At 46.9% G+C, this 72,089-nt stretch overlaps 1 protein-coding gene across 1 annotated transcript; it reads right to left on the bottom strand.

Annotated features, from left to right (window-relative positions):
- Positions 1-40,128: 40,128 nt before the first annotated feature.
- Positions 40,129-60,785, bottom strand: ALLC (allantoicase). Its single transcript, XM_063078971.1, has 11 exons — positions 60,696-60,785; positions 59,099-59,149; positions 57,077-57,164; positions 55,287-55,412; positions 54,017-54,096; positions 52,965-53,097; positions 51,022-51,177; positions 50,554-50,627; positions 43,260-43,372; positions 41,020-41,140; positions 40,129-40,335 (listed from the first exon to the last, which is right to left on the bottom strand). The coding sequence occupies exons 1-11, from the start codon at positions 60,783-60,785 to the stop codon at positions 40,129-40,131; spliced, it is 1,239 nt and encodes a 412-aa protein (XP_062935041.1).
- Between the last annotated feature and the right edge of the window lie 11,304 nt (positions 60,786-72,089).

Genomic DNA, 72,089 nt, shown 5'->3' with positions numbered 1-72,089 from the left:
ATTTTAAATAGGAAATATTTTAAATTTTTTTAAATAGGAAGCAACACATGGATCTGGGAGTGGATCCTAGTAGATGTGTTGGTGAGAGCTGCCGTTTACTCAGCACAGACTATGCACACGGTACGTAACTGTCTCTAATCCTCCCAACACATTGATAAAGTGAGTACCACTGTCCTGTGATACAGATGAAGAAACCGAGGCTCAGACAGGTTAAGCAGCTTCCCCAAGTCACACAGGGAATGAGGGGACATCCAGGCCCACCAACCCCAAGCGTCTGTGCCTTTCCACCCACCGTGCTCCCTCCCACTTGCACCCCTTCTCTATAAAAACCAGGTGGAGAGTGTCAGAAACGTGCTCTTCTCTCACAAATGTGTTGATGATGGTAGGCTGGAAGAAAGCCAGAATCGTTTTTGTTTCTGTTGCCACCACCTGTTGTCATCAGGTGGTCATAATCCATTGCCATGGGGTCATAGATAAGCCAGGAGCATGTCGTGACATCCTGGGCTGGCTGCCTGCACCCTCCACTCACCCTGGGAAAAGCTCCCCCTGACACTTGCTCCCAGGAACCAGTTCAAGTTCCAAGTTGAATTGAACTGGAAGTTCTCCACACTCAAAGTCAGAAGCCGTGGTCTCTACAGCTGATTCTAGAACTAAATAGCCCTATGTCTAGACAACTCATTCCCACACTGGACTGTGATTTCCTTGAGGACAAGCCCAGCTCTGAATCTCTTGGTGTCCCCAGGGCCCGGCACCTGGAGGCACTTGATAAATGCTGGATGGGTGGTAGGATGGATGGATCAGATGGAGCCACAAGTGATCAAACAAATAGATGTCCTTACTCTCTCAGTCTCAACTTCCCCATTTCCAAACCTGGAATATCAATACCTGTTCTCACCTGCTTCACAGTGTTACAGTGAAGGCAAACGGAGGTGATGCGTATTTGGATTTGAAAGGGTAATACAGAGGCATTACACTTTACAACCAAGGAGTCATAACTGTTATTACTGTGCTTTGTTAAAGTAAGATTTTGAGATGACGTGAAGACTGGAGTGATTTAAATAACAGTTCGCTCAAATCCTCAACTCCCTCACTGAGACTGCAGAACTCTTGGCACGTAACGACTCCATCCATTTGGAACATAAACAACATGAGTTTATGGTTCTGCGATTAAAATAATCAGAAACACCCGAAAGATTTAACCCACAGCAAGCTCCAAAATCACAGGCTCCCGTGGATCCAGACACTTGCTGTCATTGCAGAGAGAAAGGATACTGAGCCCGTCACTCCCCAGCTGTCAAGAGGAGGGAAGACACCTGAGTCCCTTGTCATCAGAAAACCATTGACTACCTACCAAGGAAGGAAACATCCAATGCCCTCAACTACCACGAAGCCTGCCGGAGGTCACCCTGCAAGCTGAGGGGCACCGCCACGTTTCTTGTCTACACGGGGCCACGCGTTCCGCCCTCACCCACCTCATTTCCTGCCCGCTCCCTCCGAATCCCCAAGCTTGACCAGTGGTGGGTTCTGAGGATTTTCCTCTTCCTCGGGCTCTCCACGTTTCTCCAGGACCACTTCGAGCTCAGCCCAACTTCCCTCTCAGTTCTAGCATCACGGAAGCCTGATGGCAGGGATCTTCTCCTCAGTCCAGGTATTCAAATTCACTGTTCCCCTGAGGGACCCCTTCTACAGGTGCCCAGCTCCTCCCTCTGTCCACATCCCCACCTGCCAGCTCTGTCCTACTTCCGCAGCTCCTCTGCCGCCCTCACCCTGTCGTTCACTTAGCGAAGGCTGCAGTCCACAGTTCCTCCTTCTCTGTGGGCAACACACTCCAGATACTGACGCACGTGGGACACGGGGCCCCTTACGATAGAAAGAGATCCTCCCATGCCCCTCCCCAGATTCCCCAACAACATTTAAAACAGGAGGAACATGAAGGACTCTGACCAATAATCCAAGATTTATCAGACGAAAAAACCCCATTTTCCAGTCCATGCAACACTCCCATTCCAGCAGTTAAAAGGCCAAATGGAAGAGGATATCTACTTGTCCGAGACCTGAGATCCATCAGTAAGACTGTCAAATCCGGATTCGTCAGTGCCCAGCCCTAACACCATCCTGTCTGTGATTCCTTCTATCACCTTGTTTGTGCAGGAAGGAGGTCACGCCTTGGAGCTTTATCCCAAAAACACAACAAACACCAGAGACCTGTGGAGTGTCATGGCTCAGCCCTGGGCCCTGGGCAGTCCCCTCGCCAACGAGCCACAGCTGCAGTCACCTGACTTGTGCAGCCACATCTCTTCTGCTATTGTCGTCCGTCAGTCATCCACATTCCCATGCCAGATAGACCTACAGCTCAGTAAGAACACACAGCATTTCTCTGTGGCTCAGCCTACCTCTTAGGAAACTCTACCACTCTCCACCCTCACATCGCCATAAGCTGCTGTCCAAGCCTGAGCCCTGCCACCTTGTTTCCTTTACTCGCCAACAGGATACCCAACAATGGTGTCACCAGCATCAGATCATAATCTCATCCTCAATTAGGCTTTTCAGAAATCCCCCTTCCCTAAGTTGATCTTACTCTTTATGTGGATGGCTCCTACCTCTGGAGGGACGATGGGCCCCTCCAGGCTGGATAAGCCGTCACTCATCAATGCAGACCTCTTTTTACTGTTAAGCCCTGCCGTGTGTTAGATCAGCTCAGGTGGCTGAGTCAACCACACTCACTCAGGCTCGTGTAAGGGCAGAAGGAATGAAGGTTAACATCTATGCTGACAGCCACTATGCCTCTGGGGTAATACATGATTTTGGAAACAAAGGATCTATGACGGCAGCTGGTACCCCAGTCAAAATGGACCCCAAATAGCAGAACTTCTGGAGGCACTGCTTTTACCCCAGCAAACTGTTACTACTGAAACTGAAGGACGTAGTATAAAGAAATCAGATGAGACACTGGAAAATAAACCAGCTGACAGACATGACAAACTAGCAGGCTCTTCCCCAACCACTTGAGAAATGCAGTGGTTTCAAAACCTTGGGACTATACCCCTGGTCCCATTTCAAGGCCCTGGACCCCTTATTCACCCTCTGCTATGATCTGAATGTTTGTGCCCCCTCCCCACCCTACACACAAGTTCATGTTGAAATCTAACCTCCAATGCACTGTATCAAGAGGTGGGGCCTCTAGGTCGTGATGAGGTCATGAGGGCAGAGCCCAAGTGAAGGGTGTTAGTGACCTTTTAGATGAGGCCTGAGGCAGCTTGTTCCCTCCCCCGCAACATGTGGGTACGCAGCAAGCAGGGCCACCTGTGTGCAGACAGCCCTCGCCAGACACTGAAGCTGCCGGCACCTTGATCTGGGACTTCCCAGCCTCCAGAACGGGGAAAAATAAATTTCTGTCATTTATAAGTTTAAGATACTTTGTCACAGTAGCCCAAATGGACTCAGAATACCCTCCCTTAGGGAGAGAACTACTTTGAGATACCTCCCAAAGAAATAATAAGGAAGATCCACCTGGCCCAAGTAACAGCCTCAGACCTGGAAAGAACTGGAAGGGAAAAGCTGGCTGTTTAAGCCACTCATGTGGCCTTTGGAACACCCAGACAGCTGCCCCATCCATCACCAGAGTCACTGTAAGTGGTTTACACAACACGACTCACCATGGAAAGGGCAAAACGCAGGGCATATTAGACAGATGACGGTCTGAACCTTTAGCTTTTCTCTGGACCATGCAGCTGCCTCACCTGCCAGAAACATAACCCTGGAAACACCGTAAAGAGGGATGAGGAAGGGAAACGGCTCCCCCACCTTCCTCCACTGACAAATAGACTTTATCCAGCTACCCAAGGCCCCGGCTGCCAGTAGGTCTCCACTCTAATGTGCACATTTTCTAAATGGTCAGGGGCCTTCCCCTGCCAAAATGCCTGCACGACACCCGTCCAACCAGAGATGTCAAACTGAGGCTCTACTGAGAGCATTCGGGAACAGATGACAGTCAAAAGCACAACTGTCCCGAGAGCACGGAACAAACAGGTAACTCACAATGCAGGAAGTTTCCTCCAGGAACACAGGACAGGACCCTGTGGTCCTTCTCGTCCCCTCCTTTCATACTCACCATCAGGCTAAACATTCTCCTATTACTCCTGTATCCCCGGTTTCCACCGACTCCTCCTCCTCCCCCTAAAACACATCTTGGCCTTCTGTTGGGCCCATTTTTAGGAGCAAACATTATCTGTGAGCCACATGGTGCCTATGGGTGGAGGATGAAGATGGCGCCCGTGGGAAGTAGGAGAGGTGTAGCCCACAATAGCTCCGAAAGGTTTTTATTGGTCCTCCAGTATTTCCGCACTTGTGAACCCTGCGTGATCGCTGTGCTCAACATGTTAGTACAAAATGCGTGCCCACGTGATCCTTTAATTGATTGGTTAGTTCATGGAAAGCCCCTACTTGCTTGCTTATATAAATTGCAGAGTAACGGCAATAAAGTAGAACTGCCCTGACAGAACCCCTGCGCATCTGAGTGTCTCTTTCACGGGGCTGGGTGGGCGGGCAGCAGGCTCACTTTTCCCCAAGATCCCTCGGCCCCAACACCGGGGGTGATCCTGTCGGCTCCTTCTCCTTCTGGGTCTGCAGGAGGACCCCAGGCGCGCCCTCACAGGCCTTCCACCGAGATCTCTCCGTTTCCTCCCTACCTGAGATTTCCTATCACTCCCTCCTTCTCCTGGCTCACTAACTATCCAGTGAGACCAACCAGAGTAATTCCAGGTTTGGCTCACCCCCCTCTCAGCCCTGAAACTGGTATCCCCTTAATATCATCCCCCTCACACTCTTAGGTATGGGCCCAATGGGAAGCATCTCATACACACACACACACACACACACACACACACACACACACATCAGGCTTCTGGGATAACACTAAACTACACTGCATGGGGCCTCGAGTCCCTCACAGGACTCTGATGTGGCCTCCAAGTCAAGGAAACACCGCCTATCTGTGGGAAACAGTAAACACTCATGTCCCTGTGACTAGAAACATCCTATTTTCATGAAACAGGGACTCTTTGTAAGGGCCAAACTCCCTTTAGGGTTATTCTTTTCCTTCAACACCACCATAATGTCAATACCATGGGAAACTATTTGATACAGGGTAAGTATAATTGGTAGCAAAGAAATCAGGCAAAGGAAATTGCTGGTTAAATGGGACTGAAATGCCCAATCAGCCAGAAGATGATGGTTATGACTGTCCCTTTGGAGTCCATTCCCAGTTAGCCTCTGTCACGACCAGTACAGGCAACAACCAACCCCATCATGCCCATAAGGAGCGTTGCTTTGCCTGCAGTGGTAAAGCCTCGGGCCCCCTGGACTGGCTCCAGCTGTGTGGGTTATGCTACCCTTCAAATGGCTACACAGGACAGACTTCCCAAAGGAAACCCAAGTGTCTCCTCATCCTGAGACTCGTCAACAATCTACCGCAAGACTGGACCAGCCTTAAATGGGTCCTGGGCAGAGCGGCCGGTTCAGGCCAAGCTGGCATGCAATTCTACTCACCACCTCCCTGCCCTGCCAGCAGGCCAGCCCTCGCCTGTGTTGATGCAGACACTATGAGATTACCAGTGGAAGTAGAAAAGGGAGCCCCAGAACTGGAAGACTCTGTCTCCAACTTGGGACAAGTTGTTGCTTCATTAACCCAAGCAGAGTCAAGACTTTGCAAAATGACTCTACAAAGCAGATGAGCCTTCAACTACGTATTGACATCTGGCAGGTGTTTGTGCACGACTGAGTCCTCAGTGCTCCCTATTTATAAATGATAATCAAGAAGAAATTTATCAAGAAGTAGTCATAGCAAAGACCCATCCCGAGAGACAGCTGACCCAGCTTGCACACCTGCAGGAAAAGACTGGTTTAACTCTCCTTTTAAATGGATTCTTTCATACACTGGATAGCCTGGGGGGCCCCTGAAGGGACTTGGTTTCTTTATGTTGGTCCCAGTGTTCACACCTTTATCTCTTAATGCTGCATCACCCTTGTGGGATGGCTGTGCCACCTGGATATCACTGGGTCTCCTCGGTCATCTCTCCTGACATCTGGACTCCTCCTGAGTTGCATGGCGGTTGGAACCAACAGCTGGACCCTTCTCGGGAACTTCTCATGACAAATGATGGTTGTTCTACCAGGACGAGATCTGCTCTTCCTCTCGAACAAGAGGAAGAACTGAGATCCGCAGAACTCTCAGCACGTAACTGCATCCAAACTCCTGCACTGAGACAGCCAAACTGCAGCCCAGCTTCCAGCAGCACACAGCCATGTCCGTAGTACAACCCACCTCCGTTAAATGCTGAGAACGCTCAGTGCTACCGGGGAAATGTACCACTTGTTCCAGCCAGTGCCCCATGAAGGGCCCCCACCTCCCTTTCTTAGAGCATTTACCATCATGTATCTCCTGCAGCTCAGAAGCATCTCTCTCAATCACCTGAGATCCCTTCCTCTGCGAAGTAGTCATCAGGCAGGACAGGGCCTCTGTCTCCAGTCTCTGTGAGAGGACAGCTGCCAGCCCACACACATGGCTGGCCTGGTCACATTTACTGTCCTGATCCCCTCCCTCGTTCCCCTTTTAGAACGTCCAAATCATCTCTGCACTGGTCGGAGTGGAGCTCAACTCTTTCCCTACCGTCAGTAGTTACTGAATAAAACCTGTCTCCAACACTTCACCTAATGTCCAGCTGTGTCTGTCCTCGACATCATCCTCACCATGAGGGCCAGGCCCGATGCTCCCTCAAGCCCTTCTCCAGCATCAAGAGACCACAGTTCTGCCTGGTGTCAGCCAGCTCGTGCTGGGAGAGGAGGCCTGAGGTGGGGTCACCTCTTCCCCTCTCTCTCTCTGGTCACAGTCTCCTCCCGAGTGACAGCACGCCTAGGGCCTAGGCAACTTAAGCAATCTCACTCTAAATAAACAACAAAAGTAAGACTTTTCAAATCCCTTTTCTCTGAGGCTCATTCATGTAGTCATTTCATTTTCCAGGCCAATCTAAAGGGAATGAGGGTGTGAATCCCTTCCTAGGTGGAAACTGATGGCAGAGAGAATCCCAGGCAGGTGATGTAGCCTCAGGCTACACAGCTTAGTTAGTGGCAGAACCAGAACATAAATCCGGGCCTTGACCTCCAAACGACTTCAAACCCATGCAGTCATGACCAGCTAAATTCCACGGTGACCCTGTCAGGGGGCAGCAGGCTGTCTCTGCAATGTCCAGCTGCTGCAAAACACAAGTTCAACAGCCTCTGCTTCCTGCTACCTTCAATCTGCCATTTACAGGGAGAGGTCAAAACTGCCCTTCTCTTCTGCACCTCTCAGACTCTGAAAGCCATCATATTATTGCTTGTTTTAATAGTACAAGGTCTCCAAGGAAACATGGTCCGGTCTTTTCTTGGTAGGAAAGACCCTGCCTGTAGATGGATATTTGGGTCCATCTAGTGGAATGTCTAATGCACCAGTACATAGAATGGGGCACATGCTGCAAGAGAAGTGACTTTAATTGAAAAAAAAAGAAAAGGGGCTGGCCCTGTGGCTCACTTGGGAGAGTGCGGCACTGGTAGCACTGAGGCGGCGGGTTCAGATTCTATATAGGGATGGCCGGTGTGCTCACTGGCTGAGCGTGGTGCAGACCGCACTGTGCCAAGGGTTGCAATCCCCTTACCAGTCAAAAAAACAGAAAAAAAAAGAAAAAGAAAAAAAAGAAAAGTATTTGAAATAAGTAGAAATTACTGATGTCTTGGGTCTTTCCCCAAAACATGTAGCTTTAGGAATATGTGTCTTTGTCAGGAAGAACCCACAAACCAATAATGTTCCCTGAGATTTCTATACATTCTGCAGAAAAAGATATCATTCACGAAATATAGAAATGCTGTGCCTTTTATTATTTCAAAACAGTTCATATTTATAAAAGCAACTATTGAAAGACCTTCTGTATTTAAGTGGTTCCTTCACAGAAGCTTAACATAAGGTATTTAGAAAAAATAATCATTGAGGTTTTGAGGATACATGAAAGAAGCAAAGTTTGGCTAATAAACAGTAATGTTTCCTTAACCTTTTTTCTTCCCAGTCTGGGAGTCTGTTGGGCCAGTCAGGGGCTTCCCAGCCTCGTGAGCCTCCATGCCCTTTGCTTCTTGGGACTGGGAGGGACGTAGGGATGTGAACTCTGCCCACAAGGGCTAGGGCTGGGGCCAGATGCCAGCTGCTGGTGTCCCTCGTGACTATATGGAAACTCACTAAAATTTGTTCCATGTGGAGCAGAACGTGGCAAAAGAGAGGTGCCATATTGAACTTGGGGATTTTAATCACTAACATATTAAAGCATCCCAATAAAAAAAGGATTTGGGAGAAGAACTGCCCTTTAGAGAATTGCTGCTCTATCACAAGGATCAGGAGGGGCGTGTTGGAAATGCTGCCAGAGTCGACCCTTGCCACACCTTGCAAGGTGGGCACTCTCCATCCTACTCTGCAAACAGGAAACAGATTCAGAGAGAGGAAGTTTGGGAGGGTCACAAAGCCCATAAGATAAAAAGCCAGGATTTGAAGCATGTTTTGTTGAATCCAGTGTGGCTCCTTCTGCAACCCCAAAACACCGTGCAGATTGCCCCACCCGGAGGTCCCGATTCATCTGAGCGTGTCCCCCAAGAGCCTCCATGCCCACCGCTCCCCACGACTTCCCAGGGCATGCTTGCCTGGGGGGTGCTGTAGCCCCAAAGGGCCTTCTGGAAAGTAAGAGGTCATCATGGGAAAAATAACTTGAATTTCCTTTCAACATCCAACAGCTGCACCTGCTAGATGGAAAACGAATTCAAAAGCAGGAAACTACCTTGTGTGTGATGCCCTTCCCTTCCAATCCCAGCTAAACTGTTCTGTAAACAGTGGCACGGCAGACAGTTGGTTTCCCAAAGTCAAGACTCAAGAGAAGAAAGAAGAGACAGCAGTGGAAGGCTGATCCCAGAGAAGGCCGTCCACGAGAAGAGCGGCCCTTCAGACGGACAGGAAGAGGGGAAGCGGGAGGACGGGGCTAACGGGACTTCATCAGGATAGGGTGTTATTTTTAAGGAGCGATAGCGAGTTTGATTTTTCACCCGTAATGCTGTACTCACTTTATATGTCAGGATATCCGATGATACGCCTGCCACCTGGAAGGCACAGTCATATCACAATGTACCACCGGTTTGATCTGAAAAAAGAAAAAAATAAGCCTCAGAATTCAGATCAAATTAGCAAACACTTGCTAAATACCAATAGCACCACCGCAGTGCCCCCAAACATAAGTGAGGTGGGAGGAGTCCCTTTGTTAATAGGCCACCCAGGGGAGGTCCCGGGGGGCTTTGGAGAAAGGTGGACTGTGTGCTGGGCAGCGATGGGATGCCGGCAAGCACGGAGCAAAGTGAACGGGGTGGAAAGCTCACAGGCGGGCATGCAGGGCACCAGGCGTGGGGGTGACACGGCATGGGGAGGAGGCCGTGCAGCTCACACCACACCCTGCAACACGTGTCAATGACCCACACCACCCAAGGGGCTCTGCTGGCCAAATTATGGGGTCCCAAGAATGGACAAGCAGCTTCTGATTTCTGATTTCAGACCACAAGATTCGAGCCAGAATGTCCCAGCCACGGAGCCCTAACACCTCCCTGTGTTTTCTGACCCCTGTGACCACAGCCTGAGAGGCTAAGCCGACCGCCGTGGCCGAGGTGCAGCTGCAAACTCAGGCCCTCTGAGGTCAGGACACTCGATCAGGAAAGAATTTCTGAGGCCTGTCCCAGGTGAGCCAGGCCACTCAGGCTCATGACCCTGCTGGTTAAGAGTGTGCAGAGGACAGATGGACAGAATCTTCATGAGGAGCTGCTGGTGGCCAGCCTGTGCTGAACGTGCTGGCCCCACACGCGACACCAAAGGTCCTTCAAGGAGGCCCCTCCAGCCTCGGGTCACAGCCGTCCCCTGAGCAGTCGCTGTCTATCGCCCCAGCCCACCAGACTGACGGGCCAGGGGTCCTCTCACGCCTCCCACCCCTCAACCAACCCGTCGGGATCCCCGCCTGCCTCTGCGCACAGCCCTAAGGTGACATTCCCTCGAGAGCTCCCTGCAAAGCCCCACTCCTCCCAGGACACCGACGTCTTCCTGACACGCAGCTGCTCAGCGGCACTTGGGCAGCTCCTGCCGTCTGTGGGACAGCACAGCTCGGGGGCCTTCTACACTCCACGCATCCCCAACCCATTTGCCGTAGCCTCCTTCTGCTCCTGGCCATTATGTGCCAGTCGGCTGCCCTGGTCCCCTACCAGGACACACACAGGCCCCAGGTCTCTGCCACACACACGGTGAGGGGCCTTTGCTTGGAGTCTCCGTGCCCCCAGCCCTCTTTAAATCAGCCTCAGAGGTGGCCATCCCTTCCAGCACTGGGTAGAATTCATCCCCAGCGTCCTCACCCATGCAGTCCACCCCTGCAGTTATCTCCCGGCCCTACCTCACGGGCCCGGACCCCCGTCAGGAGGCACCTTCCCCACCTAATGTGGCTAAGCCCCTCCCCTCCTCAGGCTGTGACCCCCTCTCTCTTCCCAGCCCAGACTCCATCTACAGCACACAGAAGGGATTCCAGTCGCTCAGCATCCTGAAGTCTGCTGTGGCTTGAAGTTCAGGTCTGGCAAATGTGTCCCCCTTTCCCTTCCTGCTCAACCTTAAGACCAGGCTCCTAAAACTTGCCCCTACCTGGGCCCGCTGCCTGCCCGTGATCCCCTCCAATGCCAGGTGCCCCAGCTTGCAGAGGCTCTGCTCCCCTGAGTTAGACCCTTTGGTGGGGCTTTCCTGGACTCCTGCCTACCTGGCCCAGCAGGGGAGGTCTCCCCAGGGCCCGCACTGCCACCTGCCTCCTCCAGGCCCTGCCAGGCTTCCCAGCTTACGCTAAAGATGGGCCATTTAACCCACTAATGTTGGTGGAACTCACATCCAGTTATCCCAGGTTGAGTATAAAGTCATCTACGGGAGCTCCTTTGCCAAGAAGATCACCCAACCCGTGCACCCCAGGTTCACACTGAGGTGAGAATAAGCTGCACCTGCCACTAACAGGTAAGAAAGCACTGACATCGCGCGCGCCTGAGACCTGTATATTGCAAGAGGGGAGGGGAAGGGTGCTCTCCTGCGTCTCCTAAGACTAAGGTCTCAGGAGAAGGGGGAGAAGGACCAAGACAGGCCCCAGTGCTATGGAGAGTCCACATCAGTGTCCACGTTAGCGTCCGGCTGTCATCCCAAAATGCTGCAGTCAGCGCGGAAAACAGCGAATCCCAGAAGCAGCCTGGCAGATGGGAAAACTGCGGGCTTCAAAGGATGGACGGTCCTGGGTTCAAGTTCCAGCTCTACCTCTTACTGTCTGTGCAACTTTGGAGAAGCTACTGCAGCTTTCTGAGCAGCGGTGAATCCATTTTCAGAAAGTACTTTACAGAATGTTTATGAGAATTAAACAAGACAACATTTTACAGAAGTCGCCATGCAATACCTGTCACACAGTAATAAATATTCAGTCCAGCAACTGTGAGAGTCCCCTGACACACACACGCAGAGACACACAGAGAGACACAGAGAGACAGAGACGGGGGCCGGGGGAAGGAAGGGGAGGGGACGCTTAGGCATCTCAATCTTGTTGTGGCCCAGATGGACCTGCTGATTCTCCCACAGAGACTGATTGTCCCCAGAATGCCCCATCTCAGAAACAGAGCTGCCCTCGACTTATGCGTCCAACTGCAAAGTCTGGGAGACATTCTGAGTCTCCTCGTCCCTCACGCCCCACGACTATTCCAGCAGCCCATCCCTCAGCACCACACCTTGGGCGGTGCTTCTGGTGGCTCCGCACTGGCCAGGCCTCCACGTGGCCCCCGAGCCATCCCCCGCGGCTCCTCCCCACCCCCATCCAACAAACACCCCTTCCTCACAGCAAGCACAGCAGCCCTTGGGAATGTAATCAGAACGTGAGCTGAAGCCCCTCGGTGAGGCCAGCCTTGCACCCCACCTCCAGCTCCCTACAGCCCCACCTGCTTGCTCTCCCAGCCCTTCCAGCACCAAGCTGTTCCCGCAGGACCTGAGCCTGCACGTCCTCACCCACCCAAGCACGGCTTGCCACTCTGGCCCTAAGAAGTCACTAGAATGTCAGCTCCTCAGAGAGGCCTCCTCTGACCAATCACACACCTCGATTTGTTTTCATCATAGCTCTTAATAGGGCTTGATATTTTCTTGCTTATTTATTTGCATATTTGCTTCCATCCTCCTTGTAGAACATAAGCCTCCTGAGAGCAGGGACCTTGGTTGTCATCCTCAAAAAAGCATCCTCAGTGTCCAGACGGTGAGTGGCCCATAGCAGGAGCCCAGTAACTGCTTGATGAATGTGAATGACTGATGGATGAATGAATGCTGCCAGGACAGGTGAGAAACATCTCTACCGAAGATTGTGGGGATGCATACCTACATCCATTTTTGCCCTGTTGTCATATTACCTGTAGAATTATATGCACCCACTCACCACAGTGAAACACTCAACACCACAAACATCAACAACTAGCATGAATTTACAGACCTAGTTGAAAACAAAACAACAGAAATTATCCTCTGCAAAATTCTGTTCAGGTACAGCCACTCTAAGAAACAGCTTTCTGTTTGAGTGCATAAAATTATGGAAACAATGAGCTAAATGCTGTTTTAATGTGTTAATGATTCATTAACCCTGATATCACCTGCCTAATTAAATATCTCCTGATCTCTGAACTCCACATAGTAATCTCCTAAGCAGTGTCAAGCAAATGTGGCTTTTCTGTTACTGTCTGACAACGACAGTGATCTCATTCACACTTCTCATAGCCAAAGACTCACTCACCTTCCCTGAGAGGCTGAAGGACTCAGTGGGCTTTAGACCTCTTTAACCAGGGTGATTTAACCAAATCTCAATCAATGATGGTGAACACTCAACCTTACTGTAGGGACATTTCCTCCACAAGGAAGCTACGGTTTTCTGGAATGCCTGCTACTTACCAAGCACTGCAGTGGACTCTCCATAGGCACACCTAATCCTCAGAATAACCAGGCAAAATATCCAGATAACAAAGAATAACTAAAGAAAGGTTACGTAATCTTCCAAAGAACACACAGTACTAAGTGTCCTGGCCATGATACTATTAGCCATCAAAAAATATTTTATTGTACTTTTTAGCAAAATGAGTATTGGAACCTGTACTGATACAACACCGGACTCAGGAGCCTGTGCTTTGAACCATCCACAGTTCTGGCACTGGCTCTGCCATTTATTAGCTGTGTAGCCTTGAATCAGGAATAACCCCCCAAAGCTGTTTTCTTCCGGCAAGCAATGCAAATACAGCAGCACATACCTCATGAGGTCGTTGCTTCTAATGAGTAAAACAAAATAAGAGAATGCACTGTTGAGTGCTTGGCAAACAGCTGGAATGAGTTAAGAGCTCAGCTCTTGACAGCCCTCGTTGATATTTAGGCTCCAAAGTCCCTACCCTTTCCGCCTCATCATGCTGCTCCAACTGCCCTTGGTGAACATCCGCACAGCCCTTTCCATGCAAAATATCAAGCAAAAAAGACTGAAAAGAATCTAGCATCCAGAAAAGATCTCATCACGTAACCACGTCTAGGGGAGAATCTCATAACAAGCAAACAGTGCTTATCAAGCTCTTCGGTGCACAGCACTATGCACAGTGAATTAACAGAACAGACTCTGCTGAACAACTTAGGAATCCTGACAGACAAATATCTAAAGACATACGTGACTGCCATAGCTCATGAAACCTTGTGGAGAGTGCAGTGGCTACATTTCTTGTTTCGTTCGTAAAGAAAAAAGGCATCACTGGGTCACCCCAAGGTCACGGGCTAGGTTAGGCATTCCAAGCAGCGATGTGAGGAGTGACAGGCCAGAAAGCACCTTTCACCGGCCCCACACCGTCTCCTCTGGAAATGTGGCTGTGTGACAGGCCTCCTGCCTCTGCACCTGAGCCTGTGCCACTCTGTGCAGTGGCTCCTGTGGGACAGCGGGCGAGGGCAGCTAAGCCTGGTCAGAGGCAGTGGGCTCCTCAGCCTTCTGGGTGATGGTGATGATGAGCTCTTATTTTCCACCTCTTGCTGCATTTCTGTTTTTTAAAGGTGGGGTTCTGTAGTGGATTTAACTGGTTCCTTGTGCTTTGTAAAGTTCCATCACGATTCTGACAGTTGGGAGTGTGGCCCTCCCAGACGCTGGGAAGGAAGCGGGCCGCCACTCGCCCAGCCCCAGGCCTCCCTCCTGAGATGCCCCCATCTGGAGAGGACAAGTCAAGTGACCTCTGCGTCCCTCTAACACAGTGCCCGCCTAAACTGAACTGTGACGGGCCTCGGGCGGAAATGGCCAGAGTCAGAGGAGCCAGAAGAGCCTTGGCTCATCCCGACCAATACCCCATGTTTCCAATGAGAAGCTGAGGCTTGGAGAGCAGCCACTTCTCTGGAGTGAGCACAGTTGCGCCAAAGCAGCTGGAGCCAGGAGCTCCTTACCCCTGGACCAGGCTGTGCCCCCTCACTACTCCTCCTGCACAGCTATGACTGAGAGTTTTCATATTCCAAAACTGTCTGTTCAATGATTTATTTCTTTATATCAAAAAACACTTTCTCAGGGCCAGCCCGTGGCTCACTTGGGAGAGTGCGATGCTGATAACACCAGAGTCATGGGTTCAGATCCCATACAGGGATGGCCGGTTCACTCACTGGCTGAGCGTGGTGCTGACAACACCAAGCCAAGGGTTAAGATCCCCTTACCGGTCATCTTTAAAAAAAAAAAAAAAAAAACCACTTTCTCTTCCCCTAAGTATTCTGAATTACCTGTGGCTCCCGCACCTGAGTTAGCCTCTCTCCCTCTCCTATCACCATCATCACCTCCCCTGCAACCGTCAGCCCCTTTCTCAGACAGTGGGGAACACACATGTGCAAGGTAACTAATCGGTCAACAAGCACTCTTGGAGTGAGCTCAGCATTCACAGGACACCCTTCACTCACTCCTTTTGTAAAAAGAAAACAGTGACAAATGAGACCAACCGCTCCCCCTGGCTTGATGTTAATCACTTACACTATCTTTGCAGGCTCTGGTGAGAGCCACTGTGACAAAGACAACTGAAAAGGAAGAAAGAAAGACGACTAAGACTGTGGGGCTGAAGAGATGAGACTGAGGACAGAAGACACAGGGCGAGTGCAGACGACAGCACCTTACACCTGCTCAGTACGAACGTTGCCAGTTAACTCACCTTTTCTGCTTGTGGGGTTAAGTCATACACTTGCAATAGGAAGGCTCCTGACAAATGTCAGCCTATGGAGAGGAAAGAGTTACTGACAGCAGCTTCTGTGAGCTGCCTAGGAAAGGAAGCCAGGGCTTCCTCTACCGAGCAGAGTTGGTAGAGAGGTGGGAAGGGAGCGACGGGCAGCAGGCATGGCAGGGTCTAGACGAGCCAGAGCTCACTCATGCAAGAGCGTCTCCCCATTGGCCTGACACCAAAACTGAAATCTCCACCACTGCTCACCCTCTGAGCCAAGACACTGTCTCCAAAACGTCCCTGACAAAAATGCAGAGAAAGGACATTCTCCTTTTGTTAACACAGCAGCAGAGATCCTCCATGAAGGGCTGAGCACAGGAAGGAAGGGCATTTGGGTGGGTGTGGGGGAAAAGGCTGTCCTAAAAAGAAAGAGAAGACAGAGAAGGTGGGGGGAAGAGACACCCCAAAGCGAAGCAAACCTTCCTATGCAACAGAAAGAATAAAAATTTGAGCAGAACCAATGACATCAAAAATAGAAAGAAAATGGGGAAAACCAATAAAACCAAAAGCTGATTCTTTGAGAAGATCAGTAAAATTGATAAACTTATTAATATAGCCAGACTGATCAGGAAAAATAAAGACACAAATGGCCAATATCAGGAATGAAAGAGGTGAAATCGCTTCAGATTCTACAGATATTCACAGGATAAGAGAATATTATAAACAACTTCATGCCAGTAAATCTAACAACTTAAATGAAATAGACAAATTAAAAGACACAAACCACCAAAGTTCACTCGGGAAGAAATAGACAACCTGAAGAGCCCTTTATCTATTAAAGAAGCTGAGTTTACAGTTAAAAACCTTCTCACAAAGGCAGCTCTAGGCCCAGAGAGCTCCACTGGTAAATTCTATTAAACTTTTAAGGAAGAGATAACACCAGTTCTAGACAAGCTCTTCCGAAAACCTTTCCACAAAGAACCCCAGGCCAAGATGGCATCACTAGTCAATTCCACCAAACATTTAAGGAAGAAATGATAACAAAACTACAAAAAGACATCACAAGGAAAAACACCTGCAAACTAACATCCCTCCCTATGTTTGCATGAACATGATGCAAAATTTCTAAACAAAATGTTAGCAGATAAAATCCAACAAATTTAGAAAAGATATTTTATGACTTCATCCCTGAGAGGGATTTACCTAGTAATGCAAGATTGGCTTGACATTTCAAAATCAATGAATGTAATTCAAAATATTAACTACCTAAAAGTAAAAAACTATGTGATCATCTCAATGGATTCAGAAAAAGTCCTGCCCAGTCAATTTAAATGTCAATCCTTCTAGCTATTTGAGAATACACAATAAATCACTGCTACTATCGTCACCCTACAGTGCTATAGAATGCTAGAACTTATTCCTTCTATCTAGCTGTAATTTTTTACCCATTAACCAACCTCTCCCTTTCTCCCCAACCCCCACCCTTCCCGGCCTCTAGTAACTATTATTCTATTTGAATGTTCCCAACACAAAGAAATAAAATGTTTGAAATAACAGGTATGCTAATTACTCTGATTTGATCACTACACATTGTATACATATATCAAAATATCACACTGTATTCCATAAACATGTAAAATTATTGTCAATTAAAATGAAAATAAAATAATTTTTTAAAAAATCCATATGAAATTAATAAAAGCAGATCTTGATACTGCATACCACCGAGATCTCACCCCTTAGCTCAACCCGACCCGGCTGCGGCAGCGGGGAGAGTGCGTACTTGGTTTTGGTTTGGGTTGTTTTGCCTCATTTCACTCTGCCTTCAACCTCGTCCCCATCCTGGCTTTTCCAGGGCCGGGGTCTAACACGACTGGAGCTGCCGTCACCTGACCTCCTCTGCCCTCTTCCCTGGCAAGTGTGCAAATGTGGTTCTTTGGGGAGACACAGGAGGGGCTTTAGCGGGCTCCTCTGAGGACCTCCGCAGAATCCCTTGCTGGGCTGTTTCTGATGCAGGAGACACATTCTCAGCGACTCTTCCCCCACGCCCTGCCCCTCTGCCACCTCCCCCACAGCCCTTCACCATGGCTGGTAATCAATCTCCAGCACTCAAGTCTGGACTCCCAGGGGACGTCACTCACCTTTGCCACGCCTCCGGCCATTCGGTGCAAGTGCAGTAAGCACAGCTGCTGTCTGCCCATGCCACCTCACGGGCAGCCCACAGGCCTGCACCCTTCAGGTGCTTTGAAGGAGACAGAGCAGGTACAACCTCCACACTCACCTGCAAACCCAAGCCCCTGGCACACAGGCAGGGTCGTCCCAGGGACACTCTGATGCTCCTGTCAAATAGATGCTTTGTTTCTGCAAGCACCCAGCCCTTCTTCCCTCCTATAGCACCCCAAGTTTCTGAGAGGTTCTCTGGGGTTCCCACATTTGATCTGAAGGGCACCCATAGGGAGAAGAGAGAAAATGCCAAAGGGTTCTTACTCAAGAATTTCCTTCATTCAGTAAACTTGCTAATTTATACTCCTTCTTATGTAAGGTTTTAAAGGTGATGAGGGGTGGGCCAGTTTGGTATCGTAAGTATATCTTACATGTTTACATCTGACACTTTAGAATATGGGGGCTATGAGCCAAAATTCCAAGGTATTAGGCCAAGTCCCATTCAACATCCTATAACAGCATGCTTTAAGAAGCAGGGGAAATACCTGAAATGGTTGTCCCATTGCTACCTCCACCTCACATCTAGCCCTGACCTTCTCCATGACCCCCACAGCACACTCAGAGTGAGGAAGCAAAACTAAATCCACCAACAATGGTCGCAGGAGGTGCTGTGCAGCAGTCGGAAAGAGCACGCATAAGATGAAAATAGTTACAGCAAACTTGCAGGATCCTGCAAGGTGCTGAGATGCCACATGAAAAGCATCTGCCCCCACAGTGCTGGTTACAGAGCACGAGCTCAGGGAGGTCTGCTCACTACCAGCATTAACCAGATGAAGATCAAGACCGACTCTTGTCTTCCTGAGCTCTCCCCCCAGCTCATCCTCACTCAGCACAAAGGACAGCTCCACGCTGCAGTCAGGGCCTGTCAGCAAATCCCTGGACTTTCTCAAGGAGTAACACCCAGAGCATCCCCGAGCCAGGCTCAGCAAGGTTCACTCTCTGGGGCCGACCTGGATTTGGCCACATCAACATCTTTGGTGGAAGTGGCTGCATAGCTGATGGATGTATCATGCTCCCACGGAGGCACTCCCTGCTGAAAAGTGGATTTATAGGTTGGAATTAATGTTCTGAAAGCCTCCAAAACTGCTGACTCTGCAAGCCAGAGAAACCCTCCCAGAGAAACAGGCAGCCAGATGATTTATGGAGCCTGCTGGATGTCCTGATGAGTCCTGCTCAGAAGGAAGTTCTCAGCTAGATCAATCCATAGGAAAAGAACAAAGGAGAAGTGAACATCGGCCCCTAAAGACCTGCCAGGCTGCCAGCCTTTCTGTAAGTTCCCAATCACTGTGTCATTCATTTATTCAAGACCTATTTATGTCGAGTCCACAGCGTGGTGGGAACTGTGCTAAGTGTTAGGGACACAACGGTGGAAAAGACAGACAGTGCAGCTGGGAGCCTAGAGAGACACCAACCATGAACACGCAGCTACATGGCCCCGTGCTGGGGGCTCTGCTGCGGCAAGCGCGGGGCACGCGCAGGGCACGAGCGAGCACAAGACAGGAGCACACTCCTCACTGAGGGTGAAGCGAGGCTTCCTGGAGGAAGGGGCACCCAGGCTGAGGCCTGAATGGCAAGGAGGAGTCCGTCAGTCGGGTTAAACGAAGCAGCAGGAATAGCACATGCGAAGCCCTGGCGTGAGCAGGGGGTGCATGGAGACAAGGTCTTGGGAGACAAAAATTCATCGGGGACGGGATCCCAGACGTAGAGGGAGGGGTGGTGAGACACGAGGCTGGAAAAGACCACGAGGGCCTTAAAAGTCACAGGGGACAGTGCGCGCCTCACTGCCTGGAGCCCAGAGTGCTCTGAAGTATCTGAACAACGGGGAAGACGTGATCAAATTGGGAAGGGACGAGAGCCGAGGTGGGGAGGCTGGGGAAGGCACAAGGCCCTGCCTGGGTGACAGATCCTGGCAGCCTCACAGCACAGACAGTATCCGAGGGCACTGGGGAGACGATCAGGGGACGGATGGGCGGGGAGGGCCGGGCTGCTGGGAGAGGTCACAGCTGAGAAACGTGCCAGGTTTCTGGTTTTAGGAACTGGTGGGACAAAATAGGATGGGTTTGGGGGGAGAAGCCAATGAGTTCAAAGTTGGACATGCTGGGTTTGAGGTGTCTGTGGGACACCAAGTGACAGTGCCCTATACTGTGGGCCCTGAGCCTGAGGCAGACCTGGGGGTCTCTGGTGCATGGATGACAGCAGTAGCCGTGGAGGGGAAAAGGGACAAGGGGAGCTCACAAGGAGCACCCATAGCCAAAGGACGGGCAATGACAATGAGCCGACAAGTAAAAGAAGAAGCCACCGTGGGAAGCGAGGAGAAGGGAGGGTTTCAGGAGAGGACACAAATCATCTCAAGAGTGAGAAGGGGGCCACTGCTCACCCAGCGGCGCGGCTGTGGCCGAAAGGCCCAGATGTGCATCACCCGAGGGACGGACAGACAGACATGTATGTCCACAGAACGGAACAGTATCAGCCGTAAACAGGAACGGAGCACTGGCACGGCTACGACATGGGTGAACCTTGGACACGTGGTAAGTGAAAGAGGCCACATGCCAGAGGCCACGTACCATATGATCCTATTGACATGAAATGTCCAGAACGGGTAGATGCACAGAGGCGGCTGCTGCTGCTGTCTGTCTTGCCCACTTGAGTCATTTCTCGAGCAGTTCTCTGTTCTCTCCCACACCATCAGCTTGCCCTCTGCACGGGATATTCTCATCAGCACACAAACACGACGTCACTTAGAAAAATCCTCTTGGCCCTCTCCCCCTCTAGTTACCCCCCCATTTCTCTCCCTCCTACAAAGCGGACAGTGTATATCGACCTCCCAGTGCTCTTGCGTCCTGCCGTGGCCTGCAGCCTCCGTGTTACTAGATCTAACGGCCCCCCGCAGCCTTCCTCCCCCTGTCCTGTCAGCAGCGTCTGGCACGCACCGTCCCCCAGTCTCCCATTGCTTGGCTTCCAGGGCACTGCACTCCCCTGGGCTTCCTCCTACCCGGTCTGCTCCTTCTCTCCTCCTGAGGGCTCCAGGACTCAGACCCTGGAACTCCTCTCTGTTCCACCCACGCTGACGCCCAGTGTTAATGCATAATGCCAACACCACCGCTTGGCCTAAGTCACCAGTGTCCCTGTCTGGACCACCACGGCAGCCTCCCAACTCCTCTCTCTGCATCCTGCCTTGCCCCTGCAGCATGATGAACACAGCAGCCAGACGCTGTTGTCCAAAGTCCCCAGCACTCCTGGAGCAGCCGGCCAGCTCCAACCCCAGGCCCTACATTCTCAGTTCTCCTTCTCGGGATGCTGTTGTCTAAGACATCTCGATGCCTCGCTCCCTCGCTTCTGTTGGGTTTGTACTCAAAAGTCACCTTCTCATTGAAGACCCCCGGTCAACCCATCTAAAATCTAATATCTGGCAAGACTTTTCATGTCTCCATCATCCTCTATATTTTATGGATTTCATGTATTGTCTGACTCACCACCTGAAATGAAAGCTCCTTGAGGACAGGGATTTCTTTTTTCCATTTTGTAGAATGTTATATCCCCAGTGCTTCAAACAGCACCTAGCGTATAATAGATGCTCAAAAAATATTTAGCGGATGAACAGTTGGGCTGAAAAGACATATATGTATCATTTGTTGATCCTCTGGTACAGTCAGCCACAGAAAAACAAATACTCCCAAACATGTGTTAGGGATGGAATTGATGGACAGATTTATGGAAAGTTCACATCCTTGGGACGATCATATGAGCACAATTTACATTGGTCCCTATGACATAGAGACAATCATTCCCATTTTACAGATAAGAAAACTGAGCATCAGAGACAATAACTTTTCCAAATGACAGACCCCATGATATTTCCACAAAGCTATGACACAAGCCTGGCCATTAGTTGGGGGTAATTAAGAATTATAGGATGCAGCATTGCAGAGATATAGGAAACAGGCGCTCTCCCAGGATGGGTGCATGTCCAATTTGGTACAGTCTCTCAGGAGAGCAGTAGGGCAGTGTGTACAGAAAGCCTTGCAGGTGATGTGTGGAAAAAGTCATGCAAAGGCATGTTCATTGCAGTGCTAATTCTAATGATAAAAAGAAAAAGAAAACCATCTAAATGTCAAGCAAAAGATGACTGGCTTTAAACACATATGGTATATACCACTTAATGGGATATATGGATCCATTAAAACGTATTATAGGAGTATATTTATTGACATGTAGAGATTGAGTGAGAAGGGATTTTAGAAAAAATGATATTAGGATGTGCTCTCATTTTTTGCTTAAATATATATGTAAATATTTACAAAGCTAGAAGTGTATGTATGTGTGTATATGTGTACACGTTAGAAGCGTGTAGAAAAACATGGTGGTTAATCTCTGGATGACTGGAATATGAGTGTGTTTTCTTTTAAATTACCTATATTTGCTAACTTTCCTACAATGAGTGTGAATTACATAGTACATTTTTTTATTAAACGACATGGGAGCTTCCAAAACATGTGTTCAGGGCGGTTCAACAGCAAACAGAGAGAGCCTGTGGCAAAACCACCAAGAGGAACACGGCAGCATGGACGGCTGGCTCAGTCGGCCCCAAGCACCTCACACTAATCCTGTCTAAGATGAAGTCAAATTTCATTCCCCACACTTTCCAATAAGACAGGGGATTGCATAAAATACTTTATAAGAATTTATAATAAAAAGTTCATTTTAAAACATTCTTTATGTTAGATTGATTGGTAACTGCGGTTATCTGAAAAATTCATCCCGGTGAATCGTGTGCTTCTCTTCATGACAACCTGAGGTGAATACAGTCTAAATTCATGATAAACGTGTTCGTGTGCTAAATTCATGGCGGACTACCATCATGGCAGCCTGGGATGCGCCAATGGAAACAGCAGGATCAGAACACAGCCCTCGGGGGAAAAACTGAACTGGGGTTTATCTGCTCCTGGAAATGCAGAGAAAAGAACTGGAAAAGTCTTCTAAAGTCTGCCTAAATCTATATACAATTTGAGAATGCAAACCAGAACTCTAAAACCTTGCAGTAAAAGTCCTTGAACTGAAGGGAGACCGAGGACACCTTTCTCATTAAAACCAACATGACACAGTTTTTGAAAGCCAAGATCCCAAGAGCATCTGTTTTGAATCTAATTTTCCTTGTCCCTCCATTTAATAAAACATAATTTCAAATTCATTATGTTGAAGTATTTTATAAATCATTTCCGTGGCCATATTAAGTGTATATTATGGTATTCTAATTAATTTTAAGTAAATTTCTATACTAAATCAAGGTCTCTTAGGAAGCTTCTTCAATTTTCCCACTAATATGTTTTGACCAAAGCGAAAATTCTGTGAAAGAATAATTTACAGAAGCTAGGTACTTCTACTCACAAAATAAGGCAAAATAACTTGGGAAAACATTTAAACACTGAATTTTTGGATGTGGCAAAGCTTATATTATACTATATATAATTTTTGAAACAGTTTGCACTGGTATTTAAACTGCTAGGCATTCATGGATCCCAAATTTGAATTGGGTGAGCTACTACAATTTATAGGCGTTATGCGTAAGGGCTGGCTGGTTAGCTCAGTTGGTTAGAGCACAGCCTTGTAACAAACACCAGGGTCAAGGGTTTGGTTCCCCATATCAGTCACCTGCCAAAAAAAAAGTTATTATGACTAATAATAGTATCAACTATTTATTCAGTTCTTGCTATATGCCAGGCACCATGCGAAATGCTTTAAAATGATCATCTCATTTCATCCTGACAACACTCTGAGAGGTATTATTTTAAATCCATACCTGTAGGTCTAATCTCAATATGACATACCATGAATCATTCAGCCATTTCTTTATTGATGGACATTCAGGCTGTTCCCAGGTTTTTGTAATTACCAAAAATAATAATAATAATAATTGCTGCTGTATACGTCCTTAAGACCCACTCTGTCCACAGACCTGCACTACAGGAAGAGCTACATGAGGCCTCAACTTCCAGCAAGGCCTCCAGGAGCATTTGGTACTGAGGACGCAGCCCCCGACCCTGGGCCTGGGATTCCGATCGCTTCCCTCACCTGCAGAGCTGTTCTTGACTTTCCCAAGAAAGACATGGAGCAGCAGAGGGACCAGGTCCTCCTCTTGGTGCTGGTCCTACAGGGTACCCGGCTCCCGCACCCCCTGCACAGATCTTGGAGAACCACGAGCCCGATCCTGCTGGTCCTCTGCTCTTCAGTTTCTCTGGCAGAGCCTGCTCTGTGCCTAGATATGTGACATGTGGCATATGCCTTCACTTCCTGCTGCTCACGGGGCTTCTCTTTCTGTAAGGTATGTACTTTATTAGAAATAATTCACACAATTACTTAACTCTATGAATTAAACAGAAGAAACCCATTTATTAGTGATATGCTGTACAAGTGCAGTAGTGGGTCATTACCTGGGAAAAGAGGAAATCCTAGAACCATCTCTACAACATTTGCTTTGAGCCCAACCTCTATTACAAACTAGCCATCTAACTTTGCAGATGTCGTGTAACCTTTCCTGAACTCTTTATTCATCTTTTGAAGGGCAGATGGTAAGACCTGCTCTTCCTCACATAGTTGCTATCTTTCCATTTTTCCAGACAAGACTGTAGATGTGAACACGTGCTGAGACATAAACCATACACATTCCCTGCTGAAGTGGAGCAGAGATAGTAACATCACATCACACACAATGATGAAGCATCCCAGGGACTAAACAACTTTCCAAAGCATAACATGATGTGGCTAAGTGAATGTGGTCATATATAAAATCACAAAGAAACCCACAAAGTCCCAGCACTGAGCATCTGGCATCTCATCAGACAGGCAAGGTAAGCAGTAACAGGCATCTAAAGAGAGAGGTACCAACGAGAGGGACCGACAGCCTTGGCTTGTGACTGGGTGGCTCTGCATCCTTGGGTGGGGCAGCAGGACACAGATCTGAATCTCAGACAACTCACGACCCCTCCTGGGCACAGCAGATTTCTTGGAGCATATTGTGTATATTGATTGCTCAGAGCTCCCAGTGGTGGCCCCAACCCATTCAGTGTTGGCTATGTCACTGAACATTTGTTCATGATAATACTACACTCCCACCAAGAGTTCACATATCAAATGACAATAATCACAAACCCTTTTTAGGGATGCCTTCTTCCAAAAAAAGGAAAGGGGCAGGGATGGTGAGCACCAAGCATGTCCAGCCATGCATATTACATCACACTGCTCAGTCCACACAGTATCTAAGTGTGGTCACGGGCATCTCATAAGTACACAGTAAATAAAAGCAGATTGGAAAATAGTATGTGTTCATGGATTCCATGTCTGTCAATATATGTGTGTATATGTATATGTTTGTATATGTGTGTTTGCATGTAAGTGTGTGTATGCGTTTGCATATATATGTCTGTGTACATGTATGTTTGTATATACATGTATGTATATGTGTGTGTTGTGCACACATGTATGTGTATGTGTTTCCATATATGTGCATGTGTATATGCATGTTTGTGTATAAGTGCATGTGTATATTGTGTGTTTGCACATACATACTTGCCACCTTGTTGCTTTTCCCCTCACAGATTTGTAACCCCACTTCCCCTGGGTGACTGATGGAGCTGCAAAGGATTACTCAAAGCCCATTTCTTCTGAGCAGTGAGAGACCCCGAAATGGTGAACTTACCTGGAACCCTCAAGCGAGAGGCATCACTTCCTTGGGAAATTAACCCCAAATTGGGGTTCTCTTCCTGCATTTATTTTCCAGACCAGGAAGTTACAGGAAGAGAACATAGGTGGGGTTATAGTTTAACAATATAGGCTGGTAACTTTCAGTGAAACAAGCCAGATGACATTCCATTAGACAATTAAGTGATCTTACAGCAATTTCTCAGTATCTTTACATAACAATCAGTAACTAGTCTGTCCTTGAGCCAGCCTTGCTGTGCCACAAATCTTTATCTTACACCAGAGACTTTATAGCCTGAGGAAAATTTCCAGTCCTCGGCAAGGTCAATATCTGAAATTGCAAGTCTTTGGAAAACCAGGCTCTGTGAAGTACATATGCTTTATAGTATATTCCACACCACCTATGCATAGAAAAACAACCAGAAGTGACCATGACAAAGCTCAGAGTGGGAGGTAGGATGGTGGATGTGTTTGATTTCTTTCTTGAGCTTTTCCACACAGTATGTTTGCATCTTTCACACTGAGAACTACTTTTAGAATCATATTTTTGATATGAACAAAGTGGAAATTTCAAAAGAAAAACAACAAAACTCTTTTGGGTGATGATAGCCTCACAGTGTGAGTTCCCAGCAAGCTGGTGCCAACTCTGAAGAAGACAAAGGCTGGCCAATTAGCTCAGCTGGTTAGAGCACAGTGTTACAACACCACAGTCAAAGGTTCAGATCCCCATACCACCGAGTTGTCAAAATTGATTAATTAATTAATTAATTATGAATAAATAAAGAGGATAAGGCTCCCATGCATGTGCAAATGCTGGAGTATGTGATTAACACTGGGCACGTCACTAAACCACCCTGGGTCAAAGCTTCCTAAACTAGAAAATAAGGAAGTTTGACAGCCAGTAGGAGAATGCAGGGACTTCAGGAACTGTGGGCAGACCCTGCCAATAGCTGGCAGGAGTGAATGAAGCACTATCGCACAGACAGCCCACCACTGCCACAGACACTGCTGCCACATGGGTCCTGCCACAGACACTGCTGCCACATGGGTCCTTTGCCACAGCCACTGCCACAACCACCTCTTCTGCAAGGGCAGCCCACTGCCACAGCAGCTGCCACCACCAACACAGCAGCCATGGCCACCATGCAAGCAGCCCACCAGCCACTAGCCTGCATTAACACAAGGAGGGTCACCAGTGGAGCCCAGGGAAAGAGCAAAGACCCACAACTCACTAGCCCAACACACAGGGGGAATTACGCTGCCCCTGCAGTAGCACCTGGGGTGCTACATAAGTGAGCAGCCCACACAACTGCCTTGATCTTGGGAGAGACACACACAGAACCTCTGGAGAGTGCAGAAACCCAGGATACTCAAATAGAGTAAGGAAGAAAATTCTCAACCACTACCAGACCATCCCCCAACCAGGGGAAGCAAGGACCCAGAAAAAGCCTCCACCAGTAGGAAAGAGGAAAGTGAAATCCCACCCATGGTCACCCATTCAAACTGAGGAGCTCCAATATACCCCAGTGCACCCATCAGGGTCACAGGACACTAGCTATGGTGCCAACAAACCCACCCAGGGCCACCCACCCCAGTCAAAGAGTGACAGGGCACTCAGGTGCTTCTCCTAAGAATTTGAGAGCTTGCCCATGTCCTTAGTGACTCAACCCAGTGTCACTAAACTCAACAAGGAATCACTAAGTACCCCAGTGTCTAGGCCATGGAGGTATTCACATGTGTCTCCAACACTGAATACAGCCAAAGTACCCATACAGAGACCACACTACTGTATCTAACTGGAACCAATACTAAAATGCAATATATAACACATCTACAGGAGGAAGTCTCTCTCCTCAAAGCCTACTCCAGAATAACAGAAGAAGCAACTCTCTACCAGATGACCATACATCAACTTAGAGACACTAGACATACAAAAATCAGGAAAATATGACACCACCAAAGGAATGCAGTAATGCTCAAGTACCAGAACCCATAGAGCAGAAACCCTTGAAATGACTGAAAAGGAATTCTAAGCAAAAATCTCAAGGAAACTCAATGAGATACAAACATAACAAAATGAGACTAACATAATGAGCCAACACAACAAAATGAGAAAAACCATCCAGGATATGCAGGAGGAAATTTACAGAGATTAATACCTTAAAAGAGAATGTGGCAGAACTCCTGGAACTGAAGGATTCATTCAACAAAATTAAAACATAACCAAGAGGGCCGAGCCCGTGGCGCACTTGGTAGAGTGCTGCGCTGGCAGCGCGGCGACGCTCCCGCCGCGGGTTCGGATCCTATATAGGACTGACCGGTGCACTCACTGGCTGAGTGCCGGTCACGAAAAAAACGACAAAAAAAAAAAAACATAACCAAGAGCTTAAGAAGCAGGCTAGATCAAGCAAAAGAAAGAACTTCTGATCTTGAAGACAGTCTTTTCAAAATAACCCAAGCAGACATAAAAAAAGAAAAAAGAATGAAAAAATGAAGAAAATGTAAGAGAGCTAATATCCGAATCATGGGTATTTCAGAAAGGTAGGAGAAAGGAAAAGACATTGAGAACATATTCAATGAAATAATAGCAGAAAACTTCCCAGGTATAAGGAGAGACACAGACCTTTAGATTCAGGAGGCTCAAAGATCCCCAGATTCAATCCAAAAAGTTCCTTTCTGAGGCACATTACAGTCAAACTGGCAAAATTCAAAGACAAAGAGACAATCCTAAAAACGGCAAGAGAAAACCTTCAAGCCACCTTTAAGGGAGTCTGCATAAGACTAACAGCAGACTTCTCAACAGAAACTCTGCAGGCCAGAAGAAAATGATATGATATATTCAAAATTCTAAAAGAAAGAAACTGCCAGCCAAGAATACTATACCCAATAGGGCTATCCTTCAGAAATGAGGGAGAAATAGTCCATTTCTCAGATGAACAAAAACCATGGGAGTTCACCCTCACAACCAGCCCTACAAGAAATCCTTAAGGGAGTCCTGCATCTGGAACCCAAAAAATGATAATCACTACCATGAATACACAAGAAAGATCAAAGCCAACTGGTAGAACAAAAATGCAAACAAGAAAGAGAAAGAAACTATATCCCACTACCTCAAAAAACAAACACTTAAGACAAACAATAAAAGGGGAAGGAAGGAACAAATGATACTGAAAACAGCCTAACAAAAATGGATAAAATGCCAGGAGCTAGACAATGCCTCTCAATAACAACCCTAAACATAAATAGATTAACTTCCCCATTCAAAAGGCACAGATAGAATGGATTGAAAAGCTTCACCTGACTATATGCTGCCTACAAGAGACTCACCTCACCAGTAAAGATGCACACAGACTAATAGTGAAGGGATAGAAAAAGATATACCAAGTAGATTTAAACTGAAAAACAGAGCAGGAGAAGCTATTCTCACATTGGATAAAATAGACTTTAAAACAAAAACAATAAAAAGAGACAAAGAAGGCCATTATATAATGATAAAGAGATATATCCAGCAAGAAGACATAATAATCAAAAATATATATGCACTCAACACCAGAGAACCCAGACATAAAGAAAATGCTATTAGACCTAAAAACAGAGATAGGCCCCAACACAATGATTGTTGGGGACCCCTCTCTCAGCACTAGACGGATCATCTAGGCAACAAATCAACAGAGAAACACAGGAGTTAAACTACACTTAAGACCAATTGGACCTGGCAGATCTATACAGAACATTCATTTAGAAACTACAGAATACTCATTCTTCTAATCAGCACATGGAACATTCTTAAGTTACAGATCAAGTCTCAACAAATTTTAAAAAATTGAAATCATTCCAAGTATCTTTTCAATGGATTAAAGTAGAAATCGATAACAAGCAAAACTCTGGAAATAATACAAATACATAGAAATTAAACAACATGCTCCTGAATGACCTATGGGCCCAAGAAAAAATTAAATAGGAAATCAAAAACCTTCTTGAAACTTATGAAAATAAACACATCATACCAAGGCCTGTGGGATACTACAACAGCAGTACAAATAGGGAATTTATTGCAATAAATTCTTACATCAAAAGAATAGAAAGATTTCAAATAAACAACCTAATGCTACCCCTCAAAGAACTAGAATAGCAAGAACAATCCAATCCGCAAACTAATAGACAGAAATAAATAATTAAGATCAGAGAAGAACTAAATGAAATAGAGACCCAAAAAATGATACAAAAGATCAATGAAAAAAAAGGTGGTTTTTCAAAAAAATAAACAAAATAGACAAACCATTAGCTAGGCTAACTAAAAAGAAAGAGAGAAGATCCAAATAACAAAAATCTGAAATGAAAAAGGAGACATTACAACTGATGCCATGGAAATACAAAGAATCATTAGAGACTATTATAAACAACTACATGCCAACAAATTTAAAAACCTGGAGGGAAAGGATAAATTTCAGAACACATACAAACTACCAAGACTGAAGCAAGAAGAAACAGAAAACCTGAACACACCAATAACAAGCAATGACATTGAAGCAGTAATCAGCAGTCTCCCAACAAAGAAAAGCCCAGGACCAGTTGACTTTACTGCTGAATTCTACCAAACCTTTAAAGAGGAGTTAATACCAATTCACTTCAAACTATTCCAAAAACTTGAAACAGAGGCCCCTCACTCAGACTCATTCTATGAGGCCAGCATCACCCTGACACCAAAACCAGACAAAGACACAGCAAAAAAAGAAAACAACAGGCCAATATTTCTAATGAACATATATGCAAAAATCCTCAACAACATATTAGCAAATAGAATACAGCAACACATCAAAAAAATTATACACCATGATCCAGTGGGATTCATCCCAGGGATGCAAGGATAGTTCAACATATGCAAGTCAATAAATGTGATACACCACATCAACAAAATAAAAAACCATATGATTATCTTAATAGACTCAGAAAAAGCATTTGACAAAATTCAACATCCCTTCATGATAAAGACTCTCAGCAAAGTAGGTATAGAAAAAAGTATCTCAGCACAATAAAAGCCATATATGCCAAACCCACCACCAATATCATCCAGAATGGGAAAAAGCTGAAAGATTTTCCCTTAAGCACAGGAACAAGACAAGCATGCCCACTCTCACCACACCTATTCAACGTAGTGTTAGAAGTACTAGCCAGAGCATTCAGGCAAGAGAAAGAAATAAAGGGCATGAAAATTGGAAAAGAAGAAGTCAAACTGTCCCTGTTTGCAGATGACATGATCCTATATGTAGAAAAATATGAAAGATTTTATTAAAAAAAAAACTCTTAGAGGACATAAACAATTTCAGTAAAGTTTCAGGATACAAAATCAACATGCAAAAATCAGTAGCATTTAAAAAAAAAATCAGTAGCATTTTAATACTCCAACAATGAACTAGCAGAAAAAGAAATGAAGAAAGCTAGCCCATTTACAGTAGTTAACAACAAAAAAAATAATAAATTAAATATCTGGGAATAAATTTAACCAAGGAGGCAAAAGTTCTCTACAACAAGAGCTACAAATCACTGCTAAAAGACAGAGGACATAAAAAGATGAAAAGACATTCCATGCTCTTGGACTGGAAGAATTAACATTGTGAAAATGTCCATACAACCCAAACCAATCTACAGATTCAATGATATCTTCATCAAAATACCAATGACATTCTTCACAGAAATAGAAAAAAATAACCCAAACATTCATATGGGACAACAAAAGATCCCAAATAGTCAAAGCAACCCTGAGTAAAAAAATAAAATAAAGCTGGAGGCATTACACTACCTAACTTCAAATTACACTACAAACCTATAGCAACCAAAACATCATGGTACTGGCATAAAAATAGACACTTGGACCAATGGAACAGAACAGAGAACCCAGAAATCAACTCACATACTTACAGTCAATGGATCTTTGACAAAGACACCAAGAACATACGTTGGGGAAAAGGCTGCCTCTTCAATAAATGGTGCCAGGAAAACTAGACACCCATAGGCAGAAGAATGAAACTAGACCTATACTGCTCAGCATATACCCATATCAACTCAGAGTGAATTAAAGACTTAAATATAAGACCTGAAACTATAAAACTCCTAAAAGAAAACAATGGGGAAATACTTCAGGGAGTAGGGCAGGGAAAGTACTTTATGAATAAGACCCCAAAAGCACAAGCAACAAAAGAAAAAACAAACAAATGGGATTATATCAAACTAAAGAGCTTCCGCACAGCAAAGGAAGGAATTAACAAGAGTGAAAAGACAACCTACAGAATGGAAGAAAATATCTGCAAACTATACATCCAACAAGGGATTAATATCTACAAATACAAGGAACGCAAACAACTTAACAATAAAAAAGTAACCCAATTTAAAGAATGGGCAAAGATGCTGAATATACTTCTCAAAGGAAGGTATACAAATGGCCAACAAACACATTAAAAAATGCTCAACCTCACTCAGCATTAGGGAAGTTCAAATCAAAACCATATTGAGATATCATCTCACCCAGTTAGACTCGCTATTATCAAAAAGACAGAATAACAAATGCTGGCGAGGATGCAGAGAAAGGGGATCCCTCCTACACTGTTGTTAGGACTGTGAATTAGTGCAGCCATTATGGAAAACAGCACGAGGTTCCTTAAACAGCTATACATAGAACTGCCATATGACCCAGCAGTCCCACTGCTGAGTGTGCACTCAAAGGAATGGAAATCATCATGTTGAAGGGATACCTGCACCCCCATGTTTACTGAAGCTCTATTTACAATAGCCAAGAGTTGGAACCAACCTAAATGTCATGGACAGACGACTGGACAAGGAAAATGTGGTATATATACACAATGGAATACTACTCTGCCATAAAAAAGAATGAAATACTGCCATTCGAAGCAACATGGTTGAACTTAGAGGAAATTATGTTAAATGAAATAAGCCAGGCACAGAAAAAGAAATACTGCATGTCTTCACTCATAAGTGGGAGCTAAAAGAAAAGAAAGAAAGATTCAACAATCACAATAATTTGTTGAACTTTCAAAAGGAGAGAACAGAACTGAGGCCACCAGAGGTGGGAAAGAGGGAGGATGATGGGGAATTAGCAAGAAATTGGTAAAGGGTCCCAAAAAATGGTTGTATTGTGTAATGTAGAATATACTAATAATCCCAATTTGAGCATCACATACTGCTCACAGGTATTGATATTCAATGTTGTGCCCCACAGATATGTATAATCAATTATGTTTTGATAAAAAAGAAAGAAAATATGGAGTCTTGACAAGATAATCTGGAAGTTTCCTCCCGTGAACACAGACTCAAAATCTAACAGATGCTCTCGTGAGATCAATTCCAGAATCATTCCTTGCTCCCACCCCCAGCCCCACAGGGAGAGGCATAAGCATGCAGCCAGGTGTCCAGAGCAATCCCACACCATTTCCACTCTCTTTATTAACGTGGCCCTGCAATTCAGTGACTGCCAGACTTGCTTTCTAGCTGGAAACCTGCCCTCTTGCCCCTGGCACATTACCATTTAAGGTAGGTAAGTAATAAATTTGACTCAATTTCACTGTCCTGAAGCGCAGACTCTACAGAAGCAGCTGCACGCTCTGCAGGTGCTTGTGAACAAAGCTGGAGCTACTGCAACATCCTTCACCGGAACATGGGATGGTGATCCAAGGACACAGAGAACCTGGCTTCTTTAAGACGCAGAGTAAGGGGGCCAACATTCATCTAGCACTGCTACATTGCATGCATTTTATCATTTCATCCTTACAACGATCCTCTAAGGTAAAAGTTATCGTCTCCGTTTTATACAGGAAAAACCTTAAGTATGGCAAGACCACAACTTGGAGCTGTAGGTACCCTCCAAACCTCTCACCAGCGTAATACTCCACAAAATGAAAAGTCCATTAAGAAAAAAAGTAAAAATTTTGTTAAATATCAGCAGGCTATCTTGCTTAAAACCTGGTCACTTTGTCGCTTACAAAAAGAGGTGTGTCTCTTTTAACCGATTCAATGGTTATTTTTGCTGAGAAGCAAGCGATGTGAACGGAATGATGGAATGTTTCATCCTGTAGATCTTTCAAATGTCTATCAAGTACAAAAATGTTAGGAACTTGGGACAAACCTCTAAATTCAGCATTATAATTAGCTTCGATATTGCATAACTTAAAGTAACTTTTCCTGACACCTGTCTTTCCAAATCTCCAAAACCAAAAGGAAAGTAAAAAGTTTTAATAAATAATTGCACAGTGTCCCTCAAAGATGACTCTCTCCCTAAGTATGGCCTTAGAATATTTTTACTAGCTTCCATTACTCACTTAAGTGCTTTGACAGGCATGCCAAACCTGCGCAGTGGATTCTGACTTCAAGAGCAACATGTCTTTAAGGGCATTCCCTGCTAAATGCTGTTTCTGTAAAACTGCAATTATTCAATACTGGCATTGAAATTTTTACCAAATTGTCCAATTTATTCCATTCTTAGCAGCTGGCAGAGAACACTTACTTCCTTCAACTTTCTCATCTTTCCAGGTTTTCTGGAAACTATATGAATATAACTGCAAAAGAAGAAAGAAAAAAAACATAATTAGAAGGTAAATGTTTGGATAGAAAGTTTGAGCCCCTTTAGGGATGAGTTCTTTTCAGCATTAGAATATGCAACCCCACTGCAATTTGGAGCTAGAATTGAGCACTCTCAGTGCTAGAATCCACATCAATGTACAACAGCAATGCTATCACAGGACAATTTTCATACTGGGTACCATTGGCAATGCTCAGTAGAAACTGTCTCTTAAATGACATTTCTTTCCCTCACATAATTTTATTAATCAAAGAGCAACCTTAGAAATCATCTAATTCAAAAGCCTTTTTTAGCCAGGTCACTAAGGGCATAGGATTGTGAGTTCATCAATGGTCCCACAATATGCCAACACCAGAGCAAGAAACCCAGGCCCCTCATCCAGTTCCTTTCACCTCCACTGTCTCCTCCCATCCCAGGGCATCATCACAGTTCCCATTTTACCAAAACTGCAAAGTGGAAAAGAATTACCAGAAAAAAATCTTATGCATCCCACTAATACAATTTTTGACCCTTGGGGACTTTTGGAAAGCCTTCCATATTCCTCAAAAATAAGACAAAATGTTTCAGTGGTAATAAATAATACCTTAAGATTTATACCTTATGTTAAGGTTTCTACCTGATTTTTTTTTAATTATGTATTTGAGATTGTTACCATTTTTTTATGGTTTTAGCGATGCTCAGAGAAGGATTTACTTAAGTGCTGGTAAATGGAAGGAAGAAATAAATTAGTATCCAATATAGAGTCAGGAGTCACAAACTACAGATTACTACTACAGGGGCCAGGCAAACAAACGATAACACTTGCCGGGGGGTAGGTGTTAGGGAGTGGTGGGGACTGTGGTTATTGGGAGCGTGCCTCCCATGTGGATGGACGGTGCTTCACCAGTCCAGGACGTTGTTTTCATGTGGAAATGCAGACAACTAAAACCAAATCCTTTTGAACAATCAAATCCTCTATTCTTTTCAGTAGAAACCAAAAGTTCGTATCATTCCATGAATTCTTCCAATTATAAAATGTTGCAACCAATTCAAATCTTTGAAAGTTGTGTGAATGGAACAGCACATGGCTGCTGGCTGAGAGTTCAGCCTTTGGATCTCCAGTTCGCCACCTCTGCTTACAGGCCCTCATATTACTAACTCTTCACTGGCTTCTTCTAGTCGTCATAGGTTTTCAAATAGATATTTTAAATTAGTTCTAAATTTCCAAATTCCATGTTTGCTTATGATCATTAATCTCCCAAGTGAGACCACTGATTATCATTAAATGGAAACAAAAAGTAAAAATAAATGTAGAAAAATTACGGCATAAAAAGATCCTACAAAAATCACAAAATACTACTTATTGTTTCAATGTTATACTCCCAAGAATGTATAAATAGGACAGAAAGAGGAAACAAATACTTGCTCAGAGATCCAATGAACTGGGGTCTTTAAACCAGGTGTGTAGAGGTGTTTGCAGGCTGTTCTCAGGTGTCCTGGGGGCGGGTATTTGAAGCAGAGACTTATGGTGCAACTTCTCCTCTCACTACTTCCAGAGAATAAGGAAAGGAAACAACCAATCATTAGGATCAATGCCAGGCATTGACAGTACTGCATCCGTTTGATTCTCACGACAGTACTACGGAGTAGGTATCAATCAACCCACTTCACTGATGAGGAAACTGAGTCTCAGAGAGGGTATTTAATTTGCTAATATTACTCAGGCAAAAAAAGCCTGATTCAGGTCCCCCCATGTCTCCGGCTCTAAGATCAGCATTCCTCTAACCTTCCACAGCTGCCTCTCCCCACACCTTCCACCTCCTCTCGTTGTCCACTCACTTCCAGGGTACAAATGAGTGGCAGGGGAGACAGGAGGGAAAGGATAGAGCATGGAAGAACCGTGATTGTTTGATTTAAGTAGCACTTTCACATTTGTATCTCAACAAAAAGCTTTTAGGGTAACCAGGACAATGTACCCATTATAATTCAAACTCTTTGGGGCTCCTTCCCCAAATACACACATGCATGCACACAAGCACATGTGCACACACATATACAATACCCTGATTTAGATTTTGTTGTGAATATGACTTTCTCTACCAAAGAAATAATTAGCTCTAGGCTTTATAGGACATTTATTCTTCCGAAAAGTAATTATCAGCCTTCAACATTTTGTTTTATAGAAAAAAAAAAAATCATGTTCTTTACCTCAAATTAATTTAGTCCAGAAAATGCAGGGAAAGTTTGAATAACAATTGAATACTGGATAGATTTTATGGTGTTTGTCTTTTCAATGTACCATGTCCCTGTCATTATCATGAGAGGAGCTCCAGGGTCTTTAATATATCATCAGACTTCGCTTCAAAGTTCATTTGCTGGTGGCACAATTCGAATATTATTTTCCGGGGAAAATTAATTTTAACTGCTCAATGGCTCAGTAATTACAGAATATAAATTCCCAACAAGTGCTCACTTACTGATACCAGTGGAAATCCAACCAAAACATTTTTCAGAGCTTTAGTCACCAAAGTCTGGATTGTGATTTCATACTCCATTGACCAAAAAAGTAGTAAGGAAATGAAACCCAAATGCCTCTCTGTGTTGAACTACACATGCAAATATTACCCATCTATTTCACAGCAATGAAGGCCCATGGAGAATGCAAAATAACCAAGTACACACACCGAGCCCTGCCAGGGCCTCTCCCTGATCATCAGATCACATTTCCTTCGTCACTGAAAGTAATCTCAAACTTTAAAAACTCTGGGAAGGAAAAGTCTTTTTTTTTTTAAATATTTTTGCCACACATCCAAAACATTTTAAATGAACCATGAGAATCTCCCTACAAAATTAAAGACATTACAGAGTCTCAGAAAATGCCTAGACCCACAGGAAGAGGAAACAGTAACGGCCCCTGGGGGTGTCCCAGGCACCACATAAGGTGCTTTCCAACTTTCCTTCCTCGATTGTTAACATATAAAACACACCTGATTTTACAAGGAAGTGTTTTGAGGCAAAATGAAATACTTTCCATTGTATATGCAGTAAAAACAATTTTAAGGTCAATTTTTGCAGAAACATTCGTTTGTTGTAAAACAACACTGAATACAGGATTCTGGTAGGAAATCTAAAGTTCTGGATGTGCGTAACATCCGACTAACCCTGAAAAAATAATCACGAAATCACATATCTGCAAAGCAATATATTCTTATCAGTGAATTCTCATACGTAACAGGGTTAGCGCAGTAACAAATTTCAATCTAAGATGTCATGACATTAATCCAGACTCTATCTCTTAGCAACTGTGATGTCTGCGACTTACGATTTTTCTTTAAAACAGTAGGATATTAAATTTGCATCTTTGCAAATGCGATGAAGAATTTGAAGCCACAAACCAGCTCTCACATTAAATCATACTATCTTTCTTCCAAAGAAATTGAAGGTGCTCATTTAATTCAGAGTGTCCCTGGATTTGGGAGCATTCCTGGCATTTCGAAGAAGAAAATGGAAATCCTCTCTGAAGAAGCTCACTTTTATCTCAGCTCCTTGCATAAAATTATAGAAAAACAGTAGCTCGCAGCCAAAAAAGTAAATAAACTTACCAGGAAATAAAAGACCATGAGAGAGAACCAGCTGAAATGACAGCAGGAACAGGCTTCCGTAGTGAGATTGTAGACACAGGCCATAGAAGGTCAGTACTTGCAGTGAGAGGCGAGTTTGAAAAGGCAGGAGAACGAAGGAACCGAGAACACGGTTTTGAGGGGCCTCCCTGAGGACCGTGTCTCGAATCACAGCTGCCCGCCCACCCCCTTGTCCCCATCCTCTTCCTAACGTTCTCTAAAGCATCGTGTTGTGTTGACTGTAGACGGCCTGTCCCGCCCCACGACAGCGTTTACTCCGGAGGGCAGGGGCTCTTGACGGTCCGGTCGCAGGTGCACCGCCTGGCACGTGGGAGGCCCTGGACAAGCCCTCGCTGGGCTCGGGTCACAGCAGGCAGCCCCGGGACCTGGCGCTGTGCAGTGCGCGTGCGTGCCCGGGCTGTGCAGGACAGACGGACGGACAGACGGAGGGACGGGCGCACTTACTCGAGCTTCTTGAAGCGCTCGTGACCAGCTGCCCCGTGCCTGGCCGCCCCGTACCTGCCTGGCTGCCCCTCGCCTGGCTGCCCCGTACCTGCCTGGCTGCCCCTCGCCTGGCTGCCCCGTGCCCGGCTGGCTGCCCACGCCTGGCTGTCCCGTGCCTGCCTGGCCGCCCCGTGCCTGCCTGGCCGCCCCGTGCCTGCCTGGCTGTCCCGTGCCTGCCTGGCTGTCCCGTGCCTGCCTGGCTGCCCCGTACCTGCCTGGCTGCCCCTCGCCTGGCTGCTCCGTACCTGCCTGGCTGCCCCTCGCCTGGCTGCCCCGTGCCCGGCTGGCTGCCCCGTACCTGCCTGGCTGCTCCTCGCCTGGCTGCCCCGTGCCCGGCTGGCTGCCCCGTGCCCGGCTGGCTGCCCGCGCCTGGCTGTCCCGTGCCTGGCCGCCCCTTTCCTGGCCGCCCCGTGCCTGCCTGGCTGTCCCGTGCCTGGCCGCCCCTCTCCTGACCGCCCCGTGCCTGCCTGGCCGTCCCGTGCCTGCCTGGCCGCCCCGTGCCTGCCTGGCTGTCCCGTGCCTGGCCGCCCCTTTCCTGACCGCCCCGTGCCTGCCTGGCTGTCCCGTGCCTGCCTGGCCGCCCCGTGCCTGCCTGGCTGTCCCGTGCCTGCCTGGCCGCCCCGTGCCTGCCTGGCTGTCCCGTGCCTGCCTGGCCGCCCCGTGCCTGCCTGGCTGTCCCGTGCCTGCCTGGCCGCCCCGTGCCTGCCTGGCTGTCCCGTGCCTGCCTGGCCGCCCCGTGCCTGCCTGGCTGTCCCGTGCCTGGCCGCCCCGTACCTGCCTGGCTGCCCCGTGCCCGGCTGGCTGCCCACACCTGACTGCCCCGTGCCCGGCTGGCTGCCCACACCTGACTGCCCCGTGCCCGGCTGGCTGCCCACGCCTGGCTGCCCCGTGCCTGGCCGCCCCTCTCCTGACCGCCCCGTGCCTGGCCGCCCCGTACCTGCCTGGCTGTCCCGTGCCTGGCCGCCCCTCTCCTGACCGCCCCGTGCCTGCCTGGCCGTCCCGTGCCTGCCTGGCCGCCCCGTGCCTGCCTGGCCGCCCCGTGCCTGGCACCGGCCCGCAGCGTGGGCAGCTGGCACACCCACTGTCAGCTGCTCCGGTAGCGCTCGAAGGTGGCCACGCGGCGCCGCGGCAGCACGAACTCCCTGCCCACGAAGAACGGGTCCCCGCTGCAGCGCACCGGGATGGTCTTGGCGCGCGTGGTGTCCGCCAGCGGGTAGGACCCGCGGGTGCCCATGGCGGCGCCCCGGGCGTGGTGTGACCGCTCCTCTCTCGCCTCGCCTCCGGGACAGCGTGGGCAGTGACGCACAGCAACCCACCACCCCGGCCCGTGCTGACTCGCCCCACGATAGTGACCGGTGACCGCCCGCCCGGGACAGGGGCGGCCGAGGGCAGGGACAGGGGCCAGCAGAGCTCGGACCGGGGAAAAAGCGCCTGCAAAAGGTGGGGGGCGAGAGGGTGCTGAGCATGCGGGGACGCCCGCCACGACCCCTGCCATGACCCCTGCCACGACCACTGCCGCCCTTCTCTGCAAAGGAGGTTGCCGGGAGGGGCTGGGAGGGCATCAGGTCCTCTTGACATCAAAATTGGGCCGGTGCTGGAAGCTGCTCCACCTTTCCGAGCCTCGGTGCATCTCATCAGTAGTGAATATTTGGCCACTTCAGCCCAAACATCTTCCAGGACCCCTTAGAGAGACTTGTGTGTGTCCCCCAGAGGAGGGGTCGCAGGGAGCCCTTCAGGGCCTGGGAGGAACTGTTCCTGCAGCGGCTGGTGCACAGTGTCCCGAAGGCACCTCACGATGGGGAAGAATGACTGGGGCGGGGGGCGTTTGGGAAGGTCACTCCCTGCTCTGCGTAGAGATGGACAGTCCTCTTGAGCTGGGACAATGAATGATTCTAGAAATACATCTTTCTAGTGGTCTGGATGGGCTGAAACTTTCAAAGACTGTAGGTAATGCGACCTGCAGGATCTACACACAGAAGGCACAGAACACTGATGTTATAAAATCATTGTGTGATAGTGTTCAAAAAAAAAAAAAGGAATTCCTCAGGAGACCACCATTCACAGCCACAGCCAATTTTTACACTGCCAGACGCTTCCCAGCAACATTAAACACAGATCAGCTTGTGAGGTGACCGCTTTATTAAGTCAGAGGAGGGACAGGTGTTCAGAACACTTGGGACGAGGACTCAGTGGTCTCCAGGGTGCAGCTGCACATGCCTAGAGGTTGGCCTGGAAGTGGGCTTTCACCGAGAACGTCTTCATGGGCCTCTCCCGGGGCCACAGGAGGCAGATGGAGCTGGGGAAGCCCTTGAGCCGGAGGCGGCTCACACCCCCGTCGGGGGCAATGGTGAGCTTCGCGTGCGTGATGACATCCTGTAGCTCCAGGGTTAGGCTGTCAAACGAGTGGCTTTGGTTGGGAGAGAGCTGAAAAGAGGCAGAGCAGAGGTCCTTGTCATGACAGGGTGTGTGTGGCCCACATGGGCCGACTCCCTGCACAATCCAGTGGCTTGGACGTAAGTGAAGAGGCTTCAAAACTAAATGCTATTCAACGATAACAATTTGGCTAACCATAGAAATCTGCTATAAGGAAAGGCTGCCCCGGTAAGACTGACCTGAATACTCAGGTCCCTGTGATATCTGTTGTTTTTAACAATTAAGTTGGCAAACTGATAAGAAAATGAAAGAAGAGTCATCATGGTGCCTCCCAAGGCCATTACCCATTGTACAGGAGCAGCCCTCACCTCCACCCTGAGCCACAGTGACAACTTCCCTCGTCTGGGATCAAAGAAGACACTTCTAGAACATCCTCCCTACAGGTGGACACACCCTTAAAGCCGTGAGTGTGCTGGTTGCCCTTTCTATAAAGTTAAACAAAATGCAGAAACATTTTTCCATTTATGTATTCTTAGCACATGACGATTTTTTAACAAAATTTGATTATCAGAAATGCAAAAGTGGATGGAAGTGCAGCCTGTCTCTCTACTCAAGTGTGCAGATACGGTTTTTACAAGCTCATTTATTTTTCTGTTAAGTTGAGCAGAAGGTTTGGCACGGCACCCTAACCCTTCACAAGCAAATCTGGGTGAAGAGACACTGTGGCACACAAACCTTGGTGACGGGGAGCAGCGGTTTCCACCTATGGGCCGCAAGATTCCACTTTTTGTTGATCATATCTTCTTCTTCCTGAGTTGTCAGGACACAGCCATCCAGTTTACAAGTGTCAGGAGAACTGCCTATTGGATGAAGATAAAGAGTGACTTTCTGAATGCCATTTACACTCAGCGTGGTTGAGTAATGGGACATCGGGCTTTTTTAATCAGATGAAAAACCCAGCAAAGAACGAGTCCTTCTTCTTTCTAAGCAAAAACAAAGGTACGAGGTGTGTCAGAGAAAGAACTCACCAGTGTGTGATGGAGTCGGATTGCCTTGTGAAACAGATGAGTGTGTGTTTTTCAAAGAAATCAGGAATGACCTGACATGTGTTAATGGGCCGGCATGTTTGAGTTTGAAGGTAGAGCATTCTTACTCGGTTTTTGTTTGTTTGGTTGGTTTTTTTATTTTCTCTTTTGTTGTTTTCTTATTTTATATAGCATTCTTACTTGGAACGTTGAATGCATTTGATAAGCTTCCTAGATTGAAAATTTAATTACTTGCATACTATTATGTGGCTTGTCTGAAATTATCGAGAAGCTAGGAACTATTTTCCTTACAGCATCAGATTTTGTAATGTGACAATAAAAAGAAGAAACACTGGGCTGAGTTAGCACGTGCTGGGCACCAGTCAAACACACAAGGATCCCTTAGTGGTCTCCAGATGGGAGTACACGGTCCTGAGTTTCCCTTCTCCCTTTGGAGTTTCACAAGAGTCACCTGTCCAATGGAGCTAGAGAAACTTGGGGGAAGTGTCCCACACTCTTTGTGAGGAAAATTTCTAAAGGGGTTCTCCAAGATGTTAATATCAACAGAGGAGGAGTTGCTCCCCAAAAACCCTGGCGAAAGACAGTCCTCCTTACTTATACGCCCCCGTCGTGGCTCACCTCTTAAAACAGGGGGCTCCGGGGGGTGAGCATATTCCTGGAGTATGTGTGGAAACCCGAAGCATGCAGGAGAATGTTAGAGCTACTATGTCTATTTCTCTGGCCTATATACATGTATGTGTGTGTATAAGCTGTGTGTATTTGATAGAATATAAATAGAGTTTATTATATTGCTGATACAGTATAAGTGGATACTGGCATGCTCCTGCTTCTCCATGGCTGTCATCATCTCAGTCCACAGGTATCCTGAGGGGCTGACAGTGGTACACGCATGACCTATTGATGTTTGGGGTACCTGGTCGAGTGGATTTACTGGTTGTTACCTGGTTTTAACTAAACTATCCCTCACAAAAATAAAGAAGTGATTTTAAACCACTCATGCAGAGAACTGTGGATTAAAGATACTACTAAAAATGCAAGTATCCATGAACAAGAAAATAGTAGAGCTGACATTTTTTCTAACCCTCAGGATGAACTATTTGTCAGCCATGTTAAAAAGTAAAAACAATGACCAGATAATCAGATCTAAAATGCAGTCTTCCAAAAATAAGTTATAATGACCCAGATTTCTTGAAATAATTAATTTTCATCTGCTATGATTCATAATGAACCTGGCCTTAAATATATATTGTGCTTTGATATAATAGTTAATACTTTGGTAAAGTCCTAATGATTCGTAAGACATTTAAAAATCAGTCATCCAAAATATGAGTATAAACTGCCACCATGTACTCAAAGATGACTAAACAATCACGAGATACCCAATTCAGTACTTACAAAATGTCAGCTAACAATTATAAAAGTTTTTTAACTTCTTTTGAACTTTAATGTAATGATACATGTATATATTTCACAAAAAAGTAAATATAGAATATCGGGGTTGCTTGTCCAAATACTTTCTTACTAACAGAAGTGCACAGTTTTAAAAATGTGTAGGTCACTGCCTTAAAAGCCAATCCTGGAGGAGACATGGTCACCCCAATCAATCACATAGGACAGCTGCCCTGTAGGAAAATGCCATCCATCCTCATTTTTCTCATAGGCTCTTTCCAAACTGGATTTGGTGCCTCAGTAGTAAAGAGCCTTACAGCATCACAGAATCTCGTATGACTTTGGGGTCATCTAGTCTAACTCTGGATTTTATAAAGGGGGCACTGGAGTTCAAAGAGTTAAAGTAACTTGCTCAAAATTACACAGCTGTGAGTGGGAAAACCATACCTGGAGACCACCTGTCCTGGGTCGCCTCCCACAGGACCACGTTATCTGTAGGACAGCACTCCAAGTATAAGACTCTTCCCTGTGGCTTTACACTTACCTTTAAAATATTTTGTATCGATTTCAATTTGAGTTATGACTCCAGGGTGTGCCAGTCGGAAAACTGCCCATTCACAACCCGAACCCAGAAGAACGCCAGTCTCATCATGCTGGAATTGCAAATAATAATAATAATAATAAACTAACTTGCAGTTGTTCAAGAAACCGATTTTGGAAACCAGCAAGTGAGAAACACTGACATGTTATACTTCCATTTCCTACTATAAAGGAGAGTTTCCCATGGCCTGGTGTGTAAATTTGTGTGTAAATTACCTCTTTGCTATCTTTGCTTAAATGCCTCATGCCAACTCATGAGTTCATTGGATACTCAGTAAATTTTTATAATTTTTTTAAAAATTTTATTTTGTTGATATACAATGTGGTTGATTACTGTGGCCCATGACCGAAACCTCCCTCCCTCCTGCCTCTCCCCCAATGTCCTTTCTGTTTGCTTGTCGTATCAACTTCAAGTAACTGTAGTTGTTATGTCTTCTTCCCCCCCACCCCGGTTTTGTGTGTGTGTGTGTGTGTGTGAATTTATATATTAATTTTTAGCTCCCACCAATAAGTGAGAACATGTGGTATTTCTCTTTCTGTGCCTGACTCGTTTCACTTAATATAATTCTCTCAAGGTCCATCCATGTTGTTGCAAATGGCAGTATTTCATTCGTTTTTATAGCTGAGTAGTATTCCATTGTGTAGATGTACCACATTTTCCGTATCCACTCATCTGATGATGGACATTTGGGCTGGTTCCAACTCTTGGCTATTGTAAAGAGTGCTGCGATGAACATTGGGGAACAGGTATACCTTCGACTTGATGATTTCCATTCCTCTGGGTATATTCCCAGCAGTGGGATAGCTGGGTCATATGGTAGATCTATCTGCAATTGTTTGAGGAACCTCCATACCATTTTCCATAGAGGCTGCATCATTTTGCAGTCCCACCAACAATGTATGAGAGTTCCTTTTTCTCCACAACCTCGCCAGCATTTATCGTTCAGAGTCTTTTGGATTTTAGCCATCCTAACTGGGGTGAGATGGTATCTCAGTGTGGTTTTGATTTGCATTTCCCGGATGCTGAGTGATGTTGAGCATTTTTTCATCTGTCTGTTGGCCATTTGTATATCTTCCTTAGAGAAATGCCTATTTAGTTCTTTTGCCCATTTTTTAATTGGGTTGCTTGTTTTTTTCTTGTAAAGTTGTTTGAGTTCCTTGTATATTCTGGATATTAATCCTTTGTCAGATGGATATCTTGCAAATATTTTCTCCCACTCTGTTGGTTGTCTTTTAACTCTGTTAATTGTTTCTTTTGCTGTACAGAAGCTCTTTAGTTTGATATAATCCCATTTGTTTATTTTTCCTTTGGTTGCCCATGCTTTTGGGGTCGTATTCATGAAGTCTGTGTCCAGTCCTATTTCCTGAAGTGTTTCTCCTATGTTTTCTTTAAGAAGTTTTATTGTTTCAGGGTGTATATTTAATTCTTTAATCCATTTTGAGTTGACTTTAGTGTATGGTGAAAGGTATGGGTCTAGTTTCATTCTCCTGCATATTGATATCCATTTCTCTCAGCACCATTTGCTAAAGAGGCAGTCTCTTCCCCAGTGTATAGGTGTGGTGCTTTTGCCAAAGATCAGATAGCTGTAGGTGTGTGGGTTGATTTCTGGATTCTCTATTCTATTCCATTGATCAGTGTGTCTGTTTTTATGCCAGTACCATACTGTTTTGGTTATTATAGCTTTGTAGTATATTTTAAATTCAGGTAGTGTTATGCCTCCAGCTTTATTTTTTTTGCTCAGCATTGCTTTGGCTATGCGTGGTCTTTTATTGTTCCATATAAATGTCTGGATAGTTCTTTCCATTTCTGAGAAAAATGTCACTGGAATTTTGATGGGGATTGCATTGAATTTGTATATCACTTTGGGTAGTATGGACATTTTCACTATGTTGATTCTTCCAATCCAAGAGTATGGGATATCTTTCCATCTTCTTGTATCCTCTCTAATTTCTCTCAGCAGTGGTTTGTAGTTCTCATTATAGAGATTTTTCACATCCTTGGTTAACTCAATTCCTAAATATTTTACTTTTTTGGTGGCTATTGTAAATGGGCAGGCTTTCTTGATTTCTCGTTCTGCATGTTCACTATTGGAGAATAGAAATGCTACTGATTTTTGTGTGTTGATTTTGTATCCTGCTACTGTGCTGAAATCATTTATCAATTCCTAGAGTTTTTCTGTAGAGGTTTTAGGCTGTTCGATATATAGGATCATGTCATCTGCAAACAGGGACAGTTTGACTTCATCTTTTCCAATCTGGATGCCCTTTACTTCCTTCACTTCTCTGATTGCTCTGGCTAGTACTTCCAACACTATGTTGAATAGGAGTGGTGAGAGTGGGCATCCTTGTCTAGTTCCTGTTCTTAAAGGAAAAAATTTCAGCTTTTCCCCATTCAGGATGATATTGGCAGTGGGTTTATCATATATGGCTTTAATTATGTTGAGTTACTTTCCCTCTACACCAAACTTATAGAGGGTCTTTGTCATGAATGAATGTTGAATTTTATCAAATGCTTTTTCAGAATCTATAGAGATGATCATATGGTCCTTGTGTTTCATTTTATTAATATGGTGTATCACATTTATTGATTTGCATATGTTGAACCAACCTTGCATCCCTGGGATGAATCCAACTTGATCGTGGTGAATAATTTTACATATGTGTTGCTGTATTCTGTATGCGAGTATTTTATTGAGGATTTTTGCATCTATATTCATCAAGGATATCGGCCTGTAGTTTTCTTTTTTGGTTATATCTTTACCTGGTTTTGGTATCAGGATGATGTTTGCTTCATAGAATGAGTTTGGGAGATTTGCGTCTGTTTCAATCTTTTGGAATAGTTTGTAAAGAATCAGTGTCAATTCCTCTTTGAATGTTTGGTGAAATTCTGCTGTGATTCCATCTGGTCCTGGGCTTTTCATTGTTGGGAGCCTTCTGATAACAGCTTCAATCTCCTTTATTGTTATTGGTCTGTTCAAATTTTCTACGTCTTCATGGCTCAGTTTTGGGAGCTTGTGTGTGTCCAGAAATTTATCCATTTCCTACAGATTGTCAAATTTGTTGGCATATATTTGTTTATAGTAGTTTAGAAAGATTCCTTGTATTTCAGATGAATTAGTTGTAATATCACCTTTTTAATTCCTAGTTTTTATTTGAATCTTCTCTCTTATTTTTTTTTGTTAGCCATGCTAATGGTTTGTCAATTTTATTTATCTTTTCAAAAAGCCAAGTTTTTGATTCATTGATCTTTTGTATTGTTTTTTGGGTTTCAATATCATTAAGTTCTGCTCTGATCTTAATGATTTCTTTCCGTCTGCTAACTTTAGGTTTGGATTGTTCTTGTTTTTCTAGTTCTTTAAGGTGAAGTGTTAGGTTGTTCACTGTCCATCTTTCCATTCTTCTGAGGTGAGCATTTAATGCAATAAATTTCCCCCTTAATACTGATTTTGCAGTATCCCACAGGTTTTGGTATGATGTATCATTGTTTTCATTAGTTTCAATTAATTTTTTGATTTCCTGCTTGATTTCTTCTTGGACCTGTATGTCATTAAGTAGAATGCTGTTTAATTAACATGTGTTTGTATAGTTTACAGAATTTCATTTGTTTTTGATTTCTAATTTTAATCCATTGTGGTCTAAGAAAATACATGGGATAATTCCAATTTTTTGAATTTGTTGAGACTTGATTTGTGACCTAATATGTGATCTATCCTGGAGATTGATCCATGTGCTGATCACAGAATGAATATTCTGAGATTGTTGGATGGAATGTTCTGCAGATATCTGCCAAGTCCAATTGGTCTAGAGTATTGTTTAGATCTTGTGTTTCTCTGCTGATTCTTTGCCTAGATGATCTGTCTAATCTTGACAGTGGGGTGTTCAGGTCCCCTGCTATTATGGTATTAGTGTCTATTTCCTTCTTTAGGTCTAATAGAGTTTGTTTTATTAATCTGGCTGCTCCAACATTGGGTGCATACATATTTATGATTGTTATGTCTTCTTGATGGATCAGTCCTTTTATCATTACGTAGTGTCCCTCATTGTCTCTTTTTATGGTTTTTAGTTTAAAGTCTATTTTGTCAGATATAAGAATAACTACTCCAGCTTTTTTTTCTTTTCTGTTTGCATGGTAAATCTTTTTCCATCCTTTCCCTCTTAGTCTATGTGAATCTTTATGGGTGAGGTGGGTCTCTTGAAGGCAGCATACATTTGGGTCCTCCTTTTTAATCCAGTCAGCCAGTCTGTGTATTTTGATTGGGGAATTTAAGCCTTTTACATTAAGTGTTGTTATTGAAAAGTGTCGATTGATTCCTAGCATTTTATTGATTATTGTTTGGTTGTCTTAGGTGTCTTTTGTTCCTTGCTTTCTGATTTACTGTTTGGTTTCTGTGTTTGTTTGTTCCTTGGATTGTAGATAGCCTTTTTGTTTGTTTGTTTTCTCTTCATGAATGCCATTTTTATTATACTAGTGTGTTTTGATTTTTCTTGGGTTTTTATGGTGGTGGTAGTCATTTTTCAGGAAGCAAAGCTAGTACTCCTTGAGAATTTCTTGTAAGGGTGGTCATGTCATGGTGAACTCCTGCAGTTTTTGTTTGTCTGAGAAATATACTATTTGCCCTTCATTTCGGAAGGATAGCCTTGCAGGGTAGAGTATTCTTGGCTGACAATCTCTGTCTTTTAATATTTTGAATATATCATCCCATTCCTTTCTGGCTTTTAGGGTTTGTGATGAAAAGTCTGATGTTAGCCTGATTGGCGCTCCCTTATAGGTGATTTGACGCTTCTCTCTTGCAGCTTTTAAGTTTCTCTCTTTGTCTTTGAGTTTTGCCAATTTGACTATAACATGTCTTGGAGAAGACCTTTTTGGGTTGCATTGAGCTTCCTGGATTTGAAGATCTGTGATTTTTCCTATACCTGGGAAGTTTTCTGCCACTATTTTGTTGAATATGTTTTCAATGCGATCTCCTTTTTCCTCCCCTTCTGGAATACCCATGACTCGGATATTTGAGCACTTAAGGTTGTCTGATATCTCTCTCAGATTTTCTTCAATGTCTTTGATTCTTTTTTCTTTTCTTTTTTTTTTTTTTTTTTTTGTCTGCTTGTGTTATTTCAAACAGCCCATCTTCAAGTTCAGAGGTTCTCTCTTCAACTTCGACAAGCCTGCTGGTTAAACTCTCTGTTGTGTTTTTTATTTCACTGAATAACTCCTTCAGTTCAACAAGTTCTGCTACATTGTTTTCAGGGCATTGATTTCCTTGTACATTTCCTCTTTCAGGTCCTGTATACTTTTCCTCGTTTCATTGTGATGTCTAGCTGAATTTTCTTGTATCTCATTCAATTTCCTTAGAATTATCACTTGAAATTCCTTGTCAGTCATTTCAAGGGCTTCTTGTTCTATAGGATCTAGAACTTGAGAGTTATTATCCTTCAGTGGTGTACTTTCTTGATTTTTTGTATTTCTGGTATCTTTTCTTTGATGTTTATTCATTGTGGCAGGGGGTTTCACAGTCCACAGGTTTGACGCTATTGATTGACTAAGATGTTGCTGTGGTTGCCAATTTGGTATGGCTACCTCAGTGACTGCTCAATTGGCCACTAGTGCCTTGCGTGTGTGGTTGCCTCTGGTCTTGGGCTTCTCCAGGGAGCCACCTCTCTGGTCAGCTTGGACTCTGCCGGGCTGCTGGATCATGGGGTGGTACCGCAGGGTGTGTGGTCTCTGCTGAGCTTCCAACTCCCGTGCTGGACTTCTCCCTGTTCCGTGCGCTCTGGCCTGGGCTGCTGGGATGCGCCGAGGCACCGCAGAGCATATGGTCTCTGCAGAGCTTCCCCTTCCCCTGCAGGATGTCTCCCTGCTCTGTGCGTGCTAGGCCGGGCTTGGGATGGAGCTGGCTGGCGGCTGTGAACCCTACCTCCTGCTGGATCACGTGGTGGTGGCCCCCCCACACACAGGGTGTGTGGACTCTATGGAGCTTCTATCTCCCCTGCTGGACATCTCTGTGCTCTGTACGCATTGGGCCAGGCTGCTGGATCGCATGGCAGCAGTATGGTACCTGTGGAGTTCCCGCCTCCTCTGCCAGACGTCTCCCTGCTCTGAGCGCACTAGGCCAGGCTGGGAATGGAGCCGGGTGCCTGCGGTGAAGCCTACCTGCTGGATCACGCAGTGGCGGCCCCACAGGGTGTGTGGTTTCTGCAGATCATCCGCCTCCCCTGCCGGACGTCTCCCCACTCTATGCACACTGGGCTGGGCTGGGAATGGAGCTGAGTGGCAGCGGTGAAGCCTATCTGCCGGATTGTGTGACAGTGGCCCCGCAGGGCATGTGGCCTCCGTAGAGCTTATGCCTCCCCCGCTGGATGTCTCCCCATTCCATATGCACTTGATGTTATGTTTTTATAGTTTACATCAGTTGATTTGTGGGAGAGAGTGATGCTAGGGACCGTCTATTCCACCATCTTGACCTGAAGTCAAATTTTTATCAATTTCTGATATGATTTTCTATGCCAATTATAAATTTATGCAGAATGTTATACAGGAAAGAATCTTTATCTAATCCAGCCCATAGGTCCTCTAATTAGTCTGTTTTGACCTTTTAAAGTAGATTTTTTTTTTTTTTGGTCATATCTATACCAATACATGATCTGCCTTCAAACCTTAGTTTGTAGAGAGTTTGTTCATTTACATCCGGAAGCACTGGGTGATGTAAAATCCAACCCAAGAGGGGATAGAGGGTATTTCCAACTAAGTTTTCCATGGAGTTTGCAAATTGAAGGGTGTTTTGTTTTGTTCCCCTTACCTCACATCAGTTACTGGCCAAATTAAACAACTGAGCAGATTCTGGAGTCCCCCATCAGTCACAAGTTCCCACAAGTGGTCTCATCCCGGGATACCTGGTATTTTCTCCTCCAGACCTACTAACAACCTTATTCATAACTTTTGCATCCTTAAATTATAGATCCTTTTGTTTCTTTATTGAAGAAACAGAAGAATATTCCAAAAACTGCTTTGGAGTAGCTGGAGATCAGCAGCGTGTTTGGCTGTATGGGTGTCTGCCCTGATATTGTGAGGAAAACAGTAAGAAATGTGGAAAGTGTGGAGAGTAGCACCAAACATTTAGAGAATGCTCAGGAAGCTTCTATAAGAAGCAAAAGTTTCCTTGATGTAAAATGGGAAAGAAGAGGAAAGTTTAAAAATATTTTTTAGAAAAACCTTAAACTACAGTAGTTTTTAACTTCTTACTTCCACGATTGGTGGCCTGTCCAGCCTTCTTGCGGTTTCCCAGCCATCTGCCATGGACTTTGCCCTGCCAACTCCTGAAGAAAATAACATCATTCAATGGTGTATCTAAATGTATGAATGAATTTGTTAGTGTAATTAAATTAGAGATCAGGTGCCTCTGAGCATTACTACCTAAATCATTTTCATTACAGTTAATGTTTCATTAAATTTGCGTACAACCATAGGGCTAGTAAATTTTACTTTTCCTTTTGTCACAACTACTTAGGCCAAAATTAGGGAGAAAATACACTAATGTTGACTTACTTTTTTTCATAGAAACATCAAATCATACACACAGAAGATTAATCTCATCCACTCCCATGCCTTGGGATGTCTCCTCCCTCTGAAATCATTCTGACTATACTGGGGTGTTTAATGCTGGTGCCCAGACTTCCTAAATACTAGACAGCTACTAGAGCATCATCTTACCTATTATATTGTTTGGGTGCCCTACATGGGCATTACTAAATCCTACACAGACACCCCCAAAAGCAATGCCCACTAGGTCTACAGGCTTTTTGGGGTCAGCTGCAATCCAGTCCTTTTGTCCAGTACCATACACTCTGAGACGTGCAATCCCACCATCTGAAAAGGAAAGGTGCCTTAGTTATTTCTTATTTGGAAAAAAGAGGCTATTCGTGTATCATAAACTACAGGGCCCCCCAGGCTTCTCCGACCTCATCTCATGCCTGACTCCAGCCCCACCTGCCTGCTTTCTGTTTCCCAAATACAACAAGCCCGCTGACTGGGGGCCTTTGCACTTGACATTGTCTTGAACTGGAACAACTTTCTCAGCTCTCCAGGAAATGACTTGTCATTCTTAGGTCCCCGCATAAGTGTCACGGCCTCAGAAAGGCTTCCCCTCTCACCCTCTGAAGTCACCTCCCCTGCTTCCACCCAGTCCTGCCTGACTCCCCAGGATAAATTTTATCATATCCCCCTGCTTATTTACTCCATTTCTCTAATCACAGTATGAAAATATACTTTTTAAGTTCCTGCTAATATTCTCCCAAACCCAGAATATAAAATCCTTAAACGCCACGACAGTTACAGTTCACTTCTGTGCCACCTCCACCTAGCACAGGTCTTGGCATACAGTAGGTGCTCGATTTTCATTTTTTTATTGAATGAACAACTCCAAGAAGGTCAAAAAGCAATTGAAATTCACCATAAATATTAGTGTTTGGTGCCAGAAATGAGCACTGCTAACTCTCACACAGACTCATACAAAAACCTTATGTTTTATCTTTACGACACTGAATTGCTTAGCAATGCAAGTGAGACTATGAAAGATAATATTCCCAAAGAGAGCCCTGCCAAAACTGTCATCCCTGGGTGACTGTGGGCGTGTGCAAGTCCGTGCCCCTCTAAGGAACAACATCAGAGACATCGTACTGTGGGGGAAATAGATTTCACTAAAAGAACACAGCCAGTAGCTAAGCAAGTAAGTGATGAAACAAATACCAGAGGGGGAAACCAGTGCCCAGAGTTGCTGCAATATATTATCTAAAACGTACAGTTTCTAGCAAACAGTTACAAGATGTGCAAAGAAATGGAAAAGTCTGACCCGTACAGCAGATAAAAGCAAGCAACAGAAACTAAGACTGACCAGACATCAGATTTAACTAAGATTTTGAAGTTTCCATTATAAGTATGTTGAAATAACTAAAGGAAATTATGGCTAAAAAGCAAAGTATGATGGCAATTTCTCATAAAATACAGAATATAGAGTTAGAAATTATAAAAGCAAACCAAATGGAAATTATGAAGTTGAAAAGTGTAATAACTCGAATAAAAATTTTACTAGGGAAGCTCAACAGATTTGAACTGGCAGAAGAATTAGCAAACCTGAAGATAGATTGATAAGGAATTTAGAACTGAAGATCAAATAGAAAAAAATGAAAATAAAATAGAGCGCTATGGTTTGAGTGTTTGTCCCCTCCAAAGCTCATGGTGAAGCTTAATTCCCAATATGATATTTGAAAGATGGGGCCTTTATTAGGTATTTGTATCATGAGGACTATGCCCTCATGAATGGATTAATCCATTAATTAATCATTAATTAATGATTAATCATTAATTATGAGGACTATGCCCTCATTAATCCATTAATCCATTCATGATTAATCCATTCATGGATTGATGGGTTAATGGGTTAATAGGTTATCAAGAAGTAGTCCGGTGGCTTTATAAAGAGAGGAAGAGAGCACATGGACACAATCTTGCTCTCTTGCCATGTGATGCCCAGTGCCACCTCAGGACTCTGCAGAGTTCCCACCTTGAAGAGGGCCCTCACCAGATGCACCTCCTCAACCCTGGACAACACAAGGTAAACAAGTGATAGAACTGGAGACAGATGACGTCAGATTTACCTGGGAAAATGTTGAGTCTTACATGAGTCCATCTCTGCTGGGAATTGACAAGAAAATAGTTGTGGCTGGAAGCAGGTCTTTCTGGCTTAAGCTCTGTCATGGGAACCAAGTAATTCCAGTCGTTGGATTTTAGCTAGCAATAAATATAGAAATGTTAGCAATGGCTCTTCAGAACAATAAATTCTCTCATCCTAGTGTCTCTGTGGGGCTTTAGGGGTAGAGATACTTTGGAATAAAAATTAGTGATGGATGCCTAATGGAATGCTTTAATTAAAATACTAATGATCAAGTCCAGGTTTAATAATAAACAGAATAAAGGCCTGTTTGGGTTTTTTTCACACTGATGAAAGTAGCCACTGGGTGATTATAGTGGGGGCTTGTGAATGAAGGACAAGACCTCAGACCCCTCCAATATCTTCACCTTAAGGATTCTTAGAAGAAACCAGAATGGTGACAGGAGCATTCAAATAAAAGCCGGGGCTATTCCCATGGAGCATGAGATCTGGGGAAACTGGTTGGTCTGAAGCTTGCAACAGTTTTCTCTAGATCAGTTGCTCAAATTGAAGAACATGTTTGTTGATGCTCCTGTTATGTGTTCCCCTGTCACAGATCAACACTTTTGTAAAGCACAAGACAATTAAATTACTAGACAAACTTTTTTAAAAAGTACCAAAACATAAGCCCTAATTGTTTATTTTATTAAATTCATGATAGAGAAAAGTTACTTTATTAAATAGCTGTAAAAAGCATTTAAATGCTCACCATCCACTTCTGTACATATCTCAGCAGGGGTCAGCAGCAGTTTGCAAATGGGCCAGCGAGCCCTTGGAGGAGCACTGCTCTGGCCCCTTACAGGCCAGGATGCTGCCTCATACAGGGGTTGAATGAACCACTAATTAAACATTTGCAAGGTCAAGTGGGTGAGTCAATGAGGTAAGGTACGCCAGAGCTGGGTGTCCCGAAGAGTGACCTAGCATAGCCAGGCGCACAGAGCGGTTACCTTACGTCCTAATAACCAGTGACAAGACCCACTTCTTTCTTTGCAGGCATACCTCAGCAATGGCTTCAAACTCCTCAGCTGTGGCTGCAGCTCCCATCCTCACTCCTCTCTGCGGGATTTCGGGTAGTTTATCTGAAGTCAGAGTGACCATTCAGGATTAAGGTTAGGGTTTAAATCAGTGGGTCGTATGGTAATTTTCATTCTGCCAAATAACACCAGAGATATCTATTCTTACATCAAAATTTCAGATGGTCAAAGTAATAGAAACACTTGTTGAAGTTCCCCAATATTAAACATATTTGCAGTAATTTCAGAAAATAGTGCAATACATTCGGTATTACATTTGCTTGCCAAAATAGTAAATATCATTTCCAAGTTAGGTCAAACTTCAACAAATTTATTGCATCACCGAAGTGTTCAAAAGTTGGATCAATGAAGTTGGAATATCGCAATGTCAATTTCATAAACACGACCTTCCCAGGACACCCTTCCAGCTGATACGTGGGCTGTGCAGGAGTAGGAGCATCGTGGACAACTGGTGGCTTGCCAAAATAAGCTTACTCATTTGTCATGAGGTTTGTCCTGCTTGTAAAGTAACATCTCTTGTATCACCGTTTGCTTTTCAGGTACCCCAGCTGTCTTTGGAGAGCAGGGCCTGTTCATTTCCACAGAGCCCCGGACAGCACTGTGCACACAGCACTTTCAGAACTGGTTTGCCAGCTGACATAATTCATCTTCCCTAAATACATGTGTACATACACACATAACTGTACATATTTCTCAAAAAATGAATTCAAAGGTCAACATCAGATGATGCCAATTAACGGAATAAAAATACAGGTCTCAGATATAGAATCTGCACAATCACAAGGCCCGGCATTCCCAGATGCATAAAGGGACCCTTTTCAAAACCCCACAGCTGCTGCACCGTCACGCACACGGGGCTGGCTGGAAGCAGGGCTGGTGCTGCGGCCCCACAGCGTTCCCAGACCCAGCTCTGCATCACGCAGATCACCCACATTAGAACCTTCTCTCCCACCCTCCCCAGCCACCTGCTCACCAAAGGTTCCAGTGACATGGGCACTAAGGAGTGTGGAAATGATCATAGCTATGTTGGGCCAAAAGCACTGCTAAGCTAAAAATCAAAAATCACAGGGCACTCTATTGGGAATCCTAGTTCTAAAGTTCCATCACAGTACAGTGACCTCAGACAAGCTGCTGAACCCGTCTGGGTCTTATCAAAAGTGCACTGTCAGGGGCCGATCCAGAGGAGCCACACAGCCCCACGACTCTCATTCTGAGTGCAGTGGTTCCTGAGCCACCTTCATCCAAGTTCGCTGCTTGAATTGACATTTGAGGAGCATAGTTTCCTGTGAAGTAGGAGATGTCTACGTCGAAGCCCCGGATAATCCCTTGTATCCCCAGCTTGATGATGCACCAGTCGTGACCTGTGCAACGTCAACAACAAGGACATCCCGTCAGGTTTAATGTGGTGGATGAAGCGTGTGATTGAACAGAGCTAAAACAAAATATCCAGTAATGGAAAACACCACAGATAAACATGTGCTGGTTAATGCTCAGCTAATATGACTTTAATATCTCTGTACTCTGGCTACGTGACCACCACTCCCCAACATGAATGCTCAATTCGCATCAGACCAGAAAACGCACAGGCCTTGGATTTAGAGAGACCAACCACGATGCCTGTGACTGTCCTTGGCAAATTACTTGAACTCTCTGAGCCTCATTTCTTCAGCCATAAATTGGGGATGATATCTGCCTCCAGAAAGCTTCAATGTGATGACTGTGATGTGGAAAACAGCCCAGCTGAGTAGGCATTGAGCACAGGGCTGGTTCTCCGGCACACACCATTCTCTCTCTTATCTCAGGCTTTAGGAATCTCCCATGGCATCCCCCTGCCCAGCATGCCCTGCCTGTGTCTGCCAAAGCCGCCAAAGTCTTAAAGTCAGTATGTCACTATGTAGTCCTTTGTTATTTGCTGCCAGGTACAAACTGATATGGCTTGAATGCGTCCCCCAAAGTTTCAAGTATTAGAAGCTTAATCCCCACTGTGACAGTGTTAAGAGGGTGGGAAATCCTATTATAATAATTGAGAGGTGGGGCCTCTAAGAGGTGAGTAGATTGTGAGGACTGTGCTCTCGTGAACGGATTGATCATCCGTGGAGTGATGTGTTCTGATGCCTTTATAAGGAGACTGAGAAGCTTAGCTCACTCTCTCTGGCTCAGCTATTTGCCATGTGACACCCTGCATTGCTCTAGAGCCACAACCAACGAGGCCCTCACCAGATGTGTTCCCTGGACTTTGGACTTCCCAGCCTCCAAAACTGTAAGAAATAAATTCTATTTCTTCTAAATTACCCAGTTCTGGGTATTCTGTTATAGGCAACAGAAATGTACTAATACACAAACCCACCTTAAAATGTGCAGATTTAGTAGAATGTAATACTGCCTTGAGTACTATGGAAATACAGAAAATTTAAAATATCTAATATTTCTGTAATATTTAAGACAGTAGCACAAGGTGCAGCTATCAACCTATTGCCTAGATTAGTTCACTTTTACAGGCATTTCTTCAACCTTAAAAGGTACATTTTGATTGAGACATGAGGGGCAGCAAATAAAAATGGCATCTCAGGGTCACATGAAAGCGCGGGCAGTGGAGAGGACAGACCTGGCTCAATCCCAGCTTGTCCCGCCAGCTGTGCAGCCCAGGCTGAGTTAGTGGATTTGCTTCCATGGCAATCAAATGGGGATAGGAACTCCCACTGGAGAGCAAAGGTGAAGGCACTTCCCAAGTAACGTCCGCACATGCTCAGTAGGTGCCTGCTCTTTCCTTCCATCCGTGGCCCTCGCAGGTGTTCCCACTTTCCTAAAAGTATCTCCACCCTCTTCTTTGCCTGGTGGGTGTCAGTGGCCGGGGCACACACTACCCCTCCTGACGTCCCAGAGCCCGATGCTCAGAGAGGGACGCCCAAGACTGCAGAGTATCCTGAACCCCATGTTAAAACCGACCCAAAATACAGGCCCGCCTTCCCACAGCCCCCACTTTGTACTTCGCAGTGCTGACTGAGAAGAGCCATCGTCCTACTACCTGGAATCCTTCTCCTCCTGGTCTCCCATCCATCCATCCACTTTCCAAACTCAGTGTACTCATGTTCTTTAAAGCTTGGGCTGTCACTCTAGAGCAAAGACGTACAAGTTGGTCATTAACATTCACAGGATCTCCTGGGCTTCCAGCACATCACCTTTGTACCCAAGGGACACATGGACAATGCCAGCAGGGACTGGGGGGAGGCTCTGCCCCACCACCTCCATGCACAGCTAACCCCCTGCAGATCAGGGGACGCCTCCCTATTTCTGCATCATCTTCAGAGGAAGAAACTGTACTTCTCTGTGGGCCTTGGGACATACAATGGACCACTCGTAGCCATAGGTGAAACCACATCCCACTTAATTCTGTGGCCCCACAAGTGTTGCAGCTCCTGACTGCAATCCACCGGGGTGCTCGGCAAAGTAAGAGAGGCTGGCGAGATTTCCAAAGCAACCCAGGAGAGACTATCAGACACGTAGTTCAGCCAAAGTCACGTGAAGAGCAGCCGAGTGCTCGGGGTTCAGCCAAGCCCCTGAGCCCCATGCTCTGAGCTGTTCTAGGCCCACCAGAGGAAAGACATGCTTCTGAAGTCCCAGGAATCCAGGGTGAAACCTAGCCCCCTTTTGAGCCCCCTCAGACAACCGGGAGAGTTTCTTCATCCTTAAAAACAAGGACAATGCCTTGCAGGAGTGTTATGAAGTTGAAACACCACATGCAAGAGACTCTCGAGTAGTGCACTCAGAAATTGTTTTGTGCTTGGTGGGTGGCCAAGCATGGGGATGTTTTCCCTTTTTACTTTGTCAAGTGAGAAGAGGATCATGTGTTTCTGCTCAGGGAAAGCCTCCCCACAGGCACAGAGGAGAAAGGTGAAGGGCCAGACGAGCAGTGGGACGGCCTAGGCAGGGTTCCCGTGTGGACTGCTGCATGTGACATTAACCAAGGGTCCTGGACGAGCAGGGCCCCCACACAGAACCTGTGTAGCCCCTCAGCCTCCCCTAGGCAAGGCCCAGGACAAAGTACTTGCCCTCTGTGCCTTAGTTTCCCTCATCTGTCAAAGACAGATGACAATAGTGCCATCTCCCTCCTGAGGCCACTGTGAGCATCAAGGCATGCCTAGCACATAGTAGGTGCCCGATGTTTATCATTATTATATGAATTTTATAAAATCAAATCATCTCTTAAAGATAACCTACACTCCAGCCTTCCCGTTGCTAAACAGGAATTGAAAAGCTCTGTTCTGAACACAGCAGGAGAAGAGGAGGTACCTGAACCTCAGGCCTCTCAGGCCCCAAACTTCTTGCTTTTAGCTTAGCTTTGACAGCAAATCGGTCATTTTAGGTGTGTTGCTGCTGCTATGATTGGATTGAGATGGAAAAGCAATGAGGGAAGTTGGAGAAACTCGCTGATTAACGGGTGACAGGAAATAACAGTACTGTTGCCAAATTGGTACATGCCCTATGACAACAAATATGTCCTTAAAAAAAGAGAGAAACCCAAGACCAGCCCCAGGGGTAAACCCACACATGCACACAGCCCTGCACAAGGATGTTTGCAATCAACCTAAATGTGCATCAACAGGGAAAAGGGGACGTAAAATGGGCCCCAGGGGTAGGGACAGTTATCACTCAGCAGGTAAGAGGAAGGCCTGGTGTGTAGGGACCAACACGGACAGAGCTAACAAACTTTCAGTGGAAAAAAAGCAAGTAATTAGGCATGTAAACATTTTCCAGAAAAATTCAAGATGTATCAATTTGCTTCCCAACACAAATCATGAAATCCACATTAGTCAGAAGAGCAATATTTGAGGACCTCAGTACTTTCCCCATAAAGCAACATGTCTGTCTGTCTCTGCGGTGTTTCAGCGTGAGTTGCTGCTGAAGTGCACGTTTCTAATGTTCTAATATGCTAACTCACGACATCCCATGACTCCCATCCCACATGTACAGGTAGATTTTAATTAACACAGTTGCACAGATCATTCTCCACCAACAGTTCACATCACAGAATGCCAGTTTACAATACCTTTATGAGGTTTTCTGCAGGAGCAAAAAAGTCATCTGTCGAAAATAAAATCTAGACAAGGAAAGAGAGAAGTAAAGATAAAATAACCATCAATTAAAAACCATTTCATTCCATTCCCGAATGAAACATTACAAGAAACAGTAAAAAGAAAACGTGAAATCACCCAGGGGAAGACGCAATACGCAATTAGCCACAGACCTCTCATGCTGAGGTGCTGCTGCCGCCTCCTCCCGAGTCTTTTCTCCCCAGCCTTTGCTAATCCCCTTTACTGTCTGGATGCAAACGTGCTAACTACCTACACTTGGAAAGCAAATAAACCACCTTCTTCTTTTCAAGAACCGAAGAACTTGGGCTTCAGGGTTCTCTCACAAACAGCAACGACCAAAAAACGCCACACTGGGTCACGCCTGCCGTTTGGCAGGCTCAGTGTTCTCTCTCCAAACAGCTGTCCTAAGGCCGCCCCGTGGGCAGGGCAGACTGTCCTGGTGATTCATCGACCAGTGCAGGACATTTCTGAGAGTGAGGTGGGGTGCTACTAATTGTACACGAAAAAACAGGGGTAAAGTGGATTTTCCCGAGCAAATCAGGCTCAGTCCCACTGGCAAACCTGGGATCCAGTGACCACTGCCACCGGGAGGGGATACTGCCCCTGTGTCTGGTTCCAGCCCAGGTAACGCAGAAGGCAGGAGTGGACCAGCTCCTCCTGAGCCACCGGCTGCTTGGGTGGCAGGGTGTAGGCAAGTCGCTGTGGTGTTGGGGTCGACCTGCCCCTAAGAATTTGTCAGGGTGAGCAAGCGGAGGTGAGCAGACACACCGGGGCCTCTCCCCCGCTGCAGGCCCTTCTGTGGCTCCTCAGCAGAAACCCTGCAGGATGCACGGGGCCCCTCCAGTCTCTCCAGGCTCATCCTCCCCACTCTCCCCACGAGCATCTGCTGTGTTTCAGAAACGTTACCCAGCTGCAGCGTGTGGGGAGCCCTTGCTCTCCATGCTGGCACCCTCTGTCTGAAATGCCCTGTGCCCCACCTCTGAGCATTGCTTGTCTGGGTGGCCTTTCCCAATCCCTCCCCACCCCAGCCCACCCCCGGGCTGCCCATGGCTGAGTGCATGTGCTGCCCCAGCAGTCTGTCCTCGTCTTGGTCACGGCGCTGTCTGGACCTTACGTCTGTCTCCCTGGTAGAGAGGAAGCCTCCTGGGGCAGCACGGGCCTTTCCCTTCTGCACCATGCAGAGCGCCCCACACCTGCCAGGACACTAGCACCACTCACTCCGTGTTTAACAAGTTCTCCAGTTGATTCTCATATCACACTAATGCTTGAGGACCTCAGTTTATACAATAATAAGACACAGGGGGAGAGTGAATCCTTTCCACAGTGCAAAATGTATGTTTTTTCTTAATCTAAGGCAATGCTGCCCTTGCTCAGAATTGTCGCCAATCTAAGATGAATTCTTCGGGAGTCTTTTGCAATGATGGGCTTCCCTGGGCAGGCCATTCCTTCAGCCTGATTCTTGCCCTTCTAATTAGGTTCTCTGCAGTGGTGACTTGTACCCTTGGCGTGGGCACATTAAATGCTTGTTCTTGCCAGGAGAGGCCCACTTACCTTTCCTCCTACAGACTCAGATGCCATGTCGATCAGCTGGGTGAAGTTCACAAACCTGGTTAGTTTTCCCTCCTTCGGAGTGTCAGCCATGCTTCCTAGAAATGAGAAAGGCAGGCTCCGTCACACTCCAGAAACAGGAGGCCGGCAGGGACTGCATGAGCGACTGAGGCCCTCGTCCAGGCACCCGAAACCAAGTTTTCAGACATTCAAAGGTCAGGCAATGACAGAACTGGACATACTGCCACCCGGGCATGACAGGTGCCCGCCTGCTCCATTGTTTTAAAACACTGGTTCCTTACATGGACTCATATCTTCCTGGGGGTGCAGAGAGGCAGAAGGAGAAATTTACTACCTGTCAGGCTAGGGCTCAGACCCCTCACACCCATTGTGCAGACTGGGTCACAGACCCCTCAAACCTCTCATCTGGCCAGGTCACAGACCCTGCAAACCTGTCATCGGGCTGGGTCCCAGACCCTGCAAGTCAGTTGTGCACAGACTGGGTCACAGACCCTTCAAACCTCTCATCTGGCCGGGTCACAGACCCTGCAAACCTGTCATCGGGCTGAGTCCCAGACCCTGCAAGTCAGTTGTGCACAGACTGGGTCACAGACCCCTCATATACAGGTCACAAGCTAAGTAATTGGAAAGATCCTGGGCGCCGTTGGCGAGGTTGACGTGCTTTACTCAGATATGAGCTTAGGTAACTAGCAGCAGCACAACCGCCCTACTGGCCTTCCGGGTCATCCCAGGGGCCCTGTGGATCAGAGTCGTTCATCCTTTATACTTAAGTCTGATAACACAGGGGCACCTGGGTGTGAGTCAGAAAACCAAGGAACACCTGGGTGCACGTGTGCAATTACATCAGACAATAGCCAAGGAACACCTGGACACACGTGCACAGTTATATTTATATCAAACAGGCTAGGTCATGCTCAGCAAGACTCTGAATATCTGAGGGAGCCTGACCATTTTTCCTTTCATTTTACTTACGCTAACATTTGCTGCCAGTTCACAGCAATGTCATGCACTGCTCATATATTTTTCTCTCATTTTAACAAATTCTGTTGTTTTTTCTGAGGTATCATTCACATCTCATAAATGAAAAAAATGTATCATTGAGAGGTCAAGGAAAACATCTAAACCCACAGCTGGAAGTGAACCGTAGCGCCAACCCAGATGCATCCAAATACAGTGGACGTTGGAAAGCTCTTGGAACAGAACGATCACGTGGTATGTGTTATGTAAGTATTTGTTAAATAAACAGACTTCATTTCATTATGTATTTATTCATTCAACAACTATGCATAGAACTCTGGGATGTTCAGACACTGTACTGAGCACTTGCTCTAAGGGGGCCCACAGTGTGGTGGACGACAGACGCAAAAACAGGCAACAGACCCCTCCCAGGAAATGCAGTGAGAGAGACGTCCTCCAGTGTAGCGGGGCATGGGGTGGGGGTGCAGGAGTCTCACTGTAGGAGTGGAGGAGCCGATGACTGGGCCAGGGGTAAGCAACACAAGGACAGGCAGGTGTCAGCCCAGGACCCACAGGAGCAGGACGAGGACCCCGTCTGACCGGCACTGCCCAACCTGGAAGCCGCTGGCCACATGTAGATATTTGATCAATTTAAACTTAAATATTAAAATTAAATAAAACGTAAAATCCAGTTCCTCCCTTGCAGTAGCTGTGTTCCACGTGCTCAGTGGCCACACGTGGCTTCTGTGTTGGATGGCACAGATAGAGAGTAGGTCTGTCATTGTGGAAGGCTTAGGGGGCCCACTGAAAAAGCTCCAAAAAGACCACCATGCAGAGCCCACCCACCACGGTCACCACCACTGTGTCACACAAAATTAGAAACAGTGCTGAAGCACAACATGGACACGCAATGTGCACAGAGGCTGGGACTGACTCGCTTCTGCCCAGAGCAGCCCATCAAGGCTGATGGTTCCAGCTGTGCCCCATTCCCTGTCCCCACACAGCTCAGCTGACCCTGAGGGTGAGACGCAGTCAGGTCCAAGGGGCGGATGCCGAAGCTGCAGCAGGTGGCAGGCACAGACGGGGCTGGCCTATGGCCACTCTTAATAATCGTCCTCTGCGCCGTGCAACACACACAGCGCAGCCTGCCAAGGGCTCATTGACTGTTTCATTTGATTAAGTGATTACAGAACATTTGATTTACTCGATCGTTCTGTGGAAATGGCTCAGCTGCTCTTTTTCAGCCAGTTGCAGCAAACTGCACAGGCACAGACCACGTGACCACTTTGCCTAAGTTAATATTTTAACGTCCCTCCCTCACTGCTCCATTTGATGGAAACCACAAGGTGTCGAGGCCACATGCATGACCCTCACAGGTCTGACCGCTCAGCTTCCTGCTGACCAGAGAGCCTGGAAGGTATAGGACACTCTTTTATCTTTTTCTGTGATGTGCCTCAGATGACCTACGGTGAGCATTGACCTTGCACACAGAGGCTGCAAATCCAGCAGAGAAAGGGACCAAGAGAGAGAGACGCTCTATGCTTTTTCTAAGGTGTCCTTCTCAAGGCTTCCTTTTGCATATCCCCACCCCAAAAATCACACTCAATTTAGATAATAAAGCACTTCAGTTCAGTACTTCAAAAAACAAAAGAACATGCCTTCTAGAAATGAGTGCCTCCCTTCTGAAAAGAAATTAAGAGCTCTCCAGAAAACATCAGTGGGTGTAGCGGTGCCCTCTGTAGCCAGCGCTGTAAAGCAGAGAGACCCTTTCAGTACTTGTCTCCCTGTGACTGGCATCATCCAGGGTCAACACAAGGTTGATTTAACACACTGTTATTAGAACTGGGTGAACACATCTTCTGCAAGCTCATCAATATATGTGTATGTGTAGGTATGTATAAATGCACGCATACATCACCTCAAAAGCCATAACAGACATATTCAATGCTGATATTTGTTTTTCCAGTTAAGATCTAACATTTGGAAACATCTGTCTTAATTGGCAGAAATGAATATAATTTGGGGTGGAAAATGCTTTGTATGCTCTCTCCTTAGCCTTCCCGCACTTGGCCCATCTCTGCAAGCCTCACCAAAGATGAGCGATTACAAAAAGACCTTTACAGCTACTTCCAAGAAACATTTACTTAAACTCTTTATCATTCCCTTGGTAAAGCTCCATTTGCAGTTAAGACCCTGCTACTCAAGTGTGTTCAAAACGTGTTACACTGAGATAAAAGAAAAACAAACAGGCCCTTGTAAGATGCCACAGAGAAGCCACCGTAGAGACAAGTTTCAAAGGAGGATCCGACTCCCGATGCCATTTCATAGAAACGGTGGCGGCGGAGGTGTGGTGGTGGAGGGTGAAATCCAGCCACCGGTTCCCCTGGGGCCCTTTGCTACTTCTCTGTCTTTAGGCAAAGAAAGCAGACCTTCAAATCAGAGACACACCACGCTAGGGTCCGAGCAGGAGCATTAAAAGGTTTAATGCTGGCCGTGAGTGCCTATGTGTTGCATGGGTGCCCAAAGAGGGGTCCCATTTGCCACGTCGTATTTAAATTTAGCATGAATGACATTTAAAATTCAGTTCCTTCGTCATATCAGCCACGTTACGTGCGCAGAAGCCACGTGTGGCTGGTATCTACCGTTCTGAACAGCACAGAAGACGCTTTCCGTTGCTGCAGAGAGCCTCATCAGACAGTGCAGGCTTGCAATTCACAAAGCATTTTCACACACACTGCAGGAGGGTGTTCATTACTTTGATAGCCCCTTTTATTAGTGACCTTAGAAGTGATATCAAATTTTAATAGTCATCTTAGCAGCCTTTGCTAACCCTCAGCAACACTGCAAAGCCATCTATTTGGCTACCTACTATTGAAGACCAGCTACGTGCCAGACACGTGCCAAGCACCTGAGGCAGAGTCTCTAATTCCCACGAGAACCTTCCAAGGTGTGCACAGTTGTCCTCGTGTCCCCATGCAAAGTGGAGTCACACCTTCCTCTGTCTGACTCCAGAGCCAGAGCCTCCACTGCCCTTGTCCTGGAGGGAGCCAGGTCTGTAGCCCTCGCCACGGTAGCATAAAGCAGCTGTGGACGATTCATAAGCAATGAGTGTGGCTGGGTGCCAAGGAAACTGAAATCCGGATTTCACACCATTCTTGTCATGAAATTGTTTCCTGATTTTTTGCAACCATTTAAAAGTGTAAAGACCATTCTTGGCTCAAGGTCTGTACAAAAACAGGTGACAGGCAGGACTGGCCTGTGGACCACAGCTTGCCAACCCCTGCTCTGCACTGCTCAAAGCTTTAACCATCATCAGTGAGGCGTCAGTCAGCACTAGCCTCTCACCACCTTCCAGTGTAGATCTGCGACCCACCCCGTTTACCACAAATTGTGCCAAGTACGAGGACCACTGGTGCACAAGAGCCAGGCCTTGCCCTCCATGGGCCCGACAACAAGTCCAGATTGAGGGGCGAGGGCTGCGGAAAGAGGTGCACAGATGTCACAGGAGCTCGAGGGGAGAGGCCGAGCCGCGAGGCCGAGCACGATTCCTGCAGAAGGTGTGCAGGAGCAGCCGCCCTGGGGAAGGAGTGTTCCAGTCAGCATGGCTGAGCACAACATGGGAGAGGTGGCCGCAAGGTCGGCAGGTACCAGGGAAGCGATGGTCCTGTTCACCTTTCTACAGTCGAGACTTTATTCTGTAGCGTGCATGTTAGGCAGGGGACGAATTGTAAGATTTTCATTTTAGACAATTCACTGAGCCACGGAGTGGAGAATGGATTAGACAGAAGTAGGAGCCGGAGGACACTTTGGAGGATGTGCTGGGAATCCCAGCAAGACGTGAGGCGTGCCTGGAGAAGACGGCACTTGGACATCCTCCGGAGGGAGGTAGACAGGGCGGCGACGGCTGCAGTTCCCGGGATTGGCCATCGCAGCCGTCTCTGCAGGCAAAGGGCAGCAGCTGCCCTAGGTCTCTGCGGGGCTCTCTGTGGCCCCACGCGAGGGGCAGGCCAGCCTCCCAGTCTCGTTTTCCTTAATTATAAAACAGGTTTCTTGTGATGCCTCTGAGGAAGATCTGCACAGGAGAGAACCAGGCCACTGGGCACACAGCTCCTGCCTCAGAGAGCAAGGGCTGCCTCTGCTTCCTGCCAATAGGACATTTCCTTGTTTTCCACAAACGCCTCCCACGTCAAGGCATCGGGCTGTCGGCCTTGACTTCCTTTCTCCCGGGGCTCTGCACACGCCCCTCGCACTGTCATTGCCACTCAAAGGGCTGCTGTTGAGATCCACCCCCTCCCAGCGAATCCCAGCCATGATCTAAGTGCTGCAAACTGAGCCTGCACCTGAGGCTCCTTCCACCCCTGTGCACCCCAACACCAGGTTCCCACAGCGACAGTGAGCCTGGCCACCTGCGTGCCCGGGGCCTCCGTGAGACAGAAGGAACACAGTGCTCCAGACTGATGTGCTGCAGACTGGAGCCTCAACCTCCCCTGATTATACGTCCCTCTCAGAAAAACAGCCTGTGCCCCCAGGATGCAATGTTCACCTATCGATTATATGTGTGATTTGTCTCTTATTTAGGTTGAAAAACAAAAACACATAGCTCGGGTGTTTTCTTGCCACACTCTGTGCACCTCCTTGAACGCCCCACTGTAGAGACCGTGCTGTCCTGGGGCCGGGAAAAGGGAGCGAGAGGCTTCTGCATGTTTTTGCTGCAAGCCTGGCCAGAGGACACTCCGTGCTGGACATCGGAATGGAGGGGACCTGGGTGTCTTCCTGGGCAATCGTTCCCCATTGTCCTTTTCCTTCAAATCGCCTCCAGTCTTTTAAAACCCCAGGTCCTGGGCCCCACCCCAGACAAATGGGCAGCCATGGTGAGCACCTCTACCTTGCCCTCTGTCCTTTTACAGATGCCAGCACTGAGGACCGGGAAGGTGGGGTGCCCAGTGCACACTCTCCCAGGTGGCAGAGCCAGGCACAGTGTTTCCAGACAACAAGGGCAACAGCTGGGCCTCTGGCAGAAGGCAGCTGGGGAAATGTCCCGGGGCTGTGGCAGCCGAAGGCTATCTGCCCAGGCCGGTGGCAGCCGCTGTCCTTCCCCCGCAGCCCACCAGGTGGCGCCGCCCACCGCAGTTGGCTGGTGCCCGAGGTGGAGCCCGAGCTCGGCCTAAGCCCAGAGCACCTGTGTGTTAATGCTGGAGAAGAACGCATTAACCGTGTATTTATCCTCCTTTCTAAGAGTAATGTATTTACACAAAACTAGAGAAGAAGATGCACAACCTACTCAAGAGCCCTCATCCGATGGCTGCGGATAGCGTGCTGCCTCCCCAGGAGTCCCGGCCTCCTCGGTGCCACACGCAGGCTCCTCTGCAAGTGGAGCCTTGTTACTGATCTGCACAGGATCCTCTGGTGGGCACCAAGGAGGGTGCGAGAACAAGTTAAACCCACCCCGCCTTCGAAGAATTCTCGGGGAGGCAGAGTGGAAGGAAGTGGGAGGTGGGAGCAGAGAGGTCCCCCCTGCGTTGGGTGTTGACACTGAGCTACCCTGAGCTTCCTCAAAACAGTGGTGACACTTCACCCCTGGGGATGCAAGCTCATAGGCTGGGGGTGGCGGTGACAGGGGCACACACACGGCACTGTCACCTTTGTGTCCAGTCACACTTCGTCCCACGTATATATTTTTTCAGTGGATTGATTTGAGTGAGTCAGGCCCATAAACACCCCTGTCCTAAGTGTGACAAATTTACAGGCTACAGGAGAGAGAAGTGGGGACACACTGACGATCCTATTAACAGATGGCATCTGCACAAGGACTTGGGGTGAACACCCCACCCCCAATCCTGAATCCTGTGTGTATGGCGCCTCACACAGCGAAGGGGCACTTGCAGGTGTCATGACGGCCACAGACCCTAAGACAGGAAGGCAGGTCTGGATTACCCAGCGGGCCCAATCCAGTCACCTGAGAGCTTGGAGGCACAGAACCTTCTCTGGCTGGCAGCGGAAGGACTGCACAGCAGAAAAGGGAGTCAGAAGGCGTCCAAGCGTGACTGCATCATGCTGCAGAAGACAGAAGGAGCCTACACGCCGCGGCGGCTCTGAGGTGCGAGGCCCACGAGCAAGGGCCTGAGAGGGCCTGGGGAGATGGGGCAGCCCCTGGTGACAGCCAGCAAGGGAACCAGTCCTGCAACCTCGAGGAGCTCGGGGGGGGGGAGCCCCCCAGAGCCTCCCGACGGGAGCCCCACCAGCCCATCCTTGGACTTCAGTCTTGTGAAGCCCAGAGCTGAGCATCGCTGCGCGGGCCTGGACTCTGACCCACAGGCTGGGAGACAATCAGTCCTGTCATTTAAGACACTCAGGAGTCCTGGCAACAGCAACAGAAAGCCAACACAGGTTCTTTCATTCAAACCTCTCAACGACAGAGAGGAGAGGAGTCACCACCACCAAAGCAAAGAGCCTCGGCAGAGAGAGACCCACGACGCTCGCCACTTGTCGAGGCCACAGACCGGCAGCATGTTTTGTGCCCAATTTACCAGAGCCAGAGCCGGTGGCCTGGGCATGGCTGGGTCGCAGGGAGCACCGCAGGTGGCTCTGCTTCTTGGGGAACATCGCCCGTCCCTCTGGTGGCTGCTCCTTCCTGGGTGCTCAAGCTTAATTAAAGCCTCCCCCACCCCAGCTGCAGGCTTCTCTGCCGAGCTGACCGCTCCTCAGCCAAAGGCTTGGGTCTCCTTATGGTCGGGTTCTTGCTGCAGTTTTCATAAAATGTGACAACAGGAGCTGGGAGTATGACGGAGTGTACAGCTGGTCTAACCCTCAGCCCTGTATCTCCACACCCGTTCCCATGTCCTCCTCCCCCAAGCCCGAGACTCACATGGGATTATACCCCTTGTAGAGAAGCCCAGAGAGGTGAGGCCCTCGCCCACTGTCACACAGCTCGTGAAAAGGGAAGGGGACAGGTTTTGAATGCAGGCGACCCTGCCCCACGCCTGTGCTGTCTAAACCCCCTCCACGCTTTATCATGGAGGAAACAGGAAGACGTCACTGTCTCCTTGGGAGTTGCATGATTTATTATCTGTGTTCTCCCAACAGTCTCAAAGGCTGCCATGTGAAAAGTCTCTCCACCCCCAAGATAGAAGTGTGAGAGGGAAAAGTGACCTCGTGCGCCCAGGTGGCCCTCCAGAGCGCAGCAGCGTCCCGACCACTGGGCTCCGAGGAGCTGGTACTTGCTGACGTCTGCTGTGAAAGGGCCTTGTCACTTGTCTCTAAGTTTCTCTCCTTGGCCACAAATCCCAAAAGTGTTCACAGCTCACCAGCACTGTGCCAGCCCGAGGAGGCCACCAGGAGCTGGGGATGGGGACACGGTTCTCCACTCTGGCAGCTGGAGGTCACAGCTCCGTGCCTTCTGTGATAGGAGCTCGCCAGTTCTCTGCTCCTCATCCCCAGCCGCTCTACTGAAAAAGTAGCCAAGGTCTCGGGGAACAGGGAAGGAGCCGGTCCACTTGCTGGAGCCTCCACTCTGCCCAAAACCCCTGACCTTCTCCCACCCAAATGCTCAGACCCCCTGGGCCGTCTACTTCTGATTCGATCATTAAAAACCTCTCCTACTGTCATTTAAAAGAGCTTTTGGGGGGGGGGTTGGGCGGTTACAAATATTCATGGGGTACAAAGCTGACTGTCACTACCCATGCCCAAGACATGATGGCCAGATCCATACTGACAGCATGCCCATTACCACAAATTGTGATTATACCCCACGTCCCCACCCAGTTATCCCCGACCTCCCTCCCCCGCCCCCGTCCCCCACTGCACTTTGTATCTCTAGGTGTGCCGTGTCCCTAAAAGAGCGTCTAAATATGTCCCGTGCTGGGGGGACCGAGCTGAGCGTCACCTCCGATGCTCGAGGAATAAGCTCAAGCTTTCCGTGCAGATGGCAGCTCAGCCACCAGGACTAAGGAGCACTGTGACGGCCGAATCCACTGAGACGAGGCCACTACTCACCCACGGGTGGACAAAGGAGCACCCTGCAGTTTCATGCGGCCCAGCAGTGCCCACACTGCTTTTTTCCTTAGGACTTGCCTTAAAATAAGAAAAGGTGAGCGTGGGCTAGTCTGGGAAGTGTGGGGAAGAGCGGCCTTCCCCTGCCAAGCAGGGAAGCCTGTGCCCCCCATGCCCCCAGGGATCACTCCCTGTTCAAGAAGAAAACCACCCGGGGCTTTCATCATCACCTCTGGAAAGTCCTAAGGAAGCCTTTGGCCTAAAGTATGAGATTCACGGTAAAACAAAAGAATCGCTTTGTTCACATTCAGAGCAAAGCTAGAGTGAGCTTAGGCAGGGGTTTGGAGGAGCCTGAGGTTAACGCGCGAGATCCCTGGCTGCTGTTTGTGTATATTAAGTTTTGCTCTGATTTGTGACTCTTCTTCCCAATCCAGTTTTACTTCACTACAGGCTTAGTTCTTTTGATTGTTTTTAAAAGACCAAAGTCACGAGACTTAAAACTTAGCAGAGCAGGGACCAGAGCCCAGACCTTCTAACCCTCCCTGGGGGCCCTTCCGTGGCCTGGGCCATGCCCAATACCAAAGCAGTGGCACAGTGCTAAGCGGTGCCTGTGCGATCTGCCTCCCCTCTCACCTGTCAAAGGTGTCAAGTGCTCGTTGCACTCTGGAATTCGTCTCTGCTGTCGCCCTGTACTTTTGGCAATGTCAACTTTAAAAGGAGCAAGTTGTTTATAAACGGCCCTCCAACTTCACCCAGGAGTCCCGAGTCCAGTATTTAGAATCGGATTTCCTGCTTCCCACAAGCCAGCCAAGGTCCCATGGTGCGCAGGTGCCCCTTCAGAGAGAATTTATAGAGGCTGAGGTAGAGATGGAACTTTCTGGAGACTGGACGTGCCTGTGTGATGTCACAAGGGCTGCAAGAGATGAAGCTCCGATGTGAGGCAGCCCCTCCATAGAGAAGCCAAGCAGGTCTCTGCAAGACTCGGCACAAGGCCTGGAGACAGACCTGGCCCCATCCCACAAACGTTGACCCCGCCAGGCCCAGGGCCCTCCCACCGTCCCTGACAATACCTCCTCCCACCGCTGGCCCGGGCCTGAAATCCCCCACCTTCCCCATCCAGCCAGCACCCCAAGTGAAAGTTTTATCTCCAGAAGTCACTTGTGTATACTCAGCAAACACTGAGCACACCTGGCAGTGGCTCCTAAACTACTAAAGAAGACAGGGGTCTTTGGGGGAATTTGATAAAAGCTAAGGATCCTCAGCCCCAGAAAAATGCATATGTGTGCAAAATTTTAACCTAATTTACAGAAGTCCATGGACCTTTGAGAAAGAACACCCTGCCGGGTGGATGCTGTACCTTGTGGTACACAACACAGATAAATTACACCTGCCCTCAGAGATCTCATTGTCTAGAGGAAGAACCTTCGATGGAGAAAGAAACAAATGAGCACCTGCTCTGAGACACATGGTGACAGATGTGATCGCAGTGCATCATCACAAGCCCTGCAGAGCAGGTTTTATCCCACTCTACAGACGGCAAAACAGGGGCTCAGAAAGGCAGGAAATTCATCCAAGATCGCCTGCATAGTGAGTGGCTGACCTGGAGCTGAATGGCAAACACATGTGCCTCTGAGACTCAGAAAAGACAATCTGAGTCCCAGAAGATTCCATCACCCACAAGCTCCTCCTTTCCTCCCTTGGCTTTCTTATCCCAGGACCTGGCCCAGCCCTCTCCCTCCTGCCTCCTGTCTTTCCTTAATAAAACCACAACCATTTGAAGGCTGGCTCAGTGCTGCTCCAGGAACCTGCCCCACCTCTGCCCCCTGCCACCCACACGCAGTGAAGAGCGTCCCTTGCCCTGGGCTCAGCTCCCTGCTTGGCCTTCGGGGTCATGCTGACCCACCTGTCTCCCCTTCTGGATGAAATTCTTTAAGAACACATCCAATGCTTCTTTATGCGGCAGACTGTGTTTTAATCATTTAACAGATGTGGTTTTATCTCCAATAGTTCCTGTTACTCCGTGACCTTTCCCCTCCTTAGCAGATAAAATGCTATTTGCTCACTGTCTCAGATAAGTCAAGAAACTGCAAAGCTCAGAGAACAGAAGGGCCCAGTTTTCTGTTCTAGATTTTACCAAGTCTAGGCCTGGCAGAGATAAGGCCACAGAAGAATGCACGAGAGCCAGAGGATCCCACCCTGACCCTCACTGTGCAGCCTAGTGCTGGCTCCCACAGTCTCCGGTGCATCCGAATCACTGGGGAGTCACGCTCCCTCTGGCCTTCTCCTTGCTTGCCTGGATGAAGCCTCTGTCATGTCATGAGCTGCACTACAGTGAGGCCACAGCCAGCAAAAACCTGAGTCCTGCCAGTGACCGTGGCAGTGGGTGAGAAAGCAGGTCCTTCACCTGGAGCCTTGAGATGAGAGCAGCCA

This window comes from Cynocephalus volans, chromosome 14, assembly GCF_027409185.1.
Source record: "Cynocephalus volans isolate mCynVol1 chromosome 14, mCynVol1.pri, whole genome shotgun sequence".
In the NCBI taxonomy this organism is placed as follows: Eukaryota; Metazoa; Chordata; class Mammalia; order Dermoptera; family Cynocephalidae; genus Cynocephalus; species Cynocephalus volans.
Note: the sequence above shows the minus strand (reverse complement) of the source record. Positions and strands in the feature narration are given on the sequence as shown.

What these genes read in the sequence shown, in the direction of transcription:
- ALLC (XM_063078971.1), bottom strand. Translation starts at nt 60,785, where the DNA reads ATGGCTGACACTCCGAAGGAGGGAAAACTAACCAGGTTTGTGAACTTC. An exon ending in CTGCAGAAAACCTCATAAAG is followed by an intron (nt 57,165 to 59,098) that starts GTATTGTAAACT and finishes TCTTTGCTCTAG; the next exon opens with AGTGACAGCCCAAGCTTTAA. An exon ending in ACAGGCCACCAATCGTGGAA is followed by an intron (nt 43,373 to 50,553) that starts GTAAGAAGTTAA and finishes TTGCAATTCCAG; the next exon opens with CATGATGAGACTGGCGTTCT.